We start from the raw sequence: 53,363 nt of genomic DNA, 5'->3' as shown, positions 1-53,363 counted from the left end.
CTAATTATTATTATGACTTACGAATCAAAAACCACTGACTTCTTCCCATTCAAGGCTGTGTTGGCATTTCGATTTTTTTTATTTTCAAATTATATACCGAAGCTCGTGTGTGAAAATGTTATAATAAAAATATTGCATAAGTTCTATTTGTTGAATTGTTAAAGTCACGATTGAATACATCACGAATTAATTAGTTTTTAAAAATTTTGTGGTACATTTTAAGATAGATAAAATGAACATATGCATTATGTAGATGGTATATTGTGTAAGTACTCACATTACGTGCATTATAACGCGATTAACCTTGTTTCGAGATTTTTATGCAATTTTATTCATAAAGATTTTCAGTAATAATGTATCATTCATATAATGATTGGAAAAATTGTTACACTTAAAACAATTTTTTATGACTTAAGCAATATGGGGTTATTTTTTCTTCTGGGTGAGTCTTGTACTTCATATTTATTTTAAACGCTAAGTACACAAGCGGACCTCACTTAATTTTAAATATTTACAATGATTTTCCTGAAAATAATAAACGTAAATAATTACGTTATTAATCTTTCCAAGAACACTGTATACCTATTTACAAATAAGTTTATATATTTATACAAAATACTCAAATATCTATTCTATTTTTATTAATAATTATGTACTTAAGTTATTTTAAAATTCTTATATTATGACTGTCAGTAGTTTAGCAAAAAGTCGCATCATTTCGTTTTCCTTTTAATCCTAAGCACACCGACAGTGGCCGCAGAGCTCAGGCGCTGGGTCTGTCATTCGCAGAACTTTACACCGTTTGTAAAAGGCACAAAAATAAACTACCTACTAACTTAATCCCTCAATCACTTTATCCCTTCAATCAGTGCATGCCCTGGAGACTTTAAGGAGGCACAATTTTAACTGAATTTATTAAAGTGTTATAATAAAAAATAAATTTGTAAAATACTTATATTTTTATTTTCTTGTGCATCAGTTATAATGTAAATCGTCGAGGGTTTGATTAAAGTTGGTCCTGAGTTGCTTAAACGAAACTACACAGGACCTTGACGAAATCCGTGGTCGAGTTTTCATGGGTACGCCACTCAGAGGTCCCGGGTTCAATTTCCTGCCGAGTCGGTGTAGAAAAAGCTCATTAGTTTTCTATATTATCTTGGGTCTGGGTATTTGTGGTACTGTCGTTACTTCTGATTTTCCATAACATAAATGCTTTAGTTACATTGGGATCAGAGTACGTAATGTATGTGATGTTGTCCATTATTATATATATATTATCTTGATATAAGTATAGGTATACTAACGATCCAGACAAACGTTTTGTCAGATATCCATCTGGTTCGCTTTTTTGTACCGTGGACCATCAGATATAGATTAAAAATATTGTTATATATAATTTTAAACGATGACTATCAAAACGGTTTATCACTAATATTATAAATGAGAAAGTTTGTTTGGTAGTTACTCAATCATGATATAAAAGAATTGATTGCTTAACTTAAAAAATATATTTTTTAGTTTATTGAAGAACGACTAACTACATTTTAATTTACACTTGCAATGATTATTATCAAGATTATGTACATTTTGCGTTCCTTCAATTATTATATTCAATCAAATATTGTCGGTACACTGTTATCCTTCCTTTGCGTTATTACGATATATTCGTTTGAAGATACATTAACAGCATAGGATTATAGATATATAGACAGTTATATAGCATATAATTTATACAAAAATAAAATATCTACAATATAAATAATGATTGCGTGAAATATTGTTAAAGTATATAAAATAATCTAGAGCATCAGAAATTAAATTGTATGAAGGATTGAAATAGTTTGTATAAGGGTTAAAATTACAATTAAATAGCAATAAAAAACTATATATTCAAAGTTATGCTTAAGTATTTAGTTTTAGTTATTATGCTTCTATTTCACTTATTATATTATTTTCCCTTATGAATTGTATTTAGGAAGATTACCGCATTTTTCATTGTTATTTTTATTTCACACGAAATAAAAATACTTTTCTAAAAAAAACCACTAATTCGTAATTATTAAATCTATTACTTGTTGTATATATGTAAGATGAAAATTAAGATGTAGAGTTTTAAAATCTTTGAAAGTTTGATTCATATGATGGTTAGTTAAGTAATAATAAAAAAGTATTTTACTACAATTTAGATATTATACACAGTTATATATTCTACGCGTCGTTAATTAAAATATAAATAACGTTTCTTGTATTTAATCTTCGTAAATAACGAATTTATAAAGGTAAAGGTACTGATAAATAATATGACAATATAGGACATTTTATCGACGAATACATACATAATAATAATAGAAGGCATTGCTTTTCAATCTAGTATATCATTACATATTATAAAACAAAATCGCTTATCGCTGTCTGTTGTTATGTATGTTTAGATGTTACTTATAATTATGCTACAGATTTTCGATTAATTCAACATGGCATATTACACAATGAACATACTCCCCCGATTATTTTGTGAGTCACACCATTAAACAATTACTCTTAGTACAAAGTATGTTTTGATATTAGAAATTATTATTTTGAAATTCAGTCAGTTTAATTATAATGCTGTGATTAGGGCGCAATAGCGGTATCCTTAGTGGATTACACCTCTTACATTCAGCAGGTAGGCTATACAAGTATGTCATCAATTACTAACTAGTGCGTCATTTGGTGGCAGAGACAGCTAATGGCAAGGGCGGTGTGGACCCTGGCCTACGACCTTAAAGTGAAAAAATGAAAGCTACTAGCTTTTCATAAGCTTTCCTTAGTTTTGGAAAACATTTCGAAATATTTATAAAACAGGAAAAAATCACAGATTCTTGGTTTCCAAACCAAGGCACCTAACCTAGTCGTAACCTTAATTACCTTTACAATAACCTATCGTTGTATCAAATTTTTTTTTTATGGTTTAGTTTGGCGGACGAGCATATGGGCCACCTGATGGTAAGTGATCACCATCACCCATATACAATGACGCTGTAAGAAATATTTACTATTCCTTACATCGTCAATGTGCCACCAACCTTGGGAACTAAGATGTTATGTCCTGTGTGCCTGTAGTTACACTGGCTCACTCACCCTTCAAACCGGAACACAACAATACCGAGTACTGTTATTTGTCGGTAGAATAACTGGTGAGTGGGTGGTACCTACCCAGAAGGGCTTGCACAAAGCCCTACCACCAAGTAAATTTACTTTATATTTTTAATAAATAAAATTAATATTACAACATATATAAAAACATGTCCCTTCATAAAATTTCGTGTCCATGCTTTTCAGTTTTGAGGAGTTCAATCGTCGAGAGCCAATCTGAGGGTTGAATTATAGAACGAAGACATGCGTAACATAAAAATACATTGTCATCCATCGTCATCGTCGTCATAGAATCAATATGTAAGGTTTTAATTTTGTCGTATTTGACACCGTGGCTTTAATTCAGCTTGCAAGATTCAATCTAAACAAACAAATATCGTTACAACACTGACGACACTTTACATATTTATAAATGAAATAACAAAAAAAAAATTTAATAAATATTTTATTTATCACTCGATACTGATACAATTTTTTTTTGCAATAAACAACACTGGATTTTGCAAAATATATCTTGTCTACATAACATTTTGGTCCTGCCAATAAATATCAATATATACCATAAAGGTTATTAGTAATAAAATATAGATGAATTCTTAAATATTTTTAGATAAAGTTCACATGAAAGAATCGATTAACGTTTAAATTGTTTCATTGACCATAGCGCATAATAGATGATTTAATAAGACTCCTCTCAAACATTACTCAACCAAGGTAAGAGGTGCACAGTTACGCAAACTGCGAAATCATAGATTCTGATTCGGATTCGGATATGTGTATCAAGATGTTTCGTTGACTTTTAAATGTCGGTAAAAAGGAGTTGTTTGTAATTAGTTCTATGAAACATTACGTGTTGTTGGTTGTTAAGTCTAAAAGCGAACGTTAAATAGATAATCATCTGGCTAAATATAATAAATTTTCAACAGATAATTGAGACAAGTGCATTTCGAAAGATTTTATTTAAACATTTAGTAATGTAAATCAAAACATTATGTATTCATTTATCCGGAGGTTACTTGTGGTAATATATTTTTTATTAAGATCTATTTTCAGTAGATATGTAAATATCGTCCTGTATGGTAAAGCAAGCCCGCCCATAAATTACTCATTTTTATTTTTTAATTTTTTTTTTTTAATTTAATGTGCCATTATGTCGTCCAGGACATGCGTGTCCTCACGAATATTCCTTGACCATTGAGCACGAGATGAATAAAAAACAAATTGAACATAATTCTTTAAAACGCGATTTCAAAGCGGCAAATCTTCGGTTAAGGTTAACGTGTTATATCTTATATCGATTTGTAAACAATAATTGAAGGTATCGTTTTAACACAAATTAAAAAAAAAAAACTATCGAAATCTAACCCTTTATAAAGATATTTTGTTTATATTGTTAATTTATAGTGTAAATTACTTTAAAATATAAGAGTTGTAAGAAAACGATGGGAGTGCCGATAGTGGTCAAATCGCGCGCGTCCTGAATATTTATTGCCAATGCGACTTAGTGAATACGAGACTTAGTAATGTAGCGCCGGACCCGGGTCATGGAAAGATTTTAGATAAATAATTAAGCGGCGGCACCTGTTGCAATACATGGACGTAGTCATTGAGTGTAGTGTGAACTCTTCCCACACTAAAGCAAATATAAGTAAGTTCGAATTCAATGTTGTACGCTTTAATCGATCATACAAAAGACGTTTTTTCATTTAATCGAATAGGATATGGCCTGCTGTAAAGAATTACGTGATTGATAATTATTATCACGATGGTAAAATCTTCAAGCTATATAATAATTTAAGGTGGAATTATAATCTATGTAGCCACATACTTAACACACAAAAATACTTAATAATTATTTTTAAAAGAGGTTTTTATTGTATCTGTTGTCCGCTGTAGACCGCAAAGGATATTTTTTTTAATTCAGCAACTAAATATTAGTATTTCTATGCGGAAGAGAAGTTAGACTAATTCAACGATTATGTCATTTTTATATTTAATAATCTTACTGCAGTTTAAATCAAGTCATTTAAGATTGACTAGAATCTATTATAAATAACTATAAAAGTTTTTTTTATTAAACATTCTTTATGTTTATATTATAGGTAGGTACAAAAAATAAATCAACGAAAAACATAAAGTATTACTTATTATATATAAAAGTACTCGTAATTATTACTAAATTTAATTCATATTTATTCAATTCATCGATTGAGAAAAAAGGCAGTATAAAATATTCCTTAAGATTTAGAATATACAGACAGAATAAAAAAAAAACTTAACTGGGTAGCACTTTTTACATGTCTGAAGGCTGAACTACGAATAACTCCATTTTGAAAAGAAAAAAACAATTCGTTTTGGCATCCCTATTTAAATTGTATTAGGCTAGTATTGTCAGGTTAGTAGATACAAATGTGAAAATGGAAGATTTTTATCTAGAGTTTTCCATCATGTTTAATTTCTTCATCTCGTCCGCAGACAACTCGGGTAACCCTTATTGTCAATCATGTTAGTCCTTATTCCACCTAACCTCGGTTTTCACTTGACTTATATGGCATAAATTTATTTACAAACATTTAAGGTAGCTAGAATCAAATGCGGGAATAGGTTTAATAATGATAGCAAACTATAATAAGACAGTGAGTGCGTAATATTTAGTGATAGGGTACTTAACGTTATCATTTTCAGGCTATTTGAAAGCATTCGATCCAGATCGATGTTGCAAGCTAGAAGGCGGTTATTTCGATGTGGGGAAAGGATTGTCGACCCACTTGTTACAGCAATGGATATCGTATTAGGTTGCGTTAATTCAATCCGAACCGTTCTCGTTTTGTTTTATAATTTTGTTGACATTTAGATGAAATTTAGTTTGATGGAGAATATAGATGATATTAAGTGGGTACGCAAACATATTTTGAACAAAATATAACAATATAATTTATAGTAATAATTTCTACAATAAACTAAATCGTTTTAGAGCCGAGGTGGCCCCGTGTTTAGAACGCGTGCATTTTAACCAATGATTGCGGGTTCAAACCCAGGCAGGCACTACTGAATTTTCTTGTGCTTAATTTGTGTTTATAATTCATCTCGAGCTCGGCTGTGAAGAAAAACATCGTGAGTAAACCGGCTTGTGTTTTAATTTCTACGAAATTCTGCCTACATGTGAATCCACCAACCCGTATTGGAGAAGCATGGTGGAATATTCTCCAAACCTTCTCTTCTAAGGGAGAGGAGGCCTTAACCCAGCAGTGGGAAATTTACAAGCTGAGGTCGATGTTGTTATGACTTGTAAAAAAACTGATGACGTTAAATTAACCTACCTCAAAAAAAGGAAGATTTAAATATAATTTTTATATTTTATAGCTAATATATTTTAATTATTTTGGCAATTTATTATGATCCGTGTGACATTGTATTTATTATACAATAAAAAAAATAAACAGAAAATATGTACGTTATAGATAATGTAATAGAATCACGATGCTTTATATCGATTGACTTGATTATATTAGATACAGACTTAAACAGACAAGATTACACATAACAGAAATCGTCTAGCGGCAATTTAAACAAGATCTCATAACAAAGACACTAGTGTTGTATAATGAAAAAAAATAATGATAAAATGTTCAAAGTTTTTATTTATATTCTAAATAACTACTTACAAAACAATAATAAATAACATATAAGTAACTATTTTTTCTTTTTCTTTTCAGGGCGGCTACCTCCCATTACATCTAATTGTTGTTTGAGTTCAATCAATTCATTGTCGGGGACGTATCGTATTTCCTCGTGTTCTGGCGCGTGCTCATGTACACTAAGCGTACACCCTTCGGGCAGTAAGGCACGTGACACTCGAAGCAGTGTACCAAGTGCCCACGCAGGAACATCTACCACCTGAAAAGGGAATCTATGATTTATCGCTGATTATCTGATTTATCAGATAAATCTCGATAGCTTTCCTACTTGGGACGATTGGTATAATAGGCTATTTGACAATGCGAAAAATAAATCGTGAATTATTGTAATCAGTGTATACTATGAGTTTAGAAATGGTTATTTACTAACGAAACTTAAGAATAATACTTAATTTATTCAAATATCAATAAATAAAAATGCATTTTTTCAAACGTTTGTCACGTGACACAAAACGCTCCTGATTGCTCGGGGTTATGATGAAGTCACTTTCTTGTAAACCTTGCTTTTCTACTATTTGTACCACAGATTAAATACAGCAAAGTGACGTCACCGACCCCATTGCAGCGCCATATTGTCCAAGTATCGTTTTCGCGCGTTATTTAAATATGGAATTGTTAATATGATATTTCTCGGCAAATATTTAATAGAAATAAAAAAATCAACTTTTACTGGGTCCCTTAACCTCTACTAAATAATAAAAAATGGATTTTAAAAACCAGTCAAATAGCCTATTGTATTAATTTTTTTCTAAATACATGGAAAGTATTTCTGACAACTATTCTGCCAAAAGGCTTTGGTTAGATCTTAACTTGTATATTTGCTAAACTATTTGTAGTAATAAGAGCGCAAACTACTCTTAAATTGGGTAGTCAAAAAATTAGATTTATTTATCATTTCTTTGCATGAATTTAGTAAGAATAAGAAATCATTGATTATGTATGAAATTACTGTAAGAGCTTTTGGTAGAAAGATTATTAGCATAGTATAATAAATGTTTGTTAGAATTAGATGGAATATAAAATTGCTTATTTCATCTTAATGGCATACAAATTGTATGTGTAAATAAGAAAAAACTGACTAAAATATCTGAAGATAGGAAAAGATAGAATCTTGGGACTGTTGATGATTACTACAATGAGAGGCAGGAAGTAATTATGCCAACACAAATGGCTTACTCCAGTGAAAGGGCCTCATAGCAATGACTATACTATTGCATTTAAAGATCAAGATAGAAAAATAAAATAGATCGCGACATTAGGGTATTCAAGAAATTAAAGTAAGTAATTAGTAGTGAAAGAAAAGTTTCTTCTATCCTGTCTCGTTAAGAGGTCTACATTCCTAATTACGTCAAATTGTAATTATATAATAAGTGCTAAATCTATGTTCTACAATATTATACATAATTAAAGAATCCATTGAAAATATTATCATTATAAAGCAGCATTTAAGAACTTCAAACAATTTGACTAATAAATATATGTGCTGCTTTATTTATTTCATAATAGTATTACTTATGCTATAAACAAAACAGGTTGAAATAAGAAGGAACCATATTGATTTGTAATTATTAAACAAAATCATGATTGGCCAAATTGATTTCCCTTGTTTTGCCATCTGCTTTTTCTCCCAATGCTTGTCTAAAGCTGTAAATATTTAAATATTATATACCTGAACATTTCTTTCATATATCTTGAGATGATAATCAGATTCAACAGCTGTGCTTCCCGGCTTAAATCTTTGTACATTTAACTGTTTTGCTGGTGTCGCCCAACTATAAAAAAAAAATACAGTTTTTAAAAGAAAGACTTTCTAAGGTTTTCTTAAACAATATCCAATATTCAATTACTGAAACTTTGCTTTATATGTATTCTATTAATATGGTCTTAGCAACAGTGAATGTATACATTTCCAATTTAAAAGACAATTAATAATGTGTAGTCTTAATTGATTTGCTGATATTAAGTTTCATATGAAAAGTATATTACACAAACAGACATAGATTTATAATCAATTTATAAGTTTTGTTCAAAACAATGTGTAGTTTTCAGTGTGATTTTAAAAATTAATTACTATAATACAGGTTTAAAAATATAATCATACTTTATAGATGGGAATAAAATATTCATAAAATAAAATATAACCTTTCCTCAACCTGGATTCCCATTACTTCAGCATATCTGTGTATCTCCTTCTGGCAAGATTCAAGCAATACAAAATCATAGCCTTTTATTTGTAAGTTTAAGCAATCGTAAATAGGTTCGTCTGGCTGCATACTCTGAAATTACAATAAAAATATGTTATTTTAAGTATTTATATATAAGTTATGTTAAGTACTAACAATAATTTTTATTCATTACCAAAACAAATGTACTTCTACTTACAATTAGATAGTCTGGCTCATATAAATCTCCTTTGTATCGTCGCTCTTGTCTTTGTAAGGGAATAGTGGGAAAACTGAGAATCTTCTTTGGGCCTAAGTTGCGATTTAATTTGACCTGAAAATAACAGACTTAAATTCCTGTTTTTTTATTTATTATAAATCTGCATGAATTAATTAAAAAAAACGTACCAAATTAATTAATTTCGAAGAAAACATTGTGAGATTATAACAGCGTGATTTTTAAAGTAAGTATAATTACTATATTTCAATCATATAGTCTATTTAATAAAATCTAGATGAATATTTGATGGATTCTATATTTATTTAAATAATATGTAACATTTTGGTTATGTTTATGACATATACTCATATACTTATTCTCTAATGTGTAACTAATGACAGTAATAGAGATGTACCATATAAACACAGAATTATAAGTTCGTAAAATAGTTTATATTTATCGATCAATGAAATTAATACATGCAATTAATGAAAACTAAATAAATTAAAAAGCCTATTGACTGTTGATGATTTTAGTATTAAGTAATGCTCGATTTTTTTTTAAATATGCAGTAAAAATATTTAAAGCATATATTGATAGTGTGTATTGCCATATGTCTTATCGGAAATTCGATTGTTTTTTATCTACTGTTAAATGTTAATGTCAGAGCTTCAATGAAAAGGTTATAAAATAGAAACTAGGAAGGAGCTAAGTAAAATCATAGTGTTCAATAGTCATATAATTTTTTGGAAAAGTAATAAATGGTGAATCCTTAAAAACAGGATTCGATTAAGAGGATGGCGTCGACGGGTAGTACTCCTTTCCCTAAGTGGCAACTGGCCATCCTACTCGGGGCTCCTTTAGCTATCGGTTTAGGTTACCTTTATCTAAGAAATAGATTAGAAGATCCTGAAAAGAAGAAAATTGCCGAGCTAAAAGCAAAGACAACCATTTCGTTAGATAATGAAGACAATGCAAAAGCTACGGAAAGTGCTATTGACCGTGCAATGAAGTTGAAGGGAGCCGGAAATCGAGCTTTTCATGCAGGTGAATACGATAAAGCTATTGCTCTTTATAACGAAGCTATTGAGGCTTGTCCTCCCGACCGCCCCGTTGACTTAGCTACTTTCTATCAAAATCGTTCTGCTTGCTATGAAAAGCGAGAAATGTGGGAACAGGTCAAAGAAGATTGTACCTTTGCACTGAAACTGAACGAAAAATATGTCAAAGCCTTTCTTAGACGATCACGAGCGGCTGAGAAAAGTGGCGATCTTGTGCTTGCCCTAGAAGATGTAACCTCTGCTTGCATATTGGAAAAATTCCAAGTACAGAGTTCTCTGGTTAATGCTGACCGTATACTTAAAGCTCTTGGCAGACAACATGCTCGGGAAGCTCTTGCTAAAAGACGCCCAGTCATGCCATCCAAACATTTCATTAAAACATACTTTTCTGCTTTCTCTGAAGACCCTATCGGCAAAATTAATGTAGATGACAGTGCATTGAATGGCTTTGCAAAGGCAAAGCATGCTCTAGATGGCCAGGATTACGAATCAGTGGTAGCGGCTTGTACTGAGGAATTGGAATCAAATGGGAAGTACACATATGAGGCATTGCTTTTACGAGCAACATTTTACCTTCTGCTTGGTAGACACGATGAAGCTCAGGCCGATCTTGCCAAAGTTATTGATAGTGATGCATCACTAAAAGTTAAAGTTAATGCCCTCATTAAGCGTGCATCTCTATTTACACAATTGGAAAATACAGAGCGTTGCTTGGAAGACTTTGCAAATGCAGCAAAATTAGATCCCAACAACTCGGATATATATCACCATCGTGGTCAAGTATATCTTCTCTTAGAGAGAATGGATGAGGCAACTGCAGAGTTTGCTAAGGCTGTTGAACTGAACCCAGATTTCTCTATTGCCTATATTCAGAAGTGTTATGCTGATTACAGACATGCACAGTTGCACAAAAATATTGGAGCTTTGACTCAAGTGAGAGCTGATTTTGAAAAAGCACTCGAAAGATTCCCAAGATGTGCTGAGGTGTACATTTTATATGCTCAAGTGTTGTCAGATCAGCAAGAGTGGGGTCGCGCTGAAGCTTTATTTGAATCTGCACTGGCTGTTGACCCTAATAATGCCACACTCTACGTCCACAAAGGTCTCGTACAATTACAAAAAAGCACAGATTTTGATAAAGCAGTCAAGTTAATTAATAAAGCAATCGAAATTGATGACAAATGTGACTTTGCATATGAGACACTGGGCACAATTGAAGTTCAAAGGTAAGATATCTAAAATTATAAATATCTCCTTCTTTATTTTATATATTGCTCAAAAAATGTGAGATTCTTTTAACCTTGAGATTTTGTTTGAGGTAATAAGATAAAGGTTATCGTATTATGATATTTCTTTTGGCTATCAATAACATGAGGACTTTATCTTGTATGGGCTCAATCAATACCAAAGTAGTTATCTCTTTAGAAATCATGAATGATGTCATTACTTTTCTAACAATAACTTAGAACTAAAATACAATTACTATTGAAAACAATTACATAACACTAACAGTACAGAAAAAGTCATGTGCCTCACCTAAACAATATATTCAAAACAGTGTTTTACTTTTTTTTCAAGACATTAAGAATTACTGTTTTCATTTAGATGAAAAATTTTTTAGGTTATTGAAATTATTATATTTAAAAAAATATGATTATAAAATTAGGTTATGTATTAGGCTAAATTATGTTTAAATTACTGTAATCACTGCTTACTTGTAAGATAAGCAACAAGCATGCCTTTATCTGTTGTATATTTGTGTCATTGTTGTCTCTGTGTCAATAAATGAGTATCAATGTAACATTATTTCATATAAGGTACTAAAATTATGTAATTGGAAAGGATAAGATATCCTTTCCAATTACCTAATTTATAGGAATATTGAAATTATTACAAACATTTATTAATTGCATTAGACATCAATACCGTCTTCCTTATTTTTATAAATAAGTGTTGAAAGTATAAAAAAAACATTTAAAAAATAAAAAAAAATTATTTAAATTTCTCCTAATTTATTAATCTATTTTACTAAGAAAATGAACATGAATTAATAATTCAGTATAAATATAATAGAATACACAATTCTTATGATTATTGAGTTAGGATTCAATAAATTATTTAAATTGTGACATTAAAAACAATTATTTATATTTTCAGAGGAAACTTGAGGAGGTCTTTGGAGCTTTTCGAAAAGGCAATCGCATTAGCCAAAACTGAACAAGAAATGACGCACTTGTTCTCATTAAAAGATGCTGCAGCTGCACAACTGAAGGTCTCAGAGCGTTGGGGACTTGATTGGACTGTCAGTTAGACCTTACTTTGGTTTCACTTCAATTACACAACGAGAATAAAATCCTGTATAAATATGATACATTAATATGTTTCGAAAATACTTATTTTAAATTTGCAATAAATTACATATTGTTTTTAAAGAAATATATTTTTTGTTTGCAACACAATTAAATTTCACTATAATAAAAATATAAAATGTTTATAAATAAATATTAACCGTTAGCCATGTCTAAATGTACAAACTGCAGTTGAATTTAGTTAATAGTTCAATATAAGTCATTTACTTATAAACATTTGGTCAGTATCTCTTAATTATATTGGAATCTAAAGTCTCGTTGTGAAATAATTGTGTGCAGTCTTGTCGTAAAGCATTAAGCCGTTGCCAACTCGTCGCTCTGATATTCCATGCTAAAACACACGCCTCCCCATACAGATAAACATTATAACTAGTATTTAAGTACATCTGATATTGTGACTTTGCTTATAGCATAGAAATTTTTAGGTGTTTTCTGTACATATTATGAATGTTTGTATCTAATTGTGGTTTTAAAATCTGTTATGAGAGTTCTGTTCATTCTCATACAGAATGAAAATATTTATTTAATAATTGGTCATTACGTAAATCCTTTTACTATTTTCATTGAATATTTGTAATATTCTAAGTGCTTTAAACATATGGTTAGTATACTTGTGTCATTTTATTTTATAAATTAAAAGTACTTATTTAATATTGAAAAGGATAAAATTAGAGAATACAAAAAATAAATATAGTTAAGTGTTGAAATACTTTGCAGATCTTGTATTGAAGTCCTGGATTATTTTGTCTTTATTATTACCCGAGTAAGTGAGGTACTGCTTTTAATAGTCTTTATGCATGAATAGTTTTATTCAAAGAAAAAAAATTATATAAAAACAATTATGCAAAAATTTTCAAGTCTTCGCATTCAAGTATTTTATAGCAAGATAGTCTTGAATTGTTTATATTTGTATATTCTATTGCACAATGCAATAAGCATTACAAAATAAAAAGTACACGTTTGGCCTAATTGCATTATTTGAGTCTTGCATTTAACACTGCCAATTTATTGTATGCTTGTGGTATAGTTTAAAACATGTATTTACTCAAATTCATAACGATTTTTCCATATTTAATGATTGATATATATCATTAATGAACAAATATAATATTACTTTTAGTATGGATACATATTTTATTTTATTTATTTAGAAATGCTGCACAGTCCTTCAAGAGTTTCAGTTAGTCTATATATTACTGGTTTTAATACATTGTCTATAATACACATAATAATCTTTTAAAAGATTATTATGAACTTTAACTATAATTTTATAATACAAAATGAAAGTAACTTATATTAAAAAAATACATTTTCTAGTTTATTGGTATGTTGTTAATTCTATCGTAAAAAAATTGCAATACTGTGTATAATAATAGCAGTGCATTTTGATCGATTCTTACGAATTGAGTCTGCAATGTCACATAACGTGGCACGGTATACGGTATGATATTATGTCTACGCGTATTTTATTTACAATCCGTCAGTAGATACAGATTTGTAAGGTCGACAAAAATTTGTACTGTGTGGAGCTGGCTTTGTTATTATTATTAAAAAAAGTTATTTAGAATAGTATTATATTGCCATTATATTGTGTTAGATGAAAAAAAGATTGAATAAACGTCCTTTAACATGTATACATGAAAATTATTGCTTTTATCCATTGTGTATATTGTTGAACAATGTTTATGTCAAAATTGTATTTATATTTAGTTATTGGGGCCAAGTCTGAGTAAATCAAACTTAGAGATCTCGAAAATTGCAGTTATTTGTGAGATGTGTTAAAGCGATGAGTTGAGTCGAACGGTAGTGCGATTACAAGCGCAGGGTGCATCCAGTATTAGCGGTTACTATTGTAAAACAAAATATATCCTAGAACGTTGGCAAGGAAGCTGTTAGATCACACATAGGGACTTGATTTGGATGCATCTTGAATTTATCAGTTAGATTGTGAATTTAGAATGTATAGATTTCAAAAAATGGTTCTACTAAAATTGTTACCTCACCGATAGTGAATAGTTATCAATTTATGAAAACTTCAAAATAAAAAATAAAACAAAAATTTGTTTCTTATTATTTTAAAAGTGCTACTTTTATAACATGTTTATTAACATTCCGCATACAAGAATCGTTATTTTGATTGAAACATTGTATAGTGTTGTTCGTGACACTTGGATGTTTTCTCCTTTTTTAACGATAACTAACAATAGGTGGTGGGTGAGTCGTATTAGAAATCGCTTACAAAGACATGGAAAAGGGACAATGCAACAAATAGTAGAATATACCTGTTATGATAATATTTTTGTCTATGGCCAAATCTTATTGTCTTTGATTAAGTGCGTCAGAAGGCTCTCTATGTATATAGTGAAGTATAGAATGTAATAATTGGTGTTTTTAATATTTTTAGAATCAGAAGTAGGTTAACCTCTAAAACCATTATCTTTAATTTAAAATAACAATCAATCTACCACAATAGAAAAACATTTAGTCTTCAACACAAATAACCATCAACAATCACATTACACCGTAATAATTATATTTTCGATCTCAATGTGTCAACTAAGAATCTCCCGCCTTTTTTTTTAAAAAGGGAAGTTGTGTGACTTGACCCAGATGTTGCTTGTTTATTACAACAATATATACAACCTAATACGAAAAAGTAGTAGTATCTCTAATAAAAAATATATCTTGTTAAGTATTGCATGACTACCTCAGGATTGTTGTTGCTTTGAATTCGAATCTTTGGACACTCGTGCTTCTGATAGCTTTTAAATCCAATGGTTATGCACTTTAATCTCTTTTTTTGTTGGACTAAATTTCCATTAGCTTATAGGAATGTTTGAATCTACACTTACGTATTTGTTTGTACATCTGGTAATTCCCCGTGAGATGCCACTGTGGTTGAAATTTCAGCAAGGCAATTTTTGATTAATTGATTGTGTGTTAAATATATAAAATTAAAAGTACCTATTCGATCATTGGTCTAGAGCTGTAAAATGAAAAAAGTATCTAGTAGGTCATGACATCATGGGTTTTTTCATTGTGTCTTAATTTTTTGCTGATTAAATATAGTTTTGGTTTGTTGTGTTATAATGGTACGTTCAACAACACGATTTACGGAGAGGATCCTCTATATAGAACTTTATTCAATACCGACATAAAAATAATAGCGCGATTACGTTGTTCTTCAACAATTTTGTGTAGTGGTAATTATTTATAAAATCTATCAATTTATTATTCTTGCTTATTATAAAAGTAGGCAAAAGGAGCGATATGAGGAAGTATTCAGAGTAATTAGTATTTATATAGTTGATTATTTTCAATGTATTTAGACACTTGTCAAGTTTTGACAAATTCAAATATAAAAAAGTTATGTTATATTCACTATATGGATTATTCAATTTTTACATTATTGGGCTTATATTCTGATACAAAACGCTCTCCCAAATGAGTAGAAATGTTCTTTATAACGTGCCAAGTTTTCTGATTTTTCTTTATTTCGTGGATACCTCATTTTGTTCTCTTTGTTACAACTGTTCATCAACTCATCGCAGCTCGAATCAATGCGGCGGAGCTTTTGCCAAGCCGCCCGTTATATTTAATAACAGCCGGCAGTATTTGATCAACTGCACCGGAGGTTTTATTTTTTTTTAAGCACTATCATAAAATTTCATTTACATAGCTAAATATGCATGAGAAAGTACAATACTAAATGAAGTAAATCATAGTATATCTAATAAAAAAAATATTTGGCATTTTAGATGTCTTTTAAATGTAACTAACTGTATATAGAAGGTTCAATGAATTGATCGTGTAATAAAAAGCTGGAATCTATTAGCTCTTTATTGAACCAATAAATCCGAAAATGATCGATGGATGTTACAAATGTATTATTTATGTATAAACTGCAGCGAAGGCGCTGCATCTAGGTATACAATAGGTATCAGTAATAAAAATATGTTATTAAGAATTTGAAATACTTTATACAGAAAATTCGATGTGTTTTGTGCGATCATGGGCAGCCCGCGCCAAGCATTACTGGATAGTACAGAGAGGTTGTTATGAAATTGGTGCGGACGATCCTTTTCCAAGAGCAATGACAACGCCGACGAGAGCTATGACTTGTAGATACGAACGGTAAGCAGACACTTATATAAACAAAACACAATATACAGCAAATTTTGCGTTGTTACAAATTATATTTTCGATATGCACCTATCTTATGTTAGTAGCAGTGATTGTTTTGTAAGATTGCCATTTATTTAAACATGATGAAGTTTCTAGGCCACTAAAATATATAATTTTGTCATTCAATAATTTGTTGGTCTCTGATTTGTTTGAAACTTGTAGCTTGTAAACTTAGTTTTTATTTTAACTTTAAAAATCCATGTAATCGTCCCGTAGGCGAACAAAGCAAAACATTTTTACTTTATAGAAAAGTAATAAAAGTAGATTACATAATAATGTTCTTAGGATTTCCAATAGAAAGTGTGACTAAAGTAAATCACATTACATGATTAATATAAGTATATTATATAAATATTACGTAGACGAATATTAAGCCATAGTTTTATTATGGCTTTTACTGTCTTGTTGGTTTAGTATCTGCATATCTAAAGGTGGAATTAGCCGGACCATGGCAATGAAAATTACTATTTTATCTGAAAAATTTGATTTGTATTCCGATATTAGGAAGATCGGTAGCATTATCGATGTAGTTATAAACATATATATACTATAAACTTTTTCCAGTGTTGTCAGATTTGCAGGCCCATCGGATATCAGATTGAGGGATACTATACCTAGTGCCCAAGTTTTTGCAAACAGATTTAAAAAAAAAACATATTTATAGTTTTTAAATAATTTATTTATTTTAACATAAATTTATTAAAATACGAGTACATTTTTTAATTTATTTCAGACTTCCCGAAGCAGAATATAAAGTTTGTTTTTGTAATGCCAATTGGTGTAATGCAGCATCTTTATACAAAAACCCTTATAAATACAATACTTTTTCGTTATTGTCATTTTTATATACATATCTTGTTTCTTGTTTAATGATTGTTTAAAATACTTTAAAAGATCATGTTATTTTTTATATAAATATATGCAAGCCAGGGCCAGACTTAAAGCTGGATATAGGCCCAAAAAAAAATAAGAAAAACTTACAATTCAGAGGAGTAAAACATTTTAATACAGTATTTTATTGTAGTTTGTCGACTAAAGAGCTTATATGAATTGTTTCAATGAGTTAATGCTGATCAAAGTAAATTAAATATTTTTTACAAACAAACTATCACTTATTCATATGTGAGTTTATTTAAAAAATAATTAGGGTCTGGGGTCTCCACAGCTCTAAATCCGGCCCTGGTACAAGCGCATAGTATGCATTTACAAACTCGTAAAGGGGTGACTACGGAAGTAATGAACTGTTTGTTATTCTTGATTTTCTATGAGCTGTGTGGATTGCAATAAACGTTGACTTTATAGGTTTATAAACAGCTTTCACTTTATCTTAGTTGCCTGTGTCTTTCTACGAAAAGGATGGTAAGAAATGTGTGTGTTAGTGGGCCGCGTCCGCTGCGCCGCATACATCTTTTTTGTAGACACATGTCAATCTAAACCTACATACTTTTATCGTATGCCAAATGATTATATAATTTTGTAATCATATCATATTTTTCAGTATGAAAACTTAATGTATCACGTCGACATGGTTTAATTAATCTCAATATTTTCCTAAACATAACTTTCTTTAAATAAATACTTATTTTTTTATTTTTAAACTTACTATAATAATAAGTGGCGTCGTATATCGCATTAGAAGTTTCTTTGTTCTACTTTAGAAAAAAAAAAACAGAAAATGTTTTTTTTTTCTATATTATTTATTAAATAAATATTTTTTAGTAGCCACCTAATTATGTTATCTGCAAAGCGGTGGGAGTGACTGATAAAAAAAATAACAATTTATTCCCGAAAATGGCGAGCTTCAAAGAACAGATTCATACTTTTTCGTATGAAATATGGCCATGGAGTTTTGTTCCTTTTACTAATCAATGAGCGGCCGAATACAGGTTTTACTGAATATCAATACGGTTTTATTCAGCGTAAATTTTACAAAAAAAAAAAAATCTCTAGGACTTTATGATGCCGTTTGTATTATAAATAGACTATTTATAAATAGAAAATTTGAACTTGTCGAATAACGAATATATAAATTATATTCAGCATAATCCTGATTTATTTCTCATGAACTACGGATTGTTTAAGCTAAATATATCTAAACAGACAAAATATTATTATAACATAAATAATTACGTCTATGGAAGGAAGATATCATGTTCTTTTAAAATCAATTTAAAATTTCCTCCGTTTTATAAGTTTCAGTAAATTTCAGTAGTGCAAGCGTATCGTAATGTATTTGAGGTAACTGTATTATTTATTAATAATCAGAAGTAATATTTGGCATGACGCTACACAATGACACTAAACACTTGGAATTTAGTAATTTTGACCATTAATTCTTTATTTATTCGTCTATCTTCGCCGGCCTGCCGTTCTTTGTTATGGATGAGCCCAATTTACTATAATTCGTTATGTTTTATGATATCAATTGAGCATTTCATTTCTACTGTTAAATAACTTATAAGCGACATTTACTAAGTCTTCGTCCAAGAAATGTTTAAGACCGATTTCCCTTTTGTTTCGCTTTTCTTCTTCTCTTTTACTCGAGTAATTATTTTCATCGTTATCTACAATTCCCTTTCTGTATATTTCTATTGGTACATCGCTGCCGTCGCTTACGTCGTATTTGATACCTAAATCCGCTTCCTGAATCTCTATCGAGCCAAAGCCAGTATCTACGAGCGACTTTAAATTTTGTGCTCTACTTTCTCTATGTATCTTTTTTTCCGAAATCTTTGTATGTTTGTCTTTAAGGGGATGTAAATGTTTTACTTCATTGGTTTCATTGGGGTTCGGTATTTCATTTTTAGTAGCTCCATTATCTGGTTTTGGTTTGGATCCATAAGTTTTAACTTTAGAATGTCCTTGTATAATTAGATACGTAGGTATAGATGGTGTTTCAGTCGTAGACTTTATATCTTGGGATGCCTTCGAGGTAGTCGTAATTGGTGTAGTAAAACGCATATGCAAGTATGGATCGTGTGTATGTGTTATCGGCTTTTCGTGTAGCAGACTGTTTAGAATATGAGAATTTATATGAAATTGTTGCCTTGAAGGTACTGTAGAGCTTTCAGGGATTCTGATTGGTGGAGGAGGTTGCATAGTCTGCATCATTTCTAAATTAACAGAATCTTCAGTAGGTGGCTCTTTAAAAATATGTATAGAATCTGATGCATGCGCGTACAAATTATCTTCAGGTCTATTAGGATCTGTAATCATAGGCATTGATATCATCGAACCTAACATATCAATTATATTGGGTTTTGGTGCTGATAAGGGCGCTGGTGTGGACTGAGGAAAACGAGTCATAACATTTTCAGTAGTAGTTTCAATTTCAAGATTTTGAGTTTCTGTAGATGTTTCTGTTGTGGTTTCTATTGACGACCATGTGTCTTGCGTGTTTTCGACAGTTGATACCGTTACAGGTAAAGCTGTTGGTAGAAAAGTAGGCATATCTGAAGAGTGATATGATGTTTGTGGTGGTGGAGGTGCCTCGGATAACATTGGCTTATAATACGAAAGAGGTTGCTTGGTAAACTCATAGTTATGATTATCTGTGTAAGATATAATATTATGAGCTTCATTGAATTCTTCAAAAGGCGTTGTAGGGCCCCATCCTGCGTAGTCGCTACTTACAGTATTGTTCGGTAAATTTGTAGTTTTATTGTAGTTATTGTACCAGTTTTGCTTTGTTGTAGATGATTGGTAAATAAGATTAGATTCCTGAAGGGCAAACGACGTCAAAATCTCAGGCTTTGGAGTAGATTCTCTGGTTGCTGGAAGTCCGTCAAGTAATATTGGAGGACTCGTAGGTATTGGTAATTTTTCTTCAACATAGAGCGGAGGTTGATGACTGGGAGGTGGAGGAGGTGGCACGAGTATAGTCATCGGGTAATGGTCACTAAATTTGTAAGAGAAGTCTTCGTACTTAGGTGGAAATAAAGGTGGTCGAGGAACCCTTCTAATTGGAGGTAGGGGTCTAGACGCAACACTCGGTTTTCGAGAGGAAACACCCAGTACTAAAACCTCAGATTTTCTCTCCGGATAATTCTCTGGTTGAGTGTGAACTTCGTCAGCCCAATAATGAACTCTTTCGAGAACAGGGGGCTCATAATCATAAGTCGGATCGTTACGTAAAGGATCACCTCGTCCTGTCAGCGGTTTCCATTGATCAAAGTCCATACGAGGAGAAAAAATCGAAGCGATACCGTTTAAATTGTCTATTGGATCTGTAAACAAAATAGATATTTAAGAAATTCGTCAAAATAAGTCGTAATATACAACTATACAATCGCTTACTTACTAGATGCGTTTGTTATGTGTTTTGAAAGCTTCCCAATACGGCCAGATTCAGCATTAGCAGCAATGAAGTACCAAAACAAGATCTTCAGCAACATTCTATTAGTTTTCTGAAAATGACAGATATAAGTATAATATAGTGAGTATTTATGCGTGTATGAAACTTATTCTCATCTGCACAGAGAACTTATAAGCGGTAACTCGTTACAGTGAAATTTAAGTGTATACAAAGGCTAAATAAGAACAAAGAGAACAAATTAAAACATGTTATATAAAATAGTAGCTCATTAATATATATATACTCGTATACAAGTATATTATGCTCGTCTCGACTTAATCCGAGTTGAACAAGAATTGTATTTATTTCCCGATCGCACAAACAAAAGTTCATCAAAATCGTACTCTCTCTCTATATAAAAATATATTTTGAAAGCGGTATATATTCTTTGAATATTTAAACAAAATAAATACCAAAAATCTTTATTAATTACTATCGGTTTACGTTTAAAGATTATCTTATAATGTTGCTAACCTTAAAAAAAACATGTTGAGTCTATTAAAAAATGTTCTAGAGCACATTCGACGGCTTGTTTTTTACATAATATATTGTTAGTATGATAATACCTATAATGCTTCATCTGTTCAAATATGGAAAACTTGATTTCTTTACCGATAATAAATTACATACACAGAAATTACTTGATCATTTAGGAGCTTTACCATGTGTCCATACATTGTCTTATAAACAGATTATTTTATGTATATACTTCCAAACCATAATTATTCATACTCATGCTCTTCTAAATGAATTAGAATATTAGTATTGATTAGGAATATCTTAATGTTAGCATTTTACTGATAATACTGACGCGTTGATTACTGACGCGCATTTCAAGGCGTTTCAACATCATTTAAGATTTAATTTTTGGATTTGTTACATAGATTGGTTAAGAACATTATGTGTAATGAACAGTACTTAGTATTAATGAGTTCCGACTTGAAGATTGAATGACGTAATTACAGGTAACTCTACGAAACTAGCGTCTAAGATCCAGTGGTTTGCCGAGTATTGTAGTGCTATTGTCTATGAGCAAAAGTGACCAAACAACATAATTTGTTATATTTGCTTGATTGTTATCTCAATCATAATTATCATTTAGAACATTTTCTTACCCAGTTAAGTAAAAGGTAAAAAAAGGTAAAGTAGCAGCCTGTGAATGCTGGCTAAGGCCTCAACTCCCATTAAGGAGAAGTTTTGGAACATATTCCACCACGCCGTTCCAATGCGGGTTGGTGGAATGCACATTAGGCAGAATTTCGATGAAATTAGATACATGCAGGTTTCCTCACGATGTTTTCCTTCACCACCGAGCACGAGATGAATTATAAACACAAATTAAGCACATATACATAGTGGTGCTTGTCTGGGTTTGAGCCCGAAATCATCGGTTAAGATGCACGCGTTCTAACTACTGGGCCATCTCAACTATTTTACCTACCTAAATAAAAAATACGTAACTGTAAAAGTATTAAATAAAAATTTAAACAGCCGGTTACTAGTTCAATCTCGTATCTAATTCGAACAAAATTATTATGTAAAATGGACTACAATTTAAGTTTCTTTGATAGTCATTTATAATAAAAAAATAAGCACGAAAACGTTTTTACCATTATTTGGGAAAAAACATTGTTTTAAATCGAAGCGAGACGATTTGTTTTGCAAACTTTTATTAAAAAATATATAAAATAATGAGTTTTAATTTTAAATTGTAGTTATTCATTGATAAGTATAAACGTTTTCTTATTAAACAATTTTCATATAAATAATCATAACAGACTACCTTATTTATATGGTGGTAGAAAGAAATTAGCTACATATATGAATGAAACGAAGGTTTTTTTAATTAAAAACAAAATACTGGCAGGTACAAAATTGTGTCTGTTTCGTGCAATCAGAGCGATGGTGGATTGACAACAATTTTTTTGGCACGCAACGCGCTCGTTAAAATACCAGGCGGCATGGTAGGAAGAAAGACGGGCTAATTTAATATTATAACCATCCTCCTTGATTATGTATGCGAAATACGTGACCTCAATCACTTATTATGGAAAAATGTATTTACCGTGTATAATGATTAAAAAATTGTGTTAACTACCAGCGGGCCCAACACAAAGAGTCATTTTTTGCATCATTAAACGCCAATTTAGTTTCTTGCAATTGTTATTTTTTTAAATTAATGTAACTCATACAATTAATTATTTTATAACATGAAACACAAGTTTAATTATTATATCTTAATCATTATAAGGTAAATAAAAAATAATTAAAGATGTAGAATTGTAGATTTACGAATCCTGGGTAGAAACCTCATGAGGAGATTTGAGGCAAATTCCACGTCGATACTACAAAGTGGATTGGTGGAAACAAACGTTGCAAAGTTCAGGGTACCTCACAGTGTTTACCTCTGTCGTAATTTTTAATCTATATGTTCAAAATTAATAATATTGTAGAGTCATAGATCTTACTCTAAATTAGCCTTCTGGCATATTGCCAGTAATTACAATGTATTCTATAAATCTAAATTGAGACAAAAACAAATACTATTTTCAACGAAACGGAACGAAACTTAACAATCTCTAGCGAATACGAAACAAATTTTAAACTTAGGTGACAACTGAGTGGCACTTGTGCGAATTTGGATTCAGTAATCGTCTGTATTGATACAAATTATGAGTAGTATACAAATATTTAAACGGTTAGTTTCCATATATAATTAAATGTACGCACTAAGTAACGTTACGCTATTATGAAATAGGAATATGGAACCCAGGGTCGTACGCAAAAACTTTAAACACAATATCTCAATATTTTAATGCCCTTTACTATTATAAACTATGACACCTGTATCATCGAATCTCAGGATTTAAAAGAATCATCCCAATACAAAGTTAAACAAGGCTCAGAGAATTTGATAGAGACTTATTAGCTTAGATATTCTGATCGGTAGCGGTTGTGTGGTATTGCTACCAAATTGAATAATTACCATGAGGGAATCGAAAGTGAGTTATGGACACACTTGTGCCTTTAACAATCTCCACTTACCTGACTGAGTTAACTCTGTGGACCGTTGACAGGACAAAAGCGATCACAATAGGCATATTAATGTAAACTTTAAAAATGAATGAATCGTAATATCTATCTTCGATCAATAAAAGAGCACTATGCCCTTTTTTAAATCAATTTCGATGCATTCCGTGAGTTATTGATTTTTCAATAAAAATATTATTTATAATGAACGTTATTCATGAAATAAGTTTGCTAGTGGAAAATGTAAGAAATGCGACTAGAACGCATATTACCAGGATACATTTGACGCGACCGCAGTGAAAGCAGCGCGTGCACCGCATCGCTAACGTCAGGTTACATGACAGGAATAGGGGTATTCGTTTAGCATCTAATTTGTCTTCTACAAATCGTCCTTTCACTCTTTTGTAATGAAGTCTAGCTATTTTAAATATTTTAATGTTCCAAGGCACCCAATAGGAATACTATTGATGTATCTTCATATTTATGTAATAGCAATTATACCTATTGCGTAATATTTATTTTCAATGGAGGCGAAAATCGCATATGGTTGGTATGTTTTTTTAACTAAATTATATGAAACCAAATAAAATTAAATATGTACCTATGATTATTTAAACATTATTACGAGAATTGTTTATAGATAATAAATTGTTATAGACACAAAATACAATAACATCTTGTGTTACAATTACAGAAAAATAGAGAATCTGGCTTAAACGATTTAAAAGAAAATAAAAACAAAAATAATTTTATTTCGGATAATCGACGGTTATGGTTATAGAACTAATAACGTTTCTGCTTCGGACACATGTCAGACACATATTAAAATAAAGTAGGTCCAAAAAACGTTTGCAATATAAAATTTCAGCAAGATATAAATGTATATGTATGTGTATCTACGATAGTTGTTTGTTAATCATTCGGTTTTGCGATGTGTACCTACATTCTAAAGTACCTAGGCAGGTACTTAAGGCTTGTAAGTATAACTAACTGGTCTCTGAGTGTTTGCGATTTATTCAACACGTTCATTAAACATTTACACGACCCTGACAGTAACTTTCAATTTCTAATTTCATAAGGAATTGTGGTTAACCCGATCCCCTAGTTTTATTAGCGGACGATTGAGCTGATCGTGTGTACTGCTCACGTACTCAGGTGAAAACATTAAGAATGGATGTATCAATTTACCATACAAATGTTAGTATTTCTCACTGGACGTATCAGTTTCATTCAAGCAATCGAGTTTATTATGACCTGGATTTAATACAATATACTGTACAACATCTAATATTAAAATAAATTGAGATACTTTATCATTATATTGCTTGAATGAATTTTTAATATGTACAATTGTGTTATGTGATTGGTCGATCTGGATTACCGGTTATTAACTGTTTATAATTTTAAACGAAATCATTCAGTTCATTGAAGAGTACCAAAGTTATAAATATATAAATGTACCGAATGTGTGAGGTAAATACAGAAATATATAGAATAAAAAATATGAAAACTAAGACACAAAGATGTAATTACATTCTTGGTGGTTGGATTTTGTGCTCTCTGAGTAGACACACACATACATACATCAGATATTATAGTTAGTATAATTTATGGGACATAGAATTCCTTGATTTTCATACAAAATAACTTCATTGTAATTAATTAAAATGTCTAATTAACGGTGAAAAAAACCTAAGGTACTACTCAGTTTGATGTGAGTTCTTCTCCGGTGGTAATTTTAAATTTCATGATTGCTGAGAGATTTGTTATTTGAATAAAGAATATTTCACACACTTACGTATGTACACTTGAATATTTTGACTCTAGACCGTAGGTAAGAAAGGCTTAACCACTGACCTCTGTCTGAATAATTCCGACTGACCAATAGTTTTATATCACAAGTAAAACTCACTCTCTAAGCTAGAATTTTCAAAATAACTTTAAATACTATAAGAAATTAACGTTAATTATATCGCATGCCTTACATGTATGTCGGTTGGTATTGTGGTTTCGATATGACTTAAAATCCCCTAAAATACGGAACTCAATTCTAACAACGTGGTCTATGTACCAATCTGTCGTTCATTTTCTCCGAATGTACTCCAAAAGCTTTACCTTATACTTAAACAGAGTCAGGTGACTCAAATGTAAACAAAAAAGTAACATTCATATAAGGTTTTTTCGTTTAAGTGCCATAATTTGAAAGAGCTTCTTATGTAAAATACAAATACTTTCTCAAATAATATATACGAAACTTCAAAAGCCCTTATTCATGAGTCTGTAGATTGCTACGGAAAACGGAATAAACGTACGCAAATCGCAACACGACTTCGATTAGCAGTTCTTATGTTAGTCAACGTGCACAACTTGTACATGTGTATTACTAACTATTTGATAAAAAGGTATTGTTATAATAATAGAATCTCAAATTACAAAGAAAATAATTATTTATTTTATATGCATTCTTTATACTTGCCTATTGGCATCTCAATGAAATACTTCTTAAGATTTAAGATATACAGAAATGAAGATAAAGATTGATACAAGTTACTTTTTTCTATCACTAAAGTTTTTTATAAAAATCTTATTAATTGAACGCTCATATAACGAAAAGTCCAATTAACGTTAATATCTCGATTCTTTGAAGACTATCCGTCTGACAGAGTATAACTGGTTTCGTACGTAATAAATTAATTATCCACTCAATTCCACAAAAGCTTATATCAATATATTTTTTTGTGAAAGTTTTGAGTCATCTATTTATTGATTCTTAAATTGATACGTACGTATGCGCTAGTGAGGGTTACCTCGGAGAGGAGCGTGGGAACCATTCGTTCAGACGGACTGGCGCCACGGGCGATTTGACACCCACGTTCGGTCTCGCTGGCGACGTAAGGTAGCGAGGATGATTAAATTGAACAAACTTGTTAAAATACAAATGGCTCTGTATTTGCTTATACCACTAAAGTTTTGCCAACTGTATTCTGTCAATACAGCTTTAGTGGGTACCTGTATAGAGCATAGGTACGACTGCCTGTGTATGTAAGGCATTACATTTATAGCTAGATTTGACAGCCGAAAGAGCATCCTAATTTATTTTTATTAGTTCTTTGTTTGCACTAGAACTGTCCGTGTGGGTGAGGGAAAAAATATTAACACTTTCACATGTTTTATGTGTCGATGACCAGTCGCACTCCCAAGGTAAAGATGTGCCCACGCGACAATGTCTGTTGCGCCGACACCATTATTTATACGATTTCCCTATATCTTATAATCAAGTCGTCACAACAATATATTGTTTAAATTAGATGCTATTACTTATTATAGCTGTTTATTTACGAGCCTAATTGAATTAGAGATAAAAGTTAAAGTTTTATGTTATTTATTTTTCTAATTGGAAAGTTAGTACCGACGTGTATTACGTTACACTACGTACTCTTATTTCGAATGTAATCTACATACGACGCGGTAATTATGATATATGCAAGCGTGAACATAATAGTTATTTCATTTTACTGACGTACCTATTGTTTTTGGTAAACGAAGACGATTGAATAGAACATATCTCGTAGAAAGCGCCGAAAAGTGAAGTTTTTTAATTGAATTGAGGCATGTCGTGCATGAGCGTTTGCGATTCATAATACAAAATGCCTAATAGTTTAGGAACCTTTTTATTCCAGTTATAATAAAAATATATATATATTCGCTAAAACACTATGGAATAATACGCACGGATCTGATTATGTTAGAACTATTATAAGACTAACTTGAACTTGACAGTAAGGTTAACAAACAAACACATTTATCTAAGCTAGGAATAATAAAAAATAATCAAATGTTATAAAAGCAACATACATAACATATAATAGAATACCTAGGTATACATAGCAAGTATTGTAATTACCATATTTTAAATTTTCTATGCTTAATTATAAGATTATACCTATCAAATATTTATCTAATTAGATCACAATTTACTTTGATGATACGACTACCTACTAAATAAGTAGTAAATAGAATAAGGTAGTATACCCTAGAATCAAAATGTAGCTTAAAATATTTACCATTCAACATTGTAACAGATAAAACTTCACAAAAGACATATGTACCGGAAATGAAAATTCACATAACTTTTGCTAAACAAAAATGTTCACAAAAAGTAAAGTTTAAATTTCAACAAAATCGATGAACTGATCTGAGCTTGCGACACGAGGTACGAGGAATGCTTACTATACACAGAAATATTAATAAATTATTATGAACACACAAATGCACTACACCTCGAAAAGACCCAAGAAAAAATAGTTTTACCGCTCATCCAGATTTCATATCGATGTCGATTTAAGTTCGAAATTCGAAACGAATCGAACACAAAATTCACACCATTAGTTCTTTTTTTTATTTGAAGGCACGCATCCTTGAGCTTTAAGCCTAAATTTGAATAAGATTTATATTATTCTTTATTTTTCGAAATAGCTAAATACCAATTCAAATTAATATTTCGCTCATCATATTAATATAATATTTGATTTAAAATTGAAAGAGATGGCATTAAATATACATTCCTACTTTCCAATGATCGACACACTATAAAAACTTACATGACAACTGCTAATTTTTACTGTAATTAAGCGACTAATCTGTCGTATTTAAGTTATCAATAAAAAATATTTAAAGATTGTATGTTATGTGACATTCTATTTTTTTATGATTAAATAACTATATAAAGTACACAATTATTTTATAGAATTATTATACATTAGTTTTAACTAAGCTACAAATTATAATAATATAGTATACATATTAGAATTTAGCAGATTTTGAGAAGACTCCCTAATTTTTCAACCAGATTTGTAGTCAACATATCAAATGTTTTAATTGAATGCTTTTATTAAATATTTCGTAGTTTACTAATTATAAATAATAAAGCTATGTAAATATTTCTTATGAAAAAGTGAATACAGTACATATATATTTTTAATGAAATACAATTTTATCTATTCTTATTATATGTAATGTTAAATAATAATATATACTTTAAAACTAAATAAATTTTCGATAAAAAATAATATATCTTACCACAAACATTTTGAAGGTAAATCATGTGCACCACTTGTTTTATGAAACACTGATCAAGGTCTAAAGGATGTCACAGCACATAGAGCTCGAGTCGCGTTTTCCGTACGACGTCTGCTACGCGTCTGCCGGCGATCATAAAGCACGGCAAGGGACGAAAGGCGCAAGGTCTCGCCATAGCCCACAATACTATTGTCGAGACCCCAAGCCCGTGGCGTATAAAACAGCTCTCTCATAATATCTACACTATGTTAGTATCAAAGTATAGAATTAAGTTATGTGGACACACTTAATTTAATTATAAATAGGTATATTTCTTGGAGAGTCTTATTGGATTTTATACCAAAAATATATTATTCGATTAAACATTAAAGATAGTATCACTTAAAACTTTCTTTAATATAATATTTTTAACTGTTTTTTTCAGAATCATTATGATTTTTAAATTTCCTTTGTACCGTGTGTACACTCTTTTTATTTTTATATATAAATACATTAAGTACACTCTCAAAACCTTATACGCACGCAAGGCCATGAACAGGAACTTTCTTATAATAAAGATGATGTAAGAGAAATGATATTGGTATACCATACCACCGTATCAGTGCTAATGGTGTTATGATCCATACCGATATTCATCATTGCATAAAATATCGATGTGCGCATTACTTATGTGCTATGTTATGTAATAATCTATTGCCTGTTATTAAATTATTATTTAAACGAAATAACCGAGGCAGTATAATACATACCTATGTAACTAACGAATCATAAACTAATGGTAATGTTGGACTATAGAAATGTAGTGCATGATTAATAAATTAGTAATCAACTATCAATTTATGATTGGTTGAAAATTCACCAAAATTCATCATCCAAATTCAAATTTATATGAATTGGTTTTTATTGATTGTGAGACCAAGAAATTGTCACAGTATAGCCTATAATCTATACACCAGAATGACAGGTTTTTATCTAATTAGTACAATTTTCTATGTATATAATTATCCAGTCGAGATGCGACAGTAGTCAGAACGCGTGCATCTTAACCGATGAATGCGGGTTCAAGCCCAGGCAAGCACCGCTGATTCATGTGCTTAATTTGTCTATATAATTCATCTCGTACTTGGCGGTGAAGGAAAACATCGTGAGGAAACCTGCGTGTGATTTCATAGAAATTCTGCCACATGTGTATTCCACCAACCCGCATTGGAACAGCGTGGTGGAATATGTTCCAAAACTTTCTCCTCTAAGGGAGAGGAGGCCTTTAGCCAAGCAGTGGGAATTTACAGGCTGTTGTTGTTGTTGTTGTAATTATAATATGTTGTTGTTATTGTTATTATTATAATGGGATGGTAAAGGAGTTCAGGTCAGGTTAGGTCCAAGACAAGAAGGTTTACGTGCTTTCCGAAGCACGAGGGAGCAGCATACTTCCGGACTGTATATTTAAAATAGTATACTTCTATAATAATTCTTGATAAAACGTAGGTAAGGTGGCGTCAGATGTGACAAAATTCAATTTCCTAAACCAACAACTTTTATATTTAGTTTTCAGGCTAAAAACGTTTGGAATAAAAAAGGACGCTGCGAATATTTGTTGAGGTGTCGGAACTCACCTAAAAAAAATCAGGTTCAATTTTAATGTGTTAGCTTCGTATTCTATACCGACAGAAACACGCTGTTTATTGCACTTTATATGTTGCACATTTATTACTTTATGATTCTGGCGTAACACCATATCACTGCCTCTCCCTCTGGGTCCTCTTACCGTCTTTCTCTAGCTGAGTTTGCCAATGACTTCTAGCAGGAATGTGGACGATAATTTAGCAGCCCTGCTACCATTTTTTAAAGGATCTTTTGGTTTAATATGGGTGGTAGTGTGATATGCAGCCGACGAACAGCCTTACCCTTGGCCAGGAACAAGAGAAAGAGCGTACACTTTACTTGGGCCGGCAACGCACATGCAAGGCCCCTGCTGTTGCAGATGTTAATGGGCGATGGTAGTCACTTTCCATCAGGTGAGCTTCCTGCTTGTTACTCAACTATGACATCAAAAAGCCGCAACTAACCAAGACAAACTCGCTATGTTGTAAGCTAGCTACTAGATAAATAATGAGGGATAAAAACAGTTTAAAATTCAGCTTCATATAAGTTTATGATAATGGAACAATTACCAAATTCATATTTATTAATTATATGGAACATAAACGATTACAAAATACGAAACAATCTTTAGGAATCAATGGTTAAGAATAAAAAAATAACTTAGTTTAGATCCCGGTAATGGTTAACTCTGATCGATGATATTCAAAGAATAAGTAGACGTACCTACTTAATCAAAGTCAATAATAAGTAATTATAGTGATGGTTACAGCGAGATCGGTCGTTACTTAGTTGTCAATCAGGAAAACATCACTAGTAGTAATTTAATATATTATCAAATCGCGTATTCCATTAATTGTATGTACATATAAGACGGGTAACAACTTATCTAAAACTGCAACGTAAAAATAAGCATGAAAATAATGCATGGGCGGTCTAACACACGGCACCTTCTATCTATGTAAATGATCTAAAACTTTTTCAGCTTCTTTGAAGTTAGTTTCGAATTGTTCTTTCTAAGTTTTTTCTAAATCATCATATGCAATTAGAGATGGTAAAATGAAACTCTTAAATATCTATATGTACCTACCTAGATATTTTTAAATAAAACGAGGTTATATTCAGCAGCGTCCTTAAACAATTATATCTGTTTAATATATTTAATATATTGTAATCATTAAAAAATTAGACATGAGACGCGATATCATAACGAATCTAAAACGCGAGTTCAAACACAAATCGTTACGTATCAATTTCAAAAATCGATCTAGCCGAACCTAATCGTTAACAATCGATACCAGCGAAACCATTCTGAATCAACAAATCAGATGCCGGTAGAAATTAGCTTTCTCATTCTCATAAATTAAAATTAGTTAAGTTTAAAGTAGATCGAATATAGTAATTCAAACTACTTAGTATAGTATAGCGTATATATGGTACTCTCAGTATATATTTTGTCTTTTGTTATCTTTAGACACGAAAATAAGAGAAATTTAGGTAAATTTAATATAAAACAGATTCATGAATAATATATTCTCCGAAAAAACTCACAATATAATTACTACTATAGTAAAACATGGTTTTATTGGAAATCAATGATGTTGTAGTAAGCAGATATGTTATTAACGCGCAAAAAGTGAAGACTAGAAAACGTCCTAATTGGGACGTTTGCCTCTAGTCGTTTTACGTAGTAATACGTTATAATACATCATGATTACGTAGTAATACGTTTTGCGTAATTAGAACATCTAGTTATCCCTTTTACTTATTGTTTTTATCAAGCTATCCTTTTTACTTTTAACGATTTTACATTTCGTTAAAGTAAAAGGATAGATAAACTAAAATAAACGGTCCCCGGCGCAGCACACTTTTTTCTGTTGTTTAGTATGGATATAACATATCTGTTTATTAGAATATCATTGTTGGAAATATATAATCTCATTTTATCCCCCATATCAAATCTTGAACCAGAGCTCTGTCTTTTCAATATTACTTTTTGCAAATTATTTAAAAATGGTCAGTGCTATTACAAATGTTGACCCTATTTCATTCAGGAATGTGAGGATTTAGAATTTTGAGAAATTATTTGAGATTAATTTGAGTGGAATTATCAAATGGCCAATACCATTTTATTAAACCATAGAAAAAATTAGAGAATTTTACCTTTGGAAATAAAGATAAAGATTTATGGTTTTACTGGAAATCAAAAATTACTTTTATTGATCAGAAGGATGCCATATTGTATAAAAAGCCTTTAAATGTCTAACTTTATAATCCCACCAATGTGTAATGAGTGTTCTATTTGAATACAAAGTATCTTTTTTATTTAACTCTGGAAGTTGGGAAAGAATACTTATAAAAGAAATATTAAGGATGTCAAATAAAAAATATATATATTGGACCCTAAAAATAGTTCCTACAGCCGCAGGTATATATAACTGTGGTATAAATATATTTTTAGGTCATTGTATTTTGAATACAAAATAAATAATGTAGTCTAATTTGACTTGATCACTTTTTGATGTTATTTCTTAAAAACAAATTAGATAATAACAAGAGAATATCTATATTAAAAATTAAATACATATAGAGAAAATCCAAACAAAGTTGAATTTGTTAAAGTTTATATGAAATATGTTGCATATACACATCCAAGGGATCTGTATTACTGTCACTAGATTCAACAGATTTCTTCCTCCCATATTCTTCTATAAGTGTCATATGTTCTTCCAATGTCCTAGCATCATTCTCCTCGGAATCAAAATATTTATCTTCTGCATCTTGAGACATTTGCTGTAAATCATCGTATTCCTCGTCATTATCAACAGAGTTATAATCAAAATTGATGTCTCTGCCTTCAATAAAACTAGTATACATTTCATGTATAAATTCTTCTCTTAGAAGATTTCTTTCATTTGCATTTATCATTGCTGGTTTCCGTTTATCAGGTACATGGGAAACTTCAGTATCTGGAACATCAAAACTACCCCACTGTTTTTCCTTACATGCCTCATTCCTGTTACTATTGCTTTGAGGAGGTATTCCTCCAGTTGAGTCCTCTAATAATTCTTCAGATGATTCTCCATCCTCATTCAGCATCTGTTCATACTTAGTCTGCCTCATTTCATTTCTTTCAACTGTGTCTAGAATCATACTTAACAAAGTAAGATTTTCTGCACCAACGGCATCTCTCTCTCTTATTTCATCGTCAGTTAAGTACTGTCCTATTAATTGGTCATATAAAAGAGGATTACGATACATCATTTGTTTTTCACTAAAATAATCTGTATCCTCTTGTAATTTTTGCATAGCCTTGTATCGTCTATTTCTGACTCTCTTGTTTCTAGATTCGTTTGAGTGATACAATTTCAATTCAGTTACACATTTTTGAAAACTTTCATTATCTAGGTGCTGTTTCTCGAAATACTGTAAATGATTTGCACAAAGATATTTGCCGAATTGCAAAAGAAATTTAGTCGGCGATTGCTTATAAAATTCACTTGCATATTGAATTTTTTCATTGTTTCGTACTTCGGGATTATCAATGCTAGCGTTTTTAAAGGAAACATGTGCGCATCTTACCAAATAATCAATAATATCTATGATAGGATCAACTTCACTGTTACTTTCCTCTTCCAGGCTAGAGGAAATAGACGTTTCTTCCATATTTGATTTTATGTCTAAGAGTAAATAAAGTTTCCGTTAAATTACCACTTCTTAAGACCAATTGGCAGAAACATTTATTATTTAATAAGTTGTTAAGTTCGATTACTTATTTATAATATTATTGCTCATGCCTCATAGCACTAACAATCAAAACAAATCTGACAAATGACAGATCCGAGATCAGTGATCACTTGATGTCAAAATCAATTATTATATTTTTTAAAACACTAGGGCTCTTGTCTACAGTAATTGGCGGCGGTGCTAAAAAACAAAAACAACGGCATAAAGACCTTATGCTTGGTAGTATAAATATGTGCCAGGATTCCTGAATAGGGACTTCCCATTCATCATACAATCTTATACCGCTAAATATCAGCACTCAGTATTTTTAAGGTCCAGTTTGACGGATGAGTTAGTCACAGGGACATAACATCGTGTAATATATTTAAAAAAGCCAAATAAACAACATTTAATAGAATATTGATGCCATGGATTTGCGAAAAACATGAAGTTTTGAACGGTGACGAAACTGTTAGGTATCGGTATTTTGGAAGTCAAATTAAGTGGAAATAAGTAGTTAAGTATAATTTAGTGTTCTTTTAAAAATAGAGCTATATTAATCATACACAATTAGGTATAGTGCACAACATACGTGAGTTATTACCAAATCACACACAAGCTTCGACTGATTTTTTCAACATGTTTCTCAAAAATATTACCACGGCTGATGAATTAGGGCTTTACGGTACTGTTGTCTCCATAGCCATAAATGTTGATTTGAAAAGCTATTTATAGCCATAGGTAATGAAACACCAGAATCAGGTTCAACAAAACATTCTTCCAGGATTTCGGAGCTACCTTTAATGCGTAGATTTGCTGGAAAAGACGCATTAAAACCTATATGAACTAAGGAGAACATGTCCGTAGTACGAAACGATACGAAAGGAGTAGGAGTGTACCGACGGGACTATTTCTCTTTTTTTTTGGGTAGGATCAGATGTTCAAATTATATTTATGTTGATCCAACTAAAATACATTAAAAGAATAAAAAGGTACAATATATACATTTACTGAAATTACAGTATATTGTGTGGCAAAAAATCATTTATATTTGGCAAATGGCAGCACATGTTACTGTTGTCAAATGTCATTTGACATGATTTCAGATTTACCTTTTATGTATTTGTATTATAATTGTGTTTATAAAACATACAATTAAAAGTGTGTTCTAGTGTTAACTGCTGATAGTTTTGTTCAACGAGATTGAAGATTAAACTTTACGAAAATAATGTGTAGTAATAGAATCAGTGTTTGATTTATCAAATAAAAATAAAATGTTTGTGAAGAAAGACTAGTAAACTTGTAGTGTTTTTTTTTACAATGACTTCGTTTATTAATTTAACATGGAAATGGGAGTATATATGTGGCCCTTCCGGTCTTCAGCCATGGAACGACTCAACAAAAGATATCGGAATGTGTTTTCAAGAATTGTTTTTGCAGATACCAACTTACTTTGTTCTTGCCATCACGTCGGGATATTACGTTGGATACCGAAAAGACTGGGTAGTCAGGGAGAAAATTCAAGAACGGGCCATAACATTACGTAGTTTTGCAATTTTGTTACTGGCTTTTATTCCAATAATAGAACTATACATTTTCTTGACTGATAAAGACTTTACTTTATTTCCAATTGATTATTTTACGGCCGGAGCTTCTTGTTTATCGTGGCTAGTTCACTTTGGCTATGTTTTGGCTTTAAAGCATCGCCTCGGACATAGTTCTCGTGGCCCTCTATCTCAACTTGTATTGTGGGTCCTACTAGTATTCTTCAATATAATAGCTCTACGTAGTTCCATACTAACTGGAGCTCAAAAAGACTTTTACATAGCTTCAATATGTTGTCATGGGTTATATTTCCTTACTTTATTACCGTCGAGTGACTCAAGGCCAACATTTTACTCACCATGTCTTGTTGGCTCACAACACTCACATGTAAGATCTGTCATTATATAGTTTCTACAATAATTTGTGCAAAGTTTTGTAAATATGAATAAATGAAATGTTTTAGAGTGAATATACACCACTCCTGCCACGAGGTGACGAGGGTATCCTTGGGACTGCTATGCAAGGTGCTAGTTTCTGGTCAAAACTTACATTTTCCTGGGTCAATCCACTTCTCCAAAAAGGTAAATTTTATGTTTAAGTTTTTGTGCTTTTTATATCATCCATTCATAGATTTCATCTGATTGTGTCTTAATCAGGAAACATTAGGAAAGTAATGTTCTACATTTTTAACCTACTAATAGTATAGATAGCCTTCATTTTATATCTTTGATCCAATTAAATACAAACTATCAAGGTTTCTATAAAGCAATTAAAATATCTATTATAATGAAACAAAATAAATGTTTTAATACAATGTCTTATTTATAAACTATTGGTGATTAATTTTAAGGATTTGAAAACAAGCTGCAAGATCCTGAGGAACTGTATGATATCCCTGCGAAATATAGATGTTCTTATGTTGGGGCGAGAATGGACAAAGCACTGATCGGAAATGTTGATAATTACCAACAATTTGCCGAAGTGCCGCATGAACCTTTCATAGGCTCTGGTAAAATGTTTATAATTTTCGGCCATTCTTATTTTATTTGAACTGAATTAGAAGTTAAAACTACAAAAAAAATAGTTTTTATTGCTTATAAATATTTTTTATTTTACTTTTTTATATATTTTTGGACTTAAATGACTATACATAACTATTAATAAGTATAACAGAAATATTGTGTAGTAAGTTGTAATCTTTGTTTTTAAAAAAATCTTATGAATAATATAATTGATATCTTATTATATTTGCATTGTATCTCCAGTGTAACTGCATGTGAAAAGGATATAACATCTTAGTTCTCAATGTTGGTTACTCATTGATGATGTAAGGCATGGTGCCTGTCTTACTTATAAAACAACAAACAACAACAGCCTGTAAATTCCCACTGCTGGGCTAAAGGCCTCCTCTCCCTTTGAGGAGAAGGTTTGGAACATATTCCACCACGCTGTTCCAATGCGGGTTGGTGGTATACACATGTGGCAGAATTTCTATGAAATTTGTCACATGCAGGTTTCCTCACGATGTTTTCCTTCACCGCTGAGCACGAGATGAATTATAAAGACAAATTAAGCACATGAATCAGCGGTGCTTGCCTGGGTTTGAACCCGCAATCATCGGTTAAGATACACGCGTTCTTACCACTGGGCCATCTCGACTCTGTCTTACTTATATGAAATAAATTTTAGGTTATGGGGCTACAGGTGAGACACAGCCACAGATATCAACTCCAGTCACACCGACATCCAGGGTACTGCTGCGTCCAGCACGACGTCAAAACGTGTCCCTGCTACGTGCCTTACATCATTGCTTTGCTGTTCAGTTCTATAGCATTGGGATGTTGAAGCTGGTCGCAGATATGGCTGGATTTGCCGGACCGATATTACTCAATAAATTAATTACGTTTGTTGAAGATACTAGTATTGATCAACATTATGGGTGAGTGGTATTCAATTCAATACCTGAACTTAAAAGTAAAGTAAAGTTACAGCCTGTAAATTTCCCACTGCTGGGATAAGGCCTCCTCTTCCATTAAGGAGAGGGTTTGGAACATATTCCACCACGCTGTTCCAATGCGGGTTTGTGAAATTGAAACATGCAGGTCTCCTCACGATGTTTTCCTTCACCGCCGAGCTCGAGATGAATTATAAACACAAATTAAGCACATATATAAATCGTGGTGCTTGCCAGGGTTTGAACCCGCAATCATCGGTTAAGATGCACGCGTTCTAACCACTGAGCCATCTCAGCTCTTCACTTCGCTTCATCTGACCTTAGACCGAGTATAAATCCATAACTTAATCGATCATCGTAATATGAGTGAAAATATATAATTAATCATAAGAGCCTCTGATTGCCTTTATTTATTATGTTATTAATTATCCTGTTTTTTAATTATTTTAATTATTTTTTTTCAGATATGTATATGCGGCAACACTTCTCGGAGCGACGGTTATAGGTGCTCTGTTTAATGTTCAATTTAACTGGCTGATGTCGATCATAGGGCTCAAAATGCGCGGAGCAATCGTATCGACGATCCTCAGGAAGACTCTTAGTGTGACGACGACTGAGCTGAACAAGGCTTTCAGTGTCGGAGAAATAACGAATTTCATGTCGACCGATACAGACCGCATCGTGAACTCGTGCCCCAGTTTCCATGCATTATGGAGTATACCACTGCAAGTAAGTAAAAAATTATCTCTTCTAGTAAACTGACAGCATGTTGAATGCCATTGCTAGATAAAGGCCTATTCGTTTGATACATACGGAACAGATTTCCATCCAAAACAATGCGCAGATTTTCTCACGATATTTACCAACAACAACAGCCTGTAAATTCCCACTGCTAGGCTAAAGACCTCGTCTCCCTTTGAGGAGAAGGTTTGGAACATATTCCACCACTCTGTTCCAATGCAGGTTGGTGGAATACACATGTGGCAGAATTTCTATGAAATTAGTCACATGCAGGTTTCCTCACGATGTTTTTCTTCACCGCCGAGCACGAGATGAATTATAAACACAAATTAAGCGCATATATATATATGTTGCTTGCCTGGATTTGTACCCGCAATCATCGGTTAAGATACAAGATAAGATACAAGCGTTATAACCGCTGCCATCTCAGCTCGATATTTATATATTTAACATCACGGTACAAAACACATATGCAATACACGAAAATTTAGTGATGCTTTCGGATTTCAAATCACAGACTTCTCTCAAGATTCTGACGTTCTAACTACTGTCTATAAATATGAGTGAATCAATGAATTATATATTTAGGAGTCCGAAACAGAAATTATTTAAAAAGAAAACAATTGTATTACATTTCAATCAATAATTTCATAACAAAACAAAAAACTACCTACTTTTATACACACACACAAATACACACACACGCACACACACACAAATACACACACAAATCTTGTCGCCGACCATTCTGTACCAAGTCAAGGGGTGCAATGCCCTTTATAAAAACTTTTTGATATGAATATAATTGAGTTTATTAAATATACAACAACGTTCTTCGATTTCAGCTATTCATCACGCTATTTCTTCTGTATCAACAAGTCGGGGTCTCGTTTTTGGCAGGCGTAGGATTTTCTATAATGTTGATACCGGTGAACAAGTTGATAGCTAATAAAATAGGCGAGCTGAGTACCGAGATGATGAAACACAAGGACTCTCGCGTCAGCCTGATAGGCGACATGCTGCGCGGCATTCGCACCGTGAAAGTACACGTCTGGGAAGACTACTTCATCGACAGGGTCTCAGGTAACGATCGGGAGTCTAAATAAACAAACCAACGCAACTATTTCGTAGCTCCATATGCACTGAATGTGGCTGTTTTGTCCACAATTTTCAAATGTCCCTTTTTTTATTAAGAACAGTTATTAGGATGTAATTTTACGCTACCAACTCACAAAAACTAATTACAAAACAATGAACATGTTTGTTCTATTTTTATGATGTAGTAGTCGCTCAAAGACGACTTCCGTGGTCGATTGGTATGTACACCGGTTTTCATGGGTATGCCACGCGGAGGTCCCGGGTTCGATTCCCGGCCGAGTCGATGTAGATTATAAATAGTTTTCTATGTTGTCGGGTCCGGGTGTTTGTGGTACCTTCGTTACTTCTGATTTTCCATAACACAAGTGCTTTAGCTACTTACATTGGGATCAGAGTAATGTATGTGATGTTGTCTCATATATTCATATTACCTATAAATGTGAAAGTTAGCCGGACGGGCAAATAGGCGACCTGATGATAAGTGGTCACCACCGGCCATAGACATAGTCGCTATGAGAAATGTTAATCATACCTCACATCGCCACTGCGCAATGCGCCACCCAGCACGAACACAGATGTTATGTAACTAGTGTATTGAGTCACATAACCTTCAAATTGAAACAAAACAATACCAAGTATAGATGCATGGTAGACGAAAATATGACGAGTGGGTAGTTTTAGGAGTACCTAGCCGGTAGGGTATGTATGTACTCCGATGGGCTTGGACCTAAACGTGTGCGTCTGGCGCAGAGGCGCGCAAGGGCGAGCTGCGGTATCTGCGCGGGCGCAAGTACCTGGACGCGGTGTGCGTGGTGCTGTGGGCGTGCACGCCCGTGCTGCTGGCCGCGCTCACGCTGGGCACGCACGCGCTGCGCGGACTGCCGCTCGACGCGCCCACCGTGCGTACACCACTACTATTTACTTTTTGTAAATTTCATTTAAGAACACAAACCCTGTGGAAAAACATTGACACAACCAAACAAAACCATTGACATTTTCATCTACACAGTGAGAGTAGGAAGTAAAAAACAACCTTTTAAGTCGCTGTTCTTAAAATTAGTCAATAACTTTACTAGTGGTTAAAAATGCCACTTATTTTCTTTTTTCAGGTTTTTACAACAGTGGCTTTAATAAATATGTTAATAGCACCGTTAAACGCATTCCCCTGGGTCTTGAACGGTATCACCGAAGCCTGGGTTTCTATAAAACGGATACAAAAATTACTGGATGTAAGTAATTTTGATTGAAATATACATAATGAAAATAACAATATTTTGACAAATAACATCTACAACAACAACCTGTAAATTCCCACTGCTGGGGTAAAGGCCTCCTCTCCCTGTGAGGAGAAGATTTGGAACATATTCCACCACGCTGTTCCAATGCGGGTTGGTGGAATACACATGTGGCAGAATTTCTATGAAATTTGTCACATGCAGGTTTCCTCACGATGTTTTCCTTCACCGCTGAGCACGAGATGAATTATAAAGACATATTAAGCACATGAAACAGCGGTGCTTGTCTGGGTTTGAACCCGCAATCATCGGTTAAGATGCACGCGTTCTAACCACTGGGCCATCTCGACTCAAATAACATCTATTAACTTTCAATTGATTTTAGCTGAGGGACATGAACGGTGAACATTACTACGACCGCCTGAATATAAACAGAGACGAGGACAAAATGATTATCCTAAAGAATGCTTCATTCACGTGGGCCCAGCCGTCAGTGCGAAAGAAGCCGGTTAAACCAAAGAAAAACAAAGGAAAGTCCAAAAAAAAGTTGACCAAACGCAATGTGAGAAGTGACTCAGTGTCTTCCGGGGAGGCGACGGTGCAAGAACCCTTTACGTTAAAGAATATTTCGTTAGAAATTGGCAAAGATGAGCTAATTGGTATCGCCGGGCCGGTGGGGAGCGGCAAGACGTCTTTATTACTGGCTATCATCGGCGATATGATCAAACAGAGCGGGGATATACAGATACCTGAATATCTGAACAGTGAGTATTTTCATTTCATTCATTCATTCATTCGGAATTTATTATCCTGTTCCTTTTATTGCATCACATAGGTGAACTATTAATTGGCCCACCAGATGATAAGTGGCCCATAGATAATAGTACTGCAAAAAATACTAATTAGTCTTAATATATCAATAATATGATAGGTATTCTACGCTTGAAGTTCGATACTCACTCATAAATTACATTTTTGATACATAAATAATAAATGGGTGGTACCAATGATGTTTTAGTAAACAGATATGTCATTAACGCGCAAAAAGTGAAGACTAGAAAACGATCTAATTGGGACGTTTGCCTTTAGTCGTTTTACGTAGTAACACGTTATAATACATCATAATTACGTAGTAATACTTTTTACGTAATTAAAACATCTAGTTATCCCTTTTACTTATTGTTTTTATCAAGCTATCCTTTTTACTTTTAACGAAATGTAAAAATAAACTAAAATAAACGGTCCCCGGCGCGGCACACTTTTTTCTGTTGTTTAGTATGGATATATCATATCTGTTTATTAGAATATCATTGGGTGGTACCTACCAGATTGGTTTGCACAAAGCTCTGCCTCGTTATATATTTATATGTAATGAAATTAAAGAAAACTCTAGAAGCTTTTAAATTGCACTTTACAAGATAAAATCAAATTGTTGCCTAAAGCTAACGGCCCGACTCGATTCAAACTTACTTCATGAAAACATAATACAATATGTACATATGTCTGAGTACAACAACAACAACAACAGCCTGTAAATTCCCACTGCTGGGCTAAAGGCCTCCTCTCCCTTTGAGGAGAAGTTTTGGAACATATTCCACCACGCTGTTCCTATGCGGGTTGGTGGAATGCACATGTGGCAGAATTTCTATGAAATTTGTCACATGCAGGTTTCCTCACGATGTTTTCCTTCACCAGCATGCACGAGATGAATTATAAAGACAAATTAAGCACATGAATCAGCGGTGCTTGCCTGGGTTTGAACCCGCAATCATTGGTTAAGATGCATGCGTTCTAACCACTGGGCCATCTCGACTCTTGCCTGAGTACAAATTAATAAAATATGTTGAATGCTTGTTCTTTTTTTAGCATTATTGCTATAATTCGTTTTTTTTCAGGTTTTGGTTACGTATCTCAGCAGCCTTGGCTCGTGCGTGGAACTATACGTGATAACATACTGTTTGGTAAACCTTACGACGAGGCAAAATTCAGATCTGTGATCGACGCGTGCGCTTTGACGGGTACTTTACTATCAAATATCATTATAAACTACATGGAGTAATGGAGTAGTGGTGCAAAAAGCTTCATCAAAAGTATAATACCTCGCCTCATTGCCTCCACTGGTGACAGGAGGGCTGGTTGGTTTTTTAACCCCCGACGCAAAAAGAGGGGTGTTATAAGTTTGATGTGTCTGTCTGTGAGTCTGTCTGTCTGTGGCATCATAGCTCCCGAACGAATGAACCTATTTCAATTTAGTTTTTTTGCCCAGAGGATCGGAATTGCGATTCAACGGGGAAATGCTGCTAGCATTCTTGCCACCATTCCACGCGGTCAAGATTTATACAGTAACTAGTTTTAGTTCATATTTGTATATGTATATTTAAACCCCGACGAAAAAAGAGGGGTGTTATAAGTTTGACGTGTCTGTCTGTCTGTGTGTCTGTCTGTCTGTGGCATCATAGCTCCCGAACGAATGAACCGATTTCAATTTAGTTTTTTTTTGTATTATAGCTGTTTTACGGGCGAGTGTTCTTAGACATGTTTGATGAAAATCGGTTTAGCCGTTTAAAAGTTATGGGGTGTTTAAGTGGGGAAGAAAAACTGAATGTCTGCAAATATGGCTCAAGTGGGGTATCAAATGAAAGGTTATGACTCGTACATTACAAAAAACATTACACAAATAAAATTATTAAGCATTTAATGTTGTTAATTCTTATATAAACTACATAATATAATATCAGTATGTTTAATGTTTTAAGTCTTATATCGTTAGGTGATTTTGAATGTTGCGTTTGAATAAATTAAGTCTTCTATTGTTAGGTGATTTTGAAGTACATTTAAATGTTGTGTTCCAATAAATCTCTGCTTCTCCTTAGAGGATCTCAACGTGCTGGGCTGGAACGCATACGTGGGCGAGGGCGGCTGCACGCTGAGCGGCGGCCAGCGCGCACGTGTGGCGCTCGCACGAGCCGTGTACCAGGACAAGCAAGGTAACGAGACCTCGTACTCTGATACTCCAAACGAGCGCTCGAATGCCACCACATATAAATAAATAAATAAATAAATATGAGACAACATCACATACATTACTCTGACCCCAATGTAAGTAGCTGAAGCACTTGTGTTATGGAAATCAGAAGTAACGACGGTACCACAAACACCCAGACCCAAGACAACATAGAAAACTAATGGTAATCTACATCGACTCGGCCGGGAATCGAACCCGGGACCTCGGAGTGGCGTACCCATGAAAACCGGTGTACACACCACTCGACCATGGAGGTCGAAAAACATATGATATAATAATAATAATTATTATATTTATTTCATACAAAATACATTTTTATTAAAAGTCACATGGTTGAACTACGACAGAAGAACTCGCTAGAGAACACAGATTCATCCTAGAATGATACGCGAGGCTATTGAAATTCAAAAACATCCGAACTTCAATAGAGAAGATGGTTAGAGACTTTCTAACACCTGGGATCCACTTATTGAAAATTTAAAATCCCAAATCCAACAAACTGCAAGACCTAAAGATACAGACAGTGCCTTCTGCGTGCAACCGGAACGTTACTCAAGATACCAATTGAGAAATCGTTGGCGGTAGTTGTTAATAATATTTCCTTTGTTCTTCAAATAGACAAATGTCACCTTAGTCTACCCGTGACCACGAACACTGGAAAGTGCTCGAAACGTCGGGATGTTTAAAAAATAATTAATATACGCGATTCAAAACCGTTATAATTAGTTTTATTTAAATACGACAGAAGTCTGAATGTATAATAACATAGTCATCAAAAGAAGCTATCTAGTACAAGCTATGCTAGCTAACCTGTGTTAAGGATAATTAGTCCTCTCTTCGAAAGTTGAAATATTTAAAATACATTAGAAATATTACCTAGGTTGGTTACAAAATAAATCTTATGTAAAGTGTTTATAGGTAAATAGTAAAGAAACGTACATTTTTTTTATGTGCGTGCTTGTGTACGTTCGTGTTACTATAGGTGCGTGTGCGTGTGTGTGAGTGCGGGTGCGAGCGTGTAGGATATCTGTGATTTATGTTATACATGTTGCTATGGTTACCGTTCGTACTTATTGCTATTCGGGTTGCTATGGGAATCATTCTTCACTTGGTGATAAGGCTTTGTGCAAGATCTCCCACCAAGTACTGTCAACGTAGGTACCACTTGCTGATCAGATATTCTGCCGCCAAACAATAGTACTTGGTAATGTCGTGTTCCGGTTTGAAGGGTGAGTGAGCTAGTGTAACTACAGGCACAAGGGACATAACATCTTAGTTCCCAAGGTTGGTAGCGGATAGGCGATGGAAGGAATGGTTAATGTTTCTTACAGCGCTATTGTCTATGGGCGGTGGTGACCATTTCCATCAGCTGGTCCATATGCTCGTAATAATTGACGACCTCCGTGGTTGAGTGGTGTATACACCGGTTTTCATGGGTACGCCACTCCGAGGTCCCGGGTTCGATTCCCGGCTGAGTCGATGTAGATTATCATTAGTTTTCTATGTTGCCTTGGGTCTGGATGTTTGTGGTACCGTCGTTACATCTGATTTTCCATAACACAAGTGCTTAAGCTACTTACATTGGGATCAGAGTAATGTATGTGATGTTGTCTCATATTTATTTATTTATTTTTAATACTGATACCATCAATATTATGTAAAAAGGTATAATACGACACAACTTAGATGTAGCATCGGCAAATTCAATAAAACCGATTGCTGTCGATTTATACAACCAATAGTTCTAACTCCCAAATAAAATATTTAAATATCGCGCCATTCGACGTTATTCGTCGCTACAGATTCTCGCGTCAGTTTAACCCGAGAGAGTAAGTACAAGTAAATCGACGTGTCAAATTGACGAATATATTAGGTCATAATATGGTATTACAAGTTAGTGCGTTTGTGTGTAATTTGAGATAACCATATTCTGCACAACCATCAAGTTTTGGGGGGGGAGGGGGATTGGGCCTCCGGAACTCTCACTTACCGGGCGAAACGCGGTAGCATAGCTACCACTTTACGCCGATTTTAAGTGAGAGAGTGGTACTTCCGGGCGTGCCGGCCCATTCGGCTGTAACCCGAAGGTATACAGCGTGGCGCTACCACTTTGAAAAGGATATCTGTGCTTTATGTTATACATGTTGCTATGGTTACCGTTCGTACTTATTGCTATTCGGGTTGCTATGGGAATCATTCTTCACTTGGTGATAAGGCTTTGTGCAAGATCTCCCACCAAGTACTGTCAATGTAGGTACCACTTGCTGATCAGATATTCTGCCGCCAAACAATAGTACTTGGTATTGTTGTGTTCCGGTTTGAAGGATAAGTAAGCCAATGTAACTACAGGCACAAGAGACATATCGTCTTAGTTCCCAAGGTTGGTAGCGGATAGGCGATGGAAGGAATGGTTAATGTTTCTTACAGCGCCATTCTCTATGGGCGGTGGTGACCACATACCATCAGCTGGTCCATATGCTCGTAATAATTGACGACCTCCGTTTTTCATGGGTACGCCACTCCGAGGTCCCGGGTTCGATTCCCGGCTGAGTCGATGTAGATTATCATTAGTTTTCTATGTTGCCTTGGGTCTGGGTGTTTGTGCTACTTACATTGGGATCAGAGTAATGTATGTGATGTTGTCTCATATTTATTATTTATCTATTGAATGTAACAAGTAATGTAACGTGTCAGTGTACCTGCTGGACGACGTGCTGGCGGGCGTGGACGCGGCGGTGGCGGCGCACATCATGCAGCGCTGCGTGCTCGGCCTGCTGCGACACACGGCGCGCGTGCTCGTCACGCACTCGCCGCGCCAGCTCGCGCGCGCCACCCGGGCGCTGCTGCTGCGCGACGGCCGAGTCGTGGCGCACGGTACGCACGCTGGACTGACCTTTTTTTTTTTTTTTTCGCTGCAAAAACGCTTTACGCGCTTCCCCCACGTGATGGAAGTGGGGGTGGGGGTGTGGGACTCCCCAGTTTCCTGGACGCCGAGTGCACCCAGGACCACCGGGTTTACCCACTAAAAAACCAGCGGTACCCTCTCCGTCTTTCGGCGGGCGCCACGGGATCGCTTACGCATGCTACCGTGACACGCTGGACTGACCTACCCTATGCTACCCTCTGCTGCGAAGTCATCTCGATGCGCGCGCCACTCCAATTCTCGGCCATCAGAGCCAACTAAAAAGCATTCCACTTAGTATTGTAGACCATTATTTTTCACTCGCTGTAATAAACGCGTTACGCGCTTTCCACACGTGATGGAAGGGGGGGGGGGTGTATGTGGGACTTGCCGATGTCCAGAGCGCTGAGTTCAGTCCTGGTCAATGGAATATCGACTAAAAAACAAGCGGTTTTCTCTCCGTCTTTACGTCGGGCGCCATGGAATCGCTTACGCATGCTACCGTGATGTAGTATTTTAGATCTGTGCTATCTATGCTTATCATTTATTCGGTGTAATTGTAGTGTTATATTTTTATTTATTCATTTAGTTTTAGAAAAGCAATCAGTTATACACGTAATTGAGATATCAATTAAAAAATTTTTCAACCAATCGAGTCATGACAAATAGGTAAAACATAGTTTGTCACATGATATATAAGTTTGTTATAATTTGAAACAAACAAATTAAAAATTAATTATTATGAAACGTGTTCTCCAGGTACCCCAGACACTGTATTGAATGAAATAGAGGAATTCTTACCGAGCGAGACCGAATCTATAGGCGAAGAAAAACCCTCTAGTCAGGAAACGGAGCCTCGGACCGACGATCAGGACAACGTCAGTCAGAACAGTTTGAATAACGACGTAAGTGTTTAAACAAACGGTATAAAAACTGTCGTTTTATTATACTACACGATTGAGTTATTAATAAATAGCGACCGGCTTCGCACGGGTGCAATACTGATACTAAATATACTACACAATTTTGCTTATTTTTTTACTATATTGTCCATTTTTTATACAAAAACCTTCCTCTCGAATACCTCTAAAGTAGTAAAAAAAAGTAAAGTAACAGCCCGTAAATTTCCCACTGCTGGGATAAGGCCTCTTCTATTAAGGAGGGTATGGAACATATTGTTCCAATGCGGGTTGGTGGAATGCACATGTGGCAGAATTTCGATGAAAATTCGAATACGTTCATCTATATATAAAAAAAAAACGAATCATAATGCGTTACGTAGTTTTAAAGATCTAAGCATACATAGGGACAGACAGCTGTAAGCATGTTTGTTTTTTACTATGTAATGATGATATAGTAATATAATCACTACCTACGTATAGTAGGTACGACACAAATTAGATGTAGCAGCGTAGCAAAATGAAATGGGATGAAAATAAAACCGATTACTGTCGATTTACACGACCAATAGAAATAGCTCCCTATCGCGCCATTCGACGCTATTCTTCGATATAGATTCACGCGTCAGAGAAAGCAAGTGCATATATATAGGGATAGCGTATAGTACGACACAACTTAGATGTCGTATTGTATTTGACGCGTCGATTTACATGCACGTGGCGCGATAGGGAGCTATTTCTATTGGTTGTGTAAATCGGCAGTGATCGGTTTTATTTTCATTCCATTGCATTTTCCGATGCTACATCTAATTTGTGTCATACTATACTTAATTCGGATGTGATCGGTTTTACGAATTTTGCCGATGCTACATCTAAGTTCTGTCGTACTATACTTTCATGAATACAATTTTACAGGAAGCGATGTCAGAAGGTACTGTGGGTTGGTGGGTGATCGGTCTATACTTGCGCTCTGTGGGGGCGTTCCTGACGATGACCATCATCATCTCCCTGATTCTCATGCAGCTCTCCCAGAACTTCACGTTCCTGTGGCTCACGTTCTGGGTTCGAAGCGGAAGCAAGAACACGACAACATTACAATCATCAGTTGACTACACACACGAAAATACGACAGCGCTCGACCACGGATTCAACATGGCCGACAGTATTGCTCACATCATCGCGAATAAAACGATGGAACTGATAAATGGATTTAATCCATACAATGTAGCAAGTGCTAATACAAGTGGGCCCGGCTCGTATCTAGTCCAGGAGCTGAGGAAGACATCGATCACCGACACTTACTACATGGAGGTTTATTTCGGTCTCGCTGGGTTGAACTTGCTATTCACTATAATGCGAGCGTTTCTGTTTGCGTATGGAGGCGTCAAGGCAGCCGAAAGGATACACAAAGTCCTTCTCAAACAAGTCGTTAAGGTATGTGTGGTTACTATTGGCTTAGTTGACGATCTATAGTAATAGATTTTATCTGTAACTGCAACGACAGCCTGTAGCTTTCCCACTGCTGGACGAAGGCTTCCTTTCCCATTGAGGAGAAGGTTTTTAAAATATTCATATTAAATAATAATATTGAAGTTGTTTGAAATTAAACACATGCAAGTTTCCTCGCGATTTTTTCTTCACACAAGATGAATTATAAACAAATAAAGCACATGAATATTCAGCGGTGCTTGCCTGGGTTTGTACCCGCAATAATCGGTTGATATGACGACCTCAGTGGTAGAGTGGTGTGTACACCGGTTTTCAAGGGTACGCCACTCCGAGGTCCCGGGTTCGATTCCCGGCTGAGTCGACATAGTTTTCTATGTTGTCTTGGGTCTGGGTGTTTGTGGTACCTTCGTTACTTCTGATTTTCCACAACACAAGTGCTTTAGCTACTTACTTTGGGATCAGAGTAATGTATGTGATGTCTCATATTATTATTATTATATGCACGCGTTCTAACCACTGGGCCATCTGTATTTCGGTTACATTTTCAGGCGAACATAAAGTTTTTCGACACGACTCCGACCGGCCGCATCGTTAACAGGTTTTCGTCGGACACGTACACCGTCGACGACTCGCTGCCGTTCATTTTGAATATCCTCCTCGCGCAAGTGTTCTCCCTGATGGGTGAGCGTTCTCTTAACTCTGATATCGTATATTTCGAATAATACTTAGTACGGGAGGTAGCTTTGTAATTGATTGTGATTTTAAGCAGATTTTTTTCTATTTGAATTGATAGCTTTTCAGTTTTTATTTATTATTTTAATTGATATTGTCGCATATTGATAATGCATAAAACTATGCATAGAGTCAGCTGTTCCGTTCAAAATATTACTATTAGAGTTTGAATGTTTGGCTTGATTTGATTAATTAGTAGAAATAGTAATAAAACAACTAATTATAATAATCATTCTGCCTCATTATTTCCAACTGCCTCCCGGCCTACACACATTTCTATACTAACATTTTTTTCTTATTTTTATTATTTCCTTCTTCTACGACTCAGGCGCGGTGGCGGTTACTGTCTACGGTCTACCGTGGTTGCTAGTGGGAGTGTTACCTATGACTTTTATTTATTACAGGTGTGACTTTTATGTACTATTTATTTATGACGTATATATTTCTATGTAGAATTACTACTATATGTCAAAGCACTTCTAAAATCGATAAATGAATGCAATTAATCTCCATCGTAATCTAAGGAATATAATTCGAAAACTCCCCCGTAACGCAGACTACAGCGGCGATACCGAGTCACGTCGCGGCAGCTCAAGCGCTTGCAGAGCGTCGCGCTGTCGCCCGTCTACGTGCACTTCAACGACACGCTCGAAGGTAGGACGCCGTCACGTCCGCCGACCGGCCCTGACGTGACACGCTCTCACTCGGCGCTCCCGCAGGTCTGAGCACGGTGCGCGCGCTGGGCGCGGCGGCGCGCTGGGCGGAGCGCGGCGAGGAGGGCGTGGAGCGCTGGCAGCGCGCCGCGCTGTGCGGCGCCGCGGCGGCGCAGTGGCTGGCGCTGCGGCTGCAGGCCGTGGCCGCCGTGGCCGTGGTGGGCGCCGCGCTGCTGGCCGTGCTGCAGCGCGCCACGCACGCCGCCGACCCGGGTACGTGCCGCCCCGCCGACCGATACGTTCCCCCCCGCGCTCCACTGACGCCCGCTGTCGCCGCAGGTCTCGTGGGCCTGGCGATATCGTACGCGCTGTCGATGACGTCGATGCTGAGCAACGTCCTGAACGCCTTCACCGAGACGGAGCGGGAGATGATCGCCGTCGAGCGAGTCGGCGAGTACATCACGCAGGTTTGCGACCGAACGTTCCCGCCCAGCGGGCGCCTGCGCGAGGGCGATGGACGCGAGTCACTTAACTTATGAAACCCTTCGGCAGATCGAGAGCGAGAAAGTGGAGGGCGTGGCGCCACCGTACGGGTGGCCGTCGCACGGTGTTATAAGTTTTGAGGATGTCTATCTTAAATACGGGTAAGTTGTAATCCATTAATTGCACGTTGTATACAAAAGTGATCCAAGCTAAGTAGACAATTTGATGGCCAGAAGCGGCGAGGATAGCGAGGCGGCGCTGCGGGGGCTGACGTTCGCCAGCCGGCCGAGCGAGCGGCTGGCCGTGGTGGGCCGCACGGGCTCCGGCAAGAGCTCGCTGCTGCGCGCCGTGCTGCGCCTGGCGCCCTGCAGCGCCGGACGAGTGCTGGTGGACGGCGTCGACGTGTCCACGCTGCATCTTCACGCGCTCAGGTCCTTACCGCACCGCAAGTTCGACGCCCCGTCGCCGACTCCTCGCTCACCATACTGTTCCATGTCCCCAGGTCGCGGATCGGCATCATACCGCAGGAGCCGTTCATCTTCACGGGCAGCATTCGCGAGAACGTGGACCCGCTGCGGCAGTACCTGGACGCGGAGGTGTGGCGCGCGCTGGAGGCGTGCGGCGCGCGCGACGCCGTGGTGTCGCGCGGCGGGCTGGCGGCGCCCGCGGACGGCGTGTCGCGCGGACACGCGCAGATGCTGTGTCTCGTGCGAGCGCTGCTGCAGCGGGCCAAGGTACGAGCACGCGTCAACGCAGTACAATTGCTTTGATATTCAATTCAAACTTTTTTTTTTTATGGTATAGGTTGGCGGACGAGCATATGGGCCACCTGATGGTAAGTGGTCACCATCGCCCATAGACATTAACGCTGTAAGAATTATTAACTATTCCTTACATCGTCAATGTGCCACCAACCTTGGGAACTAAGATGTTATGTCCCTTGTGCCTGTAGTTACACTGGCTCACTCACCCTTCAGACCGGAACACAACAATACTGAGTACTGTTGTTTGGCGGTAGAATAACTGATGGGTGGGTGGTACCTACCCAGACGGGCTTGCACAAAGCCCTACCACCAAGAAAGGGCGATTTTTCATTTGGGTTAAATGAATCGTTTCGCAGGTGTTGCTTGTGGACGAGGCGACGGCCAACCTCGACGCGGAGAGCGAGCGCGTGATCCTGGACACGATCCGCTGCTCGTTCGGCGGCAGCGCGGTCGTGTTCGTGGCGCACCGGCTGGCCGGCGTGCTGGAGTGCGCGCGCGTGCTGGTGCTGGGCGCGGGCCGCGTGCTCGAGCTGCGCGCGCCCGACGACGCGCTGGCCGACCCCACCTCGCACCTCTACCGCCTGCTGCACCCCGACCGCTAGCGCCGCTGCCTTGTGATACTAATTAAGGAATTGTCCATTGATCACGTGATCTTTTTTTTGCATTTTCTAACCCCCCCTCCCCCATTGGTGATACGTAGTGAGGTTTAAGACCACCCCCCCCCTCCCCAAGGCTATAAGTCAATTAATCACGTGATCTTTTTTTAGCATTTTTTTAACCCCCCTCCCCCATTGGTGATACGTAGTGAGGTTTAAGACACCCCCCCCCCCCTCCCCAAGGCTATAAGTCAATTAATCACGTGATCTTTTTTTAGCATTTTTTTGACCCCCCCCCCCCCCCATTGGTGATACGTAGTGAGGTTTAAGACCACCCCCCCCTCCCCAAGGCTATAAGTCAATTAATAACGTGATCTTTTTTTAGCATTTTTTAACCCCCCCTCCCCCATTGGTGGTACGTAGTGAGGTTTAAGACCACCCCCTCCCCTCCCCTTTCTCAACATCAGGTGTATTTTTAGTACCTACAACGAATCTTAAAATTTTCTGAATATTATCTTAATTTAAATACAGGTATAAACTATAATCTTATTTTATTCTGAAATAAAGGACCATATTTGTTTAAAAATCGCGCATTAGACGAAAAAATAAATACACGAGATATCTTACTACACCCCCCCCCCCCCCCTTGTGTTATTTTCGTGATTTTTA

The 53,363-nt window shown here is 34.8% G+C and overlaps 6 protein-coding genes across 7 annotated transcripts; 3 read left to right on the top strand and 3 right to left on the bottom strand.

The window, feature by feature from the left end:
• Positions 1-6,765: 6,765 nt before the first annotated feature.
• LOC124531649 (39S ribosomal protein L48, mitochondrial) lies at positions 6,766-9,609 on the bottom strand. Its single transcript, XM_047106123.1, has 5 exons — positions 9,404-9,609; positions 9,216-9,329; positions 8,976-9,109; positions 8,503-8,605; positions 6,766-7,032 (listed from the first exon to the last, which is right to left on the bottom strand). The coding sequence occupies exons 1-5, from the start codon at positions 9,428-9,430 to the stop codon at positions 6,829-6,831; spliced, it is 582 nt and encodes a 193-aa protein (XP_046962079.1). The 5' UTR covers positions 9,431-9,609; the 3' UTR covers positions 6,766-6,828.
• A 252-nt stretch (positions 9,610-9,861) lies between these two features.
• LOC124531648 (mitochondrial import receptor subunit TOM70) lies at positions 9,862-14,705 on the top strand. Its single transcript, XM_047106122.1, has 2 exons — positions 9,862-11,502; positions 12,434-14,705. Exons 1-2 carry the CDS (start codon positions 10,013-10,015, stop codon positions 12,585-12,587), a joined length of 1,644 nt encoding a protein of 547 aa, XP_046962078.1. The 5' UTR covers positions 9,862-10,012; the 3' UTR covers positions 12,588-14,705.
• Positions 14,706-15,553: 848 nt separating this feature from the next.
• Positions 15,554-18,759, top strand: LOC124531902. Of its 2 annotated transcripts, none has more exons than XR_006966611.1 (3): positions 15,554-15,848; positions 16,632-16,779; positions 17,564-18,759. XR_006966611.1 is itself a non-coding variant. In XM_047106471.1 (3 exons), exons 1-3 carry the CDS (start codon positions 16,090-16,092, stop codon positions 17,709-17,711), a joined length of 486 nt encoding a protein of 161 aa, XP_046962427.1. In that variant the 5' UTR covers positions 15,920-16,089; the 3' UTR covers positions 17,712-18,759. The 2 variants fall into 2 exon arrangements, 1 of the variants encoding a protein (XP_046962427.1); XM_047106471.1 differs by lacking the exon at positions 15,554-15,848 and adding an exon at positions 15,920-16,279.
• A 454-nt stretch (positions 18,760-19,213) lies between these two features.
• On the bottom strand, positions 19,214-29,452 carry LOC124532133 (mucin-2-like). The gene is made up of 3 exons (XM_047106845.1): positions 29,294-29,452; positions 21,131-21,236; positions 19,214-21,056 (listed from the first exon to the last, which is right to left on the bottom strand). The coding sequence occupies exons 1-3, from the start codon at positions 29,300-29,302 to the stop codon at positions 19,252-19,254; spliced, it is 1,920 nt and encodes a 639-aa protein (XP_046962801.1). The 5' UTR covers positions 29,303-29,452; the 3' UTR covers positions 19,214-19,251.
• Positions 29,453-33,282: 3,830 nt separating this feature from the next.
• LOC124532053 (coiled-coil domain-containing protein 97) lies at positions 33,283-34,715 on the bottom strand. Its single transcript, XM_047106682.1, has one exon. The coding sequence runs from the start codon at positions 34,556-34,558 to the stop codon at positions 33,509-33,511; it is 1,050 nt and encodes a 349-aa protein (XP_046962638.1). The 5' UTR covers positions 34,559-34,715; the 3' UTR covers positions 33,283-33,508.
• A 998-nt stretch (positions 34,716-35,713) lies between these two features.
• LOC124531830 (ATP-binding cassette sub-family C member 10) lies at positions 35,714-52,700 on the top strand. Its single transcript, XM_047106368.1, has 23 exons — positions 35,714-36,550; positions 36,627-36,744; positions 37,014-37,172; positions 37,853-38,102; positions 38,582-38,846; positions 39,704-39,941; positions 40,707-40,855; positions 41,066-41,185; positions 41,577-41,955; positions 43,087-43,209; positions 44,065-44,178; positions 46,911-47,090; positions 47,878-48,023; positions 48,933-49,451; positions 50,015-50,147; positions 50,527-50,602; positions 50,755-50,852; positions 50,918-51,124; positions 51,191-51,318; positions 51,404-51,495; positions 51,568-51,765; positions 51,837-52,068; positions 52,455-52,700. The coding sequence occupies exons 1-23, from the start codon at positions 35,939-35,941 to the stop codon at positions 52,698-52,700; spliced, it is 4,782 nt and encodes a 1,593-aa protein (XP_046962324.1). The 5' UTR covers positions 35,714-35,938.
• Positions 52,701-53,363: the final 663 nt, after the last annotated feature.

The sequence above is a fragment of the Vanessa cardui genome, chromosome 8 (assembly GCF_905220365.1).
Source record: "Vanessa cardui chromosome 8, ilVanCard2.1, whole genome shotgun sequence".
Lineage (NCBI taxonomy): Eukaryota > Metazoa > Arthropoda > Insecta > Lepidoptera > Nymphalidae > Vanessa > Vanessa cardui.
Note: the sequence above shows the minus strand (reverse complement) of the source record. Positions and strands in the feature narration are given on the sequence as shown.

Excerpts from the sequence above, each read along its gene's own strand:
- LOC124531649 (XM_047106123.1), bottom strand. The coding sequence starts at position 9,430 with ATGTTTTCTTCGAAATTAATTAATTTG. Across the intron at positions 8,606-8,975 it reads GGAATCCAGGTTGAGGAAAG|TTGGGCGACACCAGCAAAAC; the intron begins GTTATATTTTAT and ends TTTTTTTTATAG. Across the intron at positions 7,033-8,502 it reads TATATGAAAGAAATGTTCAG|GTGGTAGATGTTCCTGCGTG; the intron begins GTATATAATATT and ends TTCCCTTTTCAG.
- LOC124531648 (XM_047106122.1), top strand. The coding sequence starts at position 10,013 with ATGGCGTCGACGGGTAGTACTCCTTTCCCTAAGTGGCAACTGGCCATC. Across the intron at positions 11,503-12,433 it reads GGCACAATTGAAGTTCAAAG|AGGAAACTTGAGGAGGTCTT; the intron begins GTAAGATATCTA and ends TTATATTTTCAG.
- LOC124531902 (XM_047106471.1), top strand. The coding sequence starts at position 16,090 with ATGAGTAGAAATGTTCTTTATAACGTGCCAAGTTTTCTGATTTTTCTT. Across the intron at positions 16,280-16,631 it reads TTTGATCAACTGCACCGGAG|AAAATTCGATGTGTTTTGTG; the intron begins GTTTTATTTTTT and ends TACTTTATACAG. Across the intron at positions 16,780-17,563 it reads ATGACTTGTAGATACGAACG|ACTTCCCGAAGCAGAATATA; the intron begins GTAAGCAGACAC and ends AATTTATTTCAG.
- LOC124532133 (XM_047106845.1), bottom strand. Across the intron at positions 21,057-21,130 it reads ACACATAACAAACGCATCTA|ATCCAATAGACAATTTAAAC; the intron begins GTAAGTAAGCGA and ends TTTTGTTTACAG.
- LOC124532053 (XM_047106682.1), bottom strand. The coding sequence starts at position 34,558 with ATGGAAGAAACGTCTATTTCCTCTAGCCTGGAAGAGGAAAGTAACAGT.
- LOC124531830 (XM_047106368.1), top strand. The coding sequence starts at position 35,939 with ATGACTTCGTTTATTAATTTAACATGGAAATGGGAGTATATATGTGGC. Across the intron at positions 40,856-41,065 it reads TGCCGCTCGACGCGCCCACC|GTTTTTACAACAGTGGCTTT; the intron begins GTGCGTACACCA and ends TTCTTTTTTCAG. Across the intron at positions 51,766-51,836 it reads CTGCATCTTCACGCGCTCAG|GTCGCGGATCGGCATCATAC; the intron begins GTCCTTACCGCA and ends CCATGTCCCCAG.